The 72089-nt window shown below is 35.5% G+C and overlaps 1 protein-coding gene and 2 pseudogenes across 1 annotated transcript; all 3 read left to right on the top strand.

Annotated features, from left to right (window-relative positions):
• Positions 1–2805: 2805 nt before the first annotated feature.
• LOC150037626 (uncharacterized) lies at positions 2806–3787 on the top strand. The gene is made up of 4 exons (XM_090310961.1): positions 2806–2968; positions 3067–3116; positions 3209–3332; positions 3675–3787. Exons 1-4 carry the CDS (start codon positions 2806–2808, stop codon positions 3785–3787), a joined length of 450 nt encoding a protein of 149 aa, XP_090167087.1.
• Positions 3788–3876: 89 nt separating this feature from the next.
• Positions 3877–4485, top strand: LOC150037625 (uncharacterized; annotated as a pseudogene).
• Positions 4486–29013: 24528 nt separating this feature from the next.
• Positions 29014–52604, top strand: LOC120072228 (uncharacterized; annotated as a pseudogene).
• The last annotated feature ends 19485 nt before the right edge of the window (positions 52605–72089 follow it).

Genomic DNA, 72089 nt, shown 5'->3' with positions numbered 1-72089 from the left:
GTTGCTTGTGATTATGCATTTGGTCACTACCCTACATGAGAACTACTTACTGGGTGTATTATATACTCATCCTATATTTTTATAGACTTTGAAGGTAAGGACACAGCGTAGATGGCAGAATTGGACGTCGCTCAAATAGCCAACAATCAAACTCACTATTATAGGCATATGCATTTTGTACCACCACGCTAATGTTTTATAGATCCTGGTGTTTTGATAAATAAACTTTTTATATAGTTTTTCTATCAAATTAATAAAATTTAGATATGTTCTTTGAAATTTTCACCATAACTCATCTCATGATAGAAAAGTCTAAGTATGCATGTCGTAGCGGTCGGATCATAATGTGTAAGGATCAGGTCATTACAGTCTTGCTGTTCATTTTTTTTTCCTGATCGTGCAGAGGATTTTCACGGAGGTTCTTGAAGAATTTGGTCTTCAAAAGCATTTTTCCTAAATTCCCTTAATTAAATGTCCGGCTTTAATGTTTCTACAAATCAATTCTATGATTTTCTCAATCCCAATTCAAAGACACGGTGCTTCTATAAATCTATGTATAGATCTTTACTGTTTATGTTTTCTCGCTTTCTTTATTTGTCAATTTCATGACCATACTTAAATTGTGTTTTACAGCTCAAAGGTAGGTATGGAGGATCTTATGTATTCATAATGACTACATCTGCAAATCACGATGACGACGTCGAGAACCTGGTGAAGAATATCTATCCTGGTGCTAGCAAGATCTACCACATCTCAGGAACACAGAAGTTCAAGTGGTGGAGAATGCAAAGAGTGGGTTTACAGTCTTTGCTTGGGGGCTTGCTGACGCAACATTGGAGGATGTCTTTATTAAGGTTGCTGGAGGAGCTCAAGCATTCAATGTTCTTTCATGATCCTTATTTCTCTCAATTTTCATTCCACTGTTACGTTTGTCTTTTATCTCTATACGTTTGAATATATTTCAGATTCTCTAAGAACTTACACGTATACTTCTACGCATTTATAATTATTCCTTTGCCTGATGGTTAAATATCGTTTACATTTTCGTAAATTTTGATATATGTTGGTTTAGATAGCATGGAGGAAATAAAATATTAGTGTATCATTATCTATCTTTTTCTCGTATATACTATTGAAATTATCAATCATTTTTAGATTGGAAGATTGGAATCTCTCACTCCTAAATGTTAATTGAGCTTATCTTAAGCATATAGTAAAACTATAATAAGTAAACAATTATTATTCTTGATTATATATTCAATCAATATCTAAATCAAATATTCATGTCAATCAATAGCTATGTCATAAAATTATATTTGGTTTATGTTGTTCGAATTAATCAATTGTTTATAACATTAAAAAAAAAAAAGTCTAAATTCTCATTGACATATATGATATTTTCACATTTCCATGAGTTTGACATCGACATTTTCATTATATCGTAAAAATTTGATGAAACATTAAAAAATGGTCTAAACTCTATTTTGATCCCTAAACTTTGAATGTTGTTCTTTTTGGTCCCTAAATTTTCAAAAATGATTATTTTAGTCTTTGAACTTTAAAAAGTGCTTATTTTCGTCTCTACTATTAAAATTTTGTTAACTATTTGATTAAGTTGTATCTAGAATCTGTTAAGCAAAATGAAGGTGACATAAAATGTTAACAACCAACGTTCCAAAATATTGAACGACTAAAATTTGATCATAAAAGGATTTTAGAGTTCGATAGAAAATTGCTTTATCACCTAATTTAAACTGAGACGCAACAAAATGCCACTAATATAAATATAAAATCAATAATAAGCATTTAACTTGTTTAAAAAACATACAATATTTATTTACTAATTTCTTATTTTTAAAATTTTTGTTATTATGCCAAAACTAGCATAATATGATAGTGTTATTGACCATGAGAGATGCGGTTCGAATTCTCCTATGCCTATTGTACTTAAAAGAAATAATTTATTATTATAATTTTCTATAATATGAACATTTTCAAAAAACTGAGACTTTGATATTTCCGTCGATATCAACATTTTAAACCTGGGTTCTAATCTCATTTGGTCATGTGTTAAAAGGTTAAATTACAAGTTCCTAAACTAGTGTTGTATTTAATAAGTCCTCAAGTTTTAAAGTGTTTTAATAGGTTTATGAGCTTTTAATTTTGTGTCTAATATGCTATAATATTAACCTATTAGTTGAAGACCAACGAAATATATGTCGATCAATTGTTGAGTTATATTGTTAGATTTTACTCATTATCATTTTCAAGATCTTGATTTTGATTTTTCCAGAGGGTCTTTAAAAGTTTCCTAGAATTTAAAGTCGTATCTAAGATACCATATTCATATCTTAGATATCATATTCTGGAACATTGAAGCAAAGAAAGAAAATAGAAAAAATGAAAAAAAAATCATATCTCAAGTTGTATATAACTTAAGATAAAGTCCAACTAAACTAGGGATATTAATAAAACATCAGGCACATCCCAATTTCATTTATGGCAAATGTTTTATCTTTTCTGGCTTTTAGTTAAAACATATATGGCAAATACAAACTGAATAAAAAAGCGAGAAAGAATAGGTCAAAGTAGATTCAAATTTCAACCAAAAAAAAGAAAACCCATTTGAAAAATAAAATCTCAAACTTGATTTTGTTTCTATCTCAAATCTACAAAATGGTTAAGAAAATCAACCAACTTTATCTTCTCCTTCTCTCAAAATTAGATGCATCTCTCTATCTGGCTATATAAATATCCTTTGAGTTTAAGTTTAACCCATCAGGACACATTGTTCTATTCTTCAAAATGGCCAAAGTTCTTCCATTCATCTTTCTCTTAGTGGTTGCAGCCATTGGATTTGCTAATGGAAATGAAGTGGGAGTTTATGAATTGAGAAGGGGAGATTTTTCTATTAAATTTACCAACTATGGTGCTACCATTCTCTCTGTTATTCTTCCTGATAAAAATGGTTTGTTCTGTTTTTGTTTTTCTTAACATTACCCATTTATATTTGCATTCAACACATTATGATATAGTTCTAAATTTTTTTTCCGTTATTTGTTTTAGGGAAGTTGGATGATATTGTTCTTTCTTTCCCTTCAATTGATGACTTTCGAGTGAGATAATTGCGTTTTTTGTTGTGATTTTCTGGTATAAAAGAGAAAAATGAATAAAAGGGTATGATTTGTTTATGCATTTGTTTTGACAGAATGATACTACCTACTTTGGAAACATCGTTGGACGTGTAGCAAATAGAATTGGAGGAGCTCAATTTGGTATCGATGGTGTTTTTTATAAACTCACTCCTAATGATGGAAGGAACTTGCTCCATGGTATATTTCATCGATCTAAAAACATTTTTCTTCCCTTCTCTCCCCCAACGTTTTCCTTTCTAATTGTGAATTCATCTTTTTCATTGTCATCTATTAACTTGTATTGTCACCTATTCATTGTCATCTATTTCCTGGTTAAACTCCTACTGTCACCTATTCCTGTCATCTATTAACTGCCCTGTAATGACATGTGCTTCTCTCTCTTGGGACCGGGATTTGAGAACTCCAAATGACTCAAATTGTTTACATTACTTAATAGGTAGTTAACTCAAATTCATGAACATTTAAAAGCAATCAAAATGCTAAGAAAATTGATTTTATATTGAGATTTTGAATGTGAAGGTGGGAAGAAAGGGTTCGGAGATGTGATATGGAAGGTGGAGAGTTATGTGAAGGACAACCACATTACATTCACCCATGACAGTTTCGATGGCGAACAAGGTCGGACTCCGTAAATCTTAAACCCTAAATTAAAGGATTACAATGAACAAATGGAGGGTTTTGTTTGGTTTTTGTGTAAACAGGGTTTCCCGGTGATCTTTGAGTTTCAGTAACTTACATGTTCATAGAAACAAACAAATTAGGAGTAAAAATGGAAGCAAAATCCATAAACAAACCAACCCCAGTAAACCTGGCCCAACACTCTTACTGGAATCTAGACAGCCATTCAAGCGGCGACATTCTATCTCACAAAATCAAACTCTTCGCCTCAAGCATAACTCCCGTCGACACCGAGCTCATCCCCACCGGTGAAATCGTGCCAGTGGCCGGAACCCCTTTCGATTTCTCAACCCCACGAGAGATCGGGTCACAGATTAAGAGCGTAGTCGGCGGATACGACATTAATTACGTGGTGGACGACACTGAGAGTGAGCATTTGAAGAAAGTGGCGGAGGTTACAGGGAGAATTTCAGAGAGGAAGATGGAGCTATGGAGTAATCAGCCGGGAGTTCAATTTTATACGGCGAATCAGTTGAAGGATGTGAAAGGGAAAGAAGGGGTTGTGTATAAGGAATACGCAGGGCTTTGCTTGGAAACTCAAGGGTTTCCGGATTCTGTGAATCATCCTAATTTTCCTTCGCAGATTGTGAAGCCAGGGGAGAGTTATGAACATGTTATGGTTTACAGGTTCACTGTTCATCATTCTGATTGAGCTCTATTTCTTGGTTTGATTTGGACAGGGAATTTGGGGATTTTTATTAATTTTATCTTCTGTCTGATGAGTTGGATATTCCATTTTCAATTCCTAGGTTATGGTTTTAACCAAAGTAAAAATGTCATGATTTTATTTAATGGTTTCTATACACATTATGTTTAGGTTCATTTAACTAGTTTGTCTATACATTTTTTCCTCATAATTAATATTTTTTAGGCCGATTTCATTGGTAAAGATGAAATAAACCCTATATATTTCTTGTTTAAAACCAAACTAAAATAAAGATAATGATGATTTCAAATTTAAAAATACGAAGAATCGGTAAGAATATTATATTTCATGTTTAAAACAAAATTATAACAAAGATAATGGTAAAAACTATTTAAAAATTGTATTATTTAGTTTGGATGAGTAGAAAATAGGATATATATATATATAAAAAAAATAGATTTAGGAAAAGTAATATATGATATTAGACTTGAAAGTTCAAGTCCACCTTCGAATATAAATATAAATTTGAAAAGTTTTTAAATTAAGAAACAAAATTTAATCATAATTAATAAGTCGATCCTTCACAGGTCATTTGAATCAAAATTATCGTTTTGTCCCTATAAATACATCTTGCAGCTCCCCCTGATCCTCTAATAAACCATGTTCCTCTTGGCTATGAGATGGCGGGACCCCTTTGTTCAAGACCAGGAATCAATACTTAAGGGAACAACCAATCTGCTAACCCTAAAATAGATAGTAGTGAGTTTCATCTTGTAGGACTATGTACCCAGCTATCTACCTGGTCTTAACCCCAAGATGGGAGGTTTGTTTAGTAGTGCTGGGAGGTTTTTTTAGTAGTGCTGCTGAACTACTCTCACCTATGCAGATCAAAGGTTAATCTCGAATAAATAAATAGGAGATCATAGTTAGCTTAGGATTAATATTGAGTTGCCCCATGTCATCGAATTGAAATAGTCAGTTTTAACAGTAAATGGTCGTTATAAAGAAAAAGTGACTATTTTGTAATCCGGTCTTATGCAAAACTCTTTTGTATAGAATGCTTCTACTTGCATGAACGATTTCAGGATCACATCGTTTATATCATTATACAAAGTAGGCCACATCCATAGTGTCTCCAGGACGAGGTACCCAATCTCATCCATATATTTATAGACTCTTTTGGCTATAAACTATAACTTGGTCCTCTTTTACGTCTCTATATAGAGTTACAATATTCATACTATAGTCATGGATTCGTTTATTGGATTTTTATTACATAATACAATTTCAATAAGGCTTTTATTAAATCAAAACTTCAACAATACTTTTATTTAAAATAGAATACGTTTCCATGATTTACGAACTACGAGTTTTCGGACATTCCCAATAATTTTGTATGATGGTGGTTAGGAACTTCCATCATACATACTACAATGACGGTTCGGTACAATGTCAGTTTCTAATCGGCATAATATGAGCCATGGATGGCAATTGTGAACTGAAATTGATTCTGTTGTGTTTAGATGTCGTTTCATATTTGTTATTGTTGTATATTACGATGTCAGTTTAACACTGACATCATATCTTATATGACTTGCAACAAACTATTAGCATAATATGAAACCCAAATCCTACATAAATTATTTTTATAATACTAATAATTCTTATTCTTTGTTTCAGTTAATTTCTCTACAAAATATTCATCAAAACAAAGTCCTTCCAGAGAATACAATCTATCATATCATTTCGATTTTAATGATTAATTCACAACTGGATTTTAATATAGAGTTATGCAACATGTTTCATACCTAAACAAAATGTATAAGTTCTACCAAAATTTCAAAAATCATCTCCAACAGCTTGACAATCAAACAATGCTACACAATATGTTCTAAAACTACAGAATGCCTATGATCACCAAAATTTTATAAAACTCTCCAACAACTTTACAACCAAACAAAATTACACAAAATTCTTTTCAGATACCAATAGTTCAGAGAGAAAGCCAAACAAATATATATTGTGGTTAATGGTATTGACATTCAACTTGCCGAAGCAATTAAGATCATAAGCACTCTAACAATATCAATTTTAGCAAATAAGCATGCATGTTCATAGTTTTCCAGAAATTAGGATTTAGAGTACAATCTTCGTAGAACTCTTTATTGATCCAATCCACTGATGAAAATCTCCTCACAAACTTGTTGTACACTATCACAAGGATCTTCTCTACTATACTCTGACCTTATAGTGAATTGTGGGATCCAAATTTGATGAAATTTGAAGGATATTTTCGTATTTGGAGAACTTTGGTGTGTTCTAGAGAAAAAACACAATTTCTTCATCAATTTTCTGTTTTGCATGAAGTTGTTCCAGTAATTAAACTTACATATTTATGAACCAAAATCATGCAAATGAAATATATGAGAAATTGACTACGAAACACAAAAAAAAAAATAAAAAAATAAAAAAATAATGGAAAATAGGTGTTGAATTAAAATAAAATTAAAAATGTGGGAACTTTTCACTTTCAAATTTTATATTCTATTTAATTTAAATAAATTTCTGAAAAGTCATAATTAACTTAAATTTTCTTTAATTTAAAATAAAATAAATTTAATTTTAATAATTAATTAAATAATTTAATCAAAATTTAAATTAATTTAATGTTAAATATTAAATTAATGAAACACATATCCCAAACATGAATCCCTATTCATGTATACAATATTTAAATCATATTTAAATATTCCCAATTCTCCAATCTGTTTAATTTGATAATTAATCATTTAATTATATTGTATATAGTTAATAATTTCCTGAATTGAATTTGAATATTTCAAATGCTCCCAACACATTAATCTAAGGTTTAGTCCATTTATGAGCTAGTAGAGGGAACTAATGGACGTACAGATCATGAGCTCCAACGATCCGAGATTAATCTACTAAACTTTTTTAACCGAATTAACCAACATCGTTAACTATCGGGATGCTCCTCTAAAGCCCAGTAGCTGCACTTTTTTCATTGTAGATATATTTTTGTCCACTTAATTTAACCATGATCAGGGGTTGCTACTTTTCCCATCAGTTTTTAATTTTTAACATTTCTTTTTTTCAATGGCAGTGACAGAACCCACCGCCCACTTCACCATCCACTATTTTCCATTTTTTTCTTTCCTTGTTTTAGATATAGTTTTAATCAAGTTTTATCATTTTTCTTAAATTATTTTAAAAAGGTTTATTTCAAACTTTAATATATAGTTTTTCATATCTCTATTTAAATACTCTATTTTTTCATGTCTCTATTTATGTACTCTATTTATATTAATATTTATTCATTTTATTTTACATAGTGCATTTAGTCCTTTTATTCTCCAATACTTATTGTATTATTATTTCAATATTTTTCATGTTATGTTATAAATGTCATCATACTAATATGATTAATGCTCATTTACATTCTAAAAAAATCCAACGACGGAATCTATGAAATTTGAGAATCTGATTTCCTAGAGTTCTTGAGGTGGGGAATCGATTATTTGGGAGCCTGATATCGATCTCCAATATATTTTCATAAATTTTTTAATATGTTTATTTATATTCATTTAATTCATAATTTTAATTTCTTAAATTATGTTTTGCTTACATAATGTTCACATTAATTATTATTTGATTTTCAATTAAAATCTTTCCAATTCTTTTAAATCTTTTCATAAACTTTTCTTTAAGTCATTTAAAAATTTACCTTAAATTAAACTTTTTGTGTTTTTAAACATAAAATAAAGTTAATATATTATTTCAAAAGTTTTTCTAATCACTTTTCTAGTAAATTATTTTTATGATCGTTTCTCTAAAAAAAAAAAAAAATCCTACGATGGGATCTAGAAAATTTAGGAGTTCGATTTTCTAAAATTTTTGAGGTGAGGAATCATAGCTTTGAGAATTCGAGATGTGATCCCAAGAAAAAATGAATTTAATTAATATTTAAAAAAAATATTTTCCTTATTCTTGGGACAAAATTTAGAAAATGGTAATATTTTCGCATATTCTTGAGGTGAGAAATTATTCCTCGATTCCACCGTAGCCTAATTGATGGAAGTTTATTCCACATATCTTAGGGATCATTACTTCAAAAAATATTGGAGAATGAGGGACATGATAAGAAATTTGTTTCTAAACTTTTGTTTCTCAAACCAATTTATTTAAGGAATAAAGCAATTCAAGATTTCAAATTTGGTCGTCATTTTCTAAAAGGGTGTTGTGGGGTGCTAACAACATCCCCATACACAAACGACCTAAACTCAACTCTAGTTCTTGTAGACCTTTTTTTTTTTAATTAAAATTTACTCATTTTATTTTGGTGTCCAATCACATCATAAAAAGGATTGGTAGCGACTCCTATTTTATTTTCTTTAAATTAACTATTTTTAAGGACGTCGGCCGCTCTGCGTCGTCTCGGGCACGTGGTGACATGGGTGTCTGACCTATGTACTAGTGGCTAGACCAAAGAAATTGGAACCACATTCGAAGTTATTCTTATTTGTAGGCTATTCAAAAAAAAACAAGAGGTGGTCTCTTTTATGATCCAAGAGAGAATAAAATATTTGTATCAAAAATGCTACTTTCTTAGACGAAGATAACATTAGGGAGTATAAATCAAGAAGCAAAATTGTATTGAATGAGTTTTCCAATGAAACTACTCAAAACTTCAACAAAAGTTGTTGAAGAACCTAGCACTTCAACGAGTAGTGTTGATGTTGCTTCATCTAGTCAAACACATCCTTCTCAAGAGTTGAGAGAGTCTCGAAGTAGTGGAAATGTTGTTACCTAACCTACCCGCTATTTGGGTATTACAAAAACTCAAGCCGTTATGCCAGATGATGACATCGATCATCCATTAACCTATAACCAGGTAATGGGTGCTATGGATAAAGATGAATGGATTAAAGCCATGAATCTTGAGATGGAGTCCATGTACTTCAATCAAGTCTAGGATCTTTTAGATAAACCCGATGGGTTAAAACCTATAGGTTATAAATGGATCTATAAGAGGAAAAGAGGAGTAGATGGAAAGGTGCCAAACTTTAAGGCTAGACTAGTGGCAAAAGGTTATACCCAGGTTGAAGGAGTGGATTATGATGAAACTTTCTCACCTGTTGTCATGTTAAAGTCTATCCGTATTCTTTTGTTTATTGTCATTTATTATGACTATGAAATATGGAAAATTGACATAAAGACTACCTTTTGTCATGGTAATCTTGATGTGAATGTCAACATGAAACAACTAAAGGGATTCGTTGCCCAGGGTCAAGAGTAAAAGATTTGCAAGCGTAATCGGTCCATGTATGGATTGAAGCAAGCATCTTGATCTTGAAATATAATATTTGGTACTGCAATCAAATCTTAAAACTTTGACCAGTATATTGATGAAATTTGTGTACACAAGAAAATCGTCAACAGTTCAGTAGCTTTCTTAGTATTGTATGTGGATGATATTCTACTCATTCGGAACGATGTAGGCTTATTGACTAAGGTTAAAAAATAGTTGACTATTCAATTCCAAATAAAAGATTTGGGTGAAGAACAGTTTGTTCTAGAGAACCAGATCACTAGAGATTGTAAGAACAAAATTCTAGCCTTGTCTCAGGCATCATACATCGATAAAATGCTTGTCAGATATTCGATGCAAAATTTCAAGAAGGGTTTATTAACTTTCGAACATGAAATCATCTTATCTATGAAACAGTGTCCTAAGATACCTTTAAGAGGTTGAGAAGATGAGATAGATTCCCTATGCATTTGCAGTAGGTAGCCTCACATATGCCATGTTGTGTACTAGGTCAGATATTTTCTATGCAGTGGGAATAATCAGTAGATATAAATCCAATCCAGGTTTTGATCATTGGGTGGCGGTTAAAAATATCTCAATTATCTTAGGAGAATGAGAAACTATATACTTGTGTATGGTGCTAAGGATTTGATCCTTACGGGATACATTGACTCTAATTTTCAGACTATTAAGGATTTTAGGAAATCCACGTCAAGATCAATGTTCACTCTTAATGAAGGGGCTATAGTATGACATAACATCAATCAAGGTTATATTGCTAACTCTACCATGGAAACAAAGTATGTAGCTGCTTGTGAAGTTGCAAAAGAAGCTGTCTGGCTCAGGAAGTTTTTGATAGGCTTGGAAGTTGTTCCAAATATGTCAATGTCGATCACCTCATATTGTGATAATGTTGGTGCTGTGGAAAACTCCAAGGATCCTCGAAGCCACAAGAGAGGAAAACATATCAGGTGTAAATATCATCTCATACGAGAGATTGTGCAATGAGGATGTTGGGATTGGTGTCCTAATTCTCCCGGAGTCTCGTTGTTTTGTAAAGATACACATTATTTGATGAATAAAATAATTTTTATTTAATTTTGGCATTTACTCATATCCAATAAACAAAGCTCCTTGGTTATCTTATGTGAACTTAAGCATGTATATGTGATATACAAGTGGATCATGCCTTAAGTGATAACCTAAATAGGTCTGTAGTATAAGGATTAAGGTGGCATACCTGATCCTGGTGACACTACGGATACGACCAGCTTTGTAGAGGTTTGCAAGTGTTATAAACTACTACAGATGGTAGATCCTGACCATTCATGTGAAGACGTGCGAGCGGGGGTGTCCTATACAAAAAGTTTGTATAAGACCTGAACCACGAGATGACTAGACCTGTATATAATTCCATTGATACTAGAGACTTACATCTCATCTAAATGACCATAGGTGACATGACCTCAATCCTGAGTGTTTTGGAAACTCTTGCCTTTGAGGGCGGTCCTTTGATTAGTATGGGTGAGAGTGGCCAGATTTCCAACTCAACATGCCTACCTTTTTGGGGACTTGTCTGATCTGGGAATTGTGAACTCAATCCACAAAATTGAATTCACTCCTTTCCCGAAGCAAGGATAAGTAGAGAGATTGCTCCCTAAAGAGCTGATTTCATGGCTTGAACATAGTGGCCACAACTTCTCTTAGGAAGAGAGGGCTCAGTCATAGTAGGACTATGACTTATGTTAATTAAAGGGATCAGTGATACTTAAGGAGTTAGATGTAACTACAAGGACAACGATAATCCTGTGATGAGCGAAGATTTTAGTTAATCTTTAATGGAGTGTCTGGCAGTTAACGAATGGTGGATCTTGTGACTAAAGAGTTTAGTTAGTTATTCATGTACCGTTAACAATTGGCTCTGCCCTACAACGATCAGTGAGGTGTGTAGCTTTTTGGGATTGGCTGGATACTATCGTAGGTTTGTAGAGAATTTCTTCAGCATGGTCACACCGTTAACCCAGCTAACCAGGAAGGGAGCTTCGTTTTTTTGGAGCAAATCTTGTGAGGACAGTTTTCAAGACCTCAAGAAGAGGTTGGTTTCAGCCCCGGTTCTCACCGTACTAGATGGCTCCGGGAACTTCGTGATCTATAGTGACACTTCTAAGAAGGGTTTGGGTTGTGTGCTTATGCAACATAGTAGGGTGCTTACCTATGCCTTCTGTTAGTTGAAGAACCATGAGCGCAACTATCCTACCCAAGACTTGGAATTGGCAGCGATAGTGTTTGCCCTAAAGATCTGGAGACACTACTTGTATGGGGAAAAGATCCAAGTGTTCACTGACCATAAGAGTCTGAAATACTTCTTCACCCAGAAAGAGTTAAACATGAGGCAGCGTCGGTGGCTCAAGTTAGTAAAGGATTATGACTATGAGATCTTCTCAACCCAGGTAAGGCAAATGTGGTAGTTGGTGCCCTCAGTCGAAAGGTAGTTCATTTGGCCGCCTTGATCACTAAACAGGTTCAGTTGTGTAAAGATCTGGAACAAGGAGAGATTGCGGTGGCAGTGGGGGAAGTCACTTTGCAGCTAGCCCAATTGACAGTGCAACCAACCTTGAGGTAGCAGATTATTGTTGCACAATAGGGTGATCCCGACTTAGTTCAGAAGTGTTGTCAGGTAGGGTCGGGTCAGGCAAGTGAATTTTCTATGTCAATGGACAAGGGTCTTTTGTATCAGAGACGGTTGTGTGTCCTAGCAGATGATGGCCTGAAAGGGGAACTGTTGGCAGAAGCTCATAACTCTCCATTCTCGATGCACCCAGGTAGTACTCAAATGTACCAAGATGTGAAACGGTATTACTGGTGCCCCAATATGAAAAGTGAGATAGCCGACTATGTCAGTAGATGTTTAGTCTGTCAGTAGGTGAAGGCTCTGAGGCAGAAGATAGCAGGCTTGCTACAACCATTGGATGTGCCAGAATGGAAATGGGAGAGCGTGGCTATGGATTTTATTACGGTGTTGCCCAGGATAGTGAAGGGTTTCTCTGTGATTTGGATTGTGATAGACAGACTCACCAAGGTGGCACATTTTATTCCAGGAAAGCCCACGTATGCGGTGAGTAAGTGTGAACCCCGAATCCGAATTTTACACTTAAATGTGTTTTCTTATTTAAATTGTCTTAATTTTCCACTTAATTATGTGTCCCTATTTAAATTTGTATAAATAAGTTGAGTAGGTTGATGAGAAAGTTAGTGTGAAATGGTGAAGAAGGAATGGGGATTTGAAAAGAAAAATATGGACATTGAGTTTGGAAAATTTGGGAAAAATTGGCTAAGTATGGAAAATTTATGTGAAATGTGTGTTGTGTACAAAGCACTGGAAGGCAAGTGACTAATGGCACAATCATGTAGAAATTGCATGGAGATAAATAATGTTTGCAGTAGCTAAGAGCAAGATCGTTGAGAGCAAGATCATTGAGATCGAGACCAGCGAGATCATTGAGAGCAAGATTTTGAGCAAGAAAGATTGAAGAGAACGAGAAAGTGGAAGAGAGCGAGATTGGAGAGAGCAAGACCAGCGAGAAAGTGGGAGAGAGTGAGAGCAGAGAGAGCAGAGAGAACGAGATTTTGAGCTAGAAAGTTGGAGAGAATGGGAGTGGAGAGAGCGAGATTTTGAGCGAGAAAGTGGGAGAGAGTGAGACCAACGAGAAAGTGGGAGAGAGCGAGAGCAGCCCGTGCGTCAGCCACGCCTTGTTCGGTGTTGTATTCGAATGTCACGTCCACGCCTCGCTTATGCATTGAACGGCCGAGCAAGCTTCTGGGCGATGTATTTGGATGCGTTGGGGTGGATTATGCATTTAAAAACCCTAATTTGAATACAAACAAAGCTTGAAGACGTAAGGGCAAACGTCAATTAAAATTTAGGTGTCCGATTAAGAGAAATTCTTAAACCCTAAGAAATTGTGTTGGATGCGTTTGGGAAGAACACATTGAACCAAGGTGAAGTCAGCTTACGTTGATAAAGGGAGGATTAAAAATTTGGCCATGTAGCCAAATAAGTGTTGTCAATCCCACGAGCAATTTGAACGCCTATAAATAGGGAGTTGGGATTTCATTTTCAAATCACACAAAAATCATAAATTTCGTAGAGAAAGTAGAGGGTAGTGAGGGTTCAGAGGAATATGTCAACATTGGACGAGGAGATCTTCCAATCTACTCGTGCGTTTTGAGTGATTCCAAATCCATCTGAAAGCTTTGGAAGTCTAGTTTTTAGAGTAGGGCTGCCGGAGGAAAAAGGCTTAAAGGAACTGGGGTGGAGGTTGAGAAGAAGGCAGAAAGGTTAGATTGTCAAATCAGTCTGGGTCAGTCTTGAAGATTTTGAGATTCCGGCCAAACCACGAAGAATTATGAGCTGAAAGTTTAGGGTAAGATTCCTAAGACATTTTAGAATACGTTTGTAGAAGGAAATATTTCCAAATAAGATATGGAACTATGAGTAATCTAAGTTGTAAGTTGAATCTGGATTCTAGGGGTGAAAAAGGGACCCAAGGAGCTACTAGAGTGAAAAGTTCCTAAGAATTCGAGGTGAGTGGCTAAAATGTTTTTAAACTGTTTTGATTACAAATGTTTTATAGAAAGCATGTTTGCGAAAATAATTCTCATGCCTATTAGTTTTCTAAAGTGGTTTCCAAGCAAGTTTGAACTGTGATTTGAACGCATGCATATTGTTGAAAAACTATTTACATATGTATATGTATTGATTTTATCTAGCATGCGTTACCATCTTTAAAGCCATGTTGTATATGTGTTATACTGTACATACTTTAAAGAGAAAAGTTGTTTATAAATAGTTTTGATAAAATGCAATGCCGAAGTACAAGGAGAAGGCATCCACCCAACTAGATACTGAAGTACAAGGAGAAGGTATCTATTGGTATTGAAGTACATTTGAGAAAGTACCAAGCCAACGGGATACTGAAGTACGTTGGATATGGTATCCTAGTAGTTCGATACTGAAGTACAAGGAGAAGGTATCTAAGCAATAGTACCTAATGTGGCCACAGGTGAATAAAGTCAGAGATTGAGCAAAAGGGTTCTCTCTGGACTAGTAGTTGGTGTTGGGATTATTTTACTAGTTATAAAGTACTTTGATTTGAGAAATGATTTTACTGTTTTATGTTTAAAATAGTTTTATATACATTACGCTTGGAAATTGTTTATGCTACATTAAACTATATTTCAGATAAAACTATCTTCTAAAATTATGCATGAGAATTTACTATGTTTTCTCGGTCACTCACTAGGCGTAAACTCACCCCATTTTCAAATGTTTTGTTTTTCCCCCGAACAGGTAGCGGTCAAATCCTCTGAAGATAGCTCAGTATCTATTCAGCCACTAAAGGACGAAAAGACTTGTAACCATTTGCTAGGTGGTTACTGTTAATATTGTACACATGTTACTATTGTTCATATAGAGACTAGGGTTTGTGGGTTTTGGGACTTGTAAATCTAATGTTGTAAATACTCTAAACATATTAAGTTTCTAAGTTAATAAATTGTGGGCCTACAGCCATCCCGTTGCATATAATTTGTATTTGGTATCAGAGTTATTCCGCAAGAGTTTTTAGGAAGTAAGTGTCAGCCTAAGGGTTAATAACTGCTGCAGTCACACCTTTCTCTAGGCTAAGAGGGTGATCTGGGGCGGGGTGTGGTAGTTTGGTATCAGAGCATAAGTTTTTGGGACAATTGAGAAATTAGTTGATACTAACTTGGTATTAAAGGATGGGTTATATGTAAGTTTGGGAAAGATTTAAGCTAGCTTAGTAATAAAACATAAAACTTTGGGTGAAAGAGAGAGTTTATGCATTAGATTAAAGTCCTATAGATAAGTCCCTAACATGTGTACCTAATAACTAGGCAAAGATGCTGAGGAAAAGAGGCAGACCAAGCAAGCAAACTGAGAAGAGGAATATTGACCCTACTAGTGGAGGTCCTGAGGCCTCGTCAGACCTAGATCCAAAGGGGAAAAGAGTTAGAGACTTAGTAGAACAGGAGGCAACTTCTGAAAACGAATCTAGTACACCAAAAGTAGATGTAGAACCTCAAATGGAGGATCGAGTATTCGATAGAATCACTCAAAGATTAGCGGCGAGTGTAGGATCGATTCAAAACGATCCAGAAAAGAAGTTCGGCATCAAGAGGCTGAAAGATTTAAGAGCCACGACGTTCGATGGAACCATAGATCCATTAGATGCTGAAATCTGGTTGGATTTGATTGAGAAGTGTTTTAAAGTTATGAGATGCCCTGAGGACCGTAAGGTCGAGTTAGCGGCATTCTTGCTGCAAAAAGGGGCTGAGAAGTGGTAGAAAGTTATAGAGGCTTGAAGGGGTAGTTTAGAAACTATGACTTGGTCTGAGTTTAGACAAGTATTTAAGGATAAATACTACCCTAGTTCTTTTAGAGATGCGAAGAGGGAGGAATTCCTTAGGCTAACTCAGGGTGTAATGACGGTTGCTGAGTATGAGCAAAAATTTACTAAGTTATCTCAGTATGCCCTTTCGATCATCGCGGAAGAGAAGGAGAGGGTAGGAGATTTGAGAGTGGCTTAAGAAGAAAAATACGTACATCTATTACCTCTACATCTAATTGGGTGAATTTCACTCGGTTAGTTGAGACCGCTATCCGAGTAGAGCAGAGTGTAGCAAGGGAAGATATACTTCAACTAGGAGACGGACAGTTTAGAGTGCCTGAAGAAACAAGAAGTAAAAAATTTAGACCCTCGTTCTATGAACAGTCAGGGATAAGGAGTTTTGGGGGCGTAAGCTAACAAAGTTTGAGTTGAAAGAAGTCCAGACCTGTAGCTAAACAAAGTGGTAGATTGGTAGGTCGTGCTAGTGAGTTGATGGCTAGTACGGGGAGGAAACCGCTGTGTGTAAACTGCGGTAAACCTCATACAAGGGTATGCTACGGTAATAGGAATTTGTGTTTCCAGTGCGGACAAGCTGGGCATTTCAGAAGAGATTGTCCTCAGCTAAGTCATGGAATACAAAATGAATGAAGACAAGGAACACAGACGGTAAACCAACCTAGAATGACCGAAACTAGAGGTGAGGGATCCGGTGTAGCTAAGCAGAAAGGGGTAGCTGGATGACCCCAATAGCAACCACAGCAGCAGTAGGGTAGAATGTTCGCTATGACACACCAGGAAGCGGGAGAGGCTTCAGATGTTGTAACTGGTACGATAACTTTATGTAATCAATCCGCTTATGCATTATTCGATCCTGGTGCTACACACTCATTCACATCTAGTATGTGTGCGTTACATATAGATAATACCTGAACGTATGGATGAGAAATTATTTATCTCTACGCCTGTAGGAGATACTCTAGTGGTACAAGAGTATTATAGGAATTGTGAAGTAATTCTTGGAGACCAAAGTTTTTGGGTCGACTTGATTCCATTAGAATTACTAGAATTTGATGTTATCTTAGGTATGGATTTCCTAAGTAAACACTATTCCACTATGGATTGCTTTAGAAGAGAAATAGTGTTTAGGAACCCGGTGAAAAAGAAATAACTCTGGTAGAAGTAAGAGAATACTCCCAAGAAGTTTAATATCAGCGGTAAAAGCTAGAAAACTGTTGAGTAAAGGATGTGAAGTCTATTTAGCATCTGTAGTAGTTTCCCAAGATAAGAAACTATCACACCCTGCCCCAGACCACTTTCTTAGCCTAGAGAAAGGTGTGACTGCAGCAGTTACCAACTCTTAGGTTGATACTTACTGCCTAATAACTCTTGCGGAATAACTTTGATACCAATTATAATTCATATGCAACGGGACGTCTTTAGGCCCACAATTTATTAACTTAGAAACTTAATATATTTAGAGTATTTACAACATTAGATTTACAAGTCCCAAAACCCACAAACCCTCGTCTCTATATGAACAATAGTAACATGTGTACAGTATTAACAGTAACCACCTAGAAACCGACACTAACTCCACCAGCTGAAACTATATGCCCAAGAAATATGACTTGATTTAACCAAAAATCACACTTACTAAATTTGGCATATAACTTCTTTTCTCTTAAAGTTTGTAATACCATCCTTAGATGTTCTTTGTGTTTTTCCGCACTATTGGAATACACTAGTATGTCATCTATGAATACTATCACAAACTGATCTAGATAAGAATGGAATATCCTATTCATCAAGTCCATAAATACTGCAGGAGCATTTGTCAATCCAAACGGCATTACCAGGAACTCAAAATGTCCATATTTAGTTCTGAATGCAGTTTTAGGAACATCTGTGTCTTTCACCTTCAACTGGTGATAGCTTGACCTCAAATTTATCTTAGAGAACACTGTTGCTCCCTTTAACTGATCGAAGAGATCATCTATACGAGGCAATGGGTACTTATTTTTAATGGTCACTTTATTCAACTGTCTATAGTCTATGCATAATCTAAGAGTACCGTCTTTCTTCTTAACAAACAAGACCGGTGCTCCCCAAGGTGATACACTGGGTCTAATGTACCCCTTATCCACAAGTTCCTGTAATTGAACTTTTAACTCTTTCAACTCCGTTAAGGCCATCCTATATGGTGCTTGAGATATAGGTGCAGTACTAGGAATTAACTCAATAGTAAATTCCACTTCCTATCAGGCGGTAAGCATAGTAATTCTTCAGGAAACACATATAAGAATTCTTGTACTACAAGTACATCCTTAGGTTTTAGTTTCTTATCTTGGGACACTACTATAGATGCTAAATAAGCTTCACATCCTTTACTCAATGGTTTTCTAGCTTTTACCGCTGATATTAAACTTCCTTGGAGTATTCTCTTACTTCCTACCAGAGTTATTTCTTTTTCACCAGGTTTCCTAAACATTATTTCTCTTCTAAAGCAATCCATAGTGGAATAGTGTTTACTTAGGAAATCCATACCTAAGATAACATCAAATTCTAGTAATTCTAATGGAATCAAGTCGACCCAAAAACTTTGGTCTCCAAGAATTACTTCACAATTCCTATAATACTCATGTACTACTAGAGTATCTCCTACAGGCGTAGAGATAAATAATTCCTCATCCATACGTTCAGGTATTTTATCTATATGTAATGCACACATACTAGATATGAATCAGTGTGCAGCACCAGGATCAAATATTGTATAAGTAGATTGATTACATAAAGTTATCATACCAGTTACGACATCTGGAGCTTCATCCACTTCCTAGTGTGTCATAGCGTACATTCTACCCTGTTGCTGCTGCGGTTGCTATTGGGGTTGTCCAGCTACCCCTTTCTGCTTAGCTACACCGAATCCTTCACCTCTAGTTCCAGTCATTCTAGGTTGGTTTACAGTCTGGGTAACTTCTCTTTGCTCATTCTGTGCTCCATGACCTAGCTGAGGACAATCTCTTTTGAAATGCCCAGCTTGTCAACACTGAAACACACATTCCTATTACCATAAAATACTCCTATATGAGACCTATCACAGTTTACACAAAGTGGTTTCCTCCCCGTACTAGCTATTGACTCACTAGCACGACCTAATACTGATCTACCACTTTGTTTAGCTACAGGTCTGGACTTCTTTCGACTCAAACTTTGTTGGCTCATGCCCCCAAAACTCCTTATCCTCGACTGTCCAGAGAACGAGGATCTAAATTTTTTACTTCTTGTTTCTCCAGGCACTCTAAACTATCCTTCTCCTAGTTGAAGTTCATCCTCCTTCGGTACACTCTGCTCTACTTGGATAGCGGTCTCAACTAACTGAGTGAAATTCACCCAATTAGATGTAGAGGTAACAGGTGTACGTATTTTTCTTCTTAGGCCACTCTCAAATATCCTACACCTTTCCATCTCTTCCACGATGATCGGAAGGGCATACTGAGATAACTCAGTAAATTTTTGCTCATACTCAGCAACTGTCATCACTTCTTGAGTTAGCCTAAGGAATTCCTCCCTCTTCACATCTCTAAAAGAACTAGGGTAGTATTTATCCTCAAATACTTGTCTAAACTCAGACCAAGTCATAGTTTCTGAACTACTTCTTCTAGCCTCTATCACTTTCCACCATTTCTTAGCCCTTTTTTGTAGCAAGAATGCCGCTAACTCGACCTTACGGTCCTCAGGGCATCTCATAACTTTAAAACACTTTTCAATCAAATCCAACCAGATTTCAGCATCTAATGGATTTGTGGTTCCATCGAACATCGTGGCTCTTAAATCTTTCAGCCTCTCGACGTCGAACTTCTTTTCTGGATCATTTTGAATCGATCCTACACTCGCCGCTAATCTTTGAGTGATTCTATCGAATACTCGATCCTTCATCTGGGGTTCTACATCTACTTTTGGTGTACTAAACTTGTTTTCAGAAGCTGCCTTCTTTTCTACTGAGTCTCTAACTCTTTTCCTCTTCGGATCTAGGTCTGACGAGACCTCAGGACCTCCACTGGTAGGGTCAATATTCCTCTTCTCAGTCTGCTTACTTGGTCTACCTCTTTTCCTCAGCATCTTTGCCTAGTTATTAGGCACACATGTTAAGGACTTATCTATGGGACTTTAATCTAATGCATGAACTCTCTCTTTCACCCAAAGTCTTATGTTTTAGTATTAAACTAGCTTAAATCTTTCTCAAACTTACATATAACCCATCCTTTGATACTAAGTTGGTATCAACTAATTCCTCAATTGTCCCAAAAACTTATGCTCTGATACCAAACTGTCACACCGCGCCCTAGACCACCTTCTTAGCCTAGAGAAAGGCGTGACTGCAGCAGTTACCAACACTTGGGCTGACACTTACTGCCTAATAACTCTTCCGAAATAACTCTGATACTAATTATAATTCATATGCAACGGGACGTCTTTAGGCCCACAATTTATTAACTTAGAAACTTAATATGTTTAGAGTATTTACAACATTAGATTTATAAGTCCCAAAACCCCTAGTCCCTATATGAACAATAGTAACATGTGTACAATATTAACAGTAACCACCTAGCAAACGGTTACAAGTCTTTTCGTCCTTTAGTGGTAGAGTAGATACTTAGCTGTCTTCAGAGGATTTGACCGCTACCTATAGGGGGGGGGGACAAAAACATTTGAAAACGAGGTGAGCTTACGCCCAGTGAGTGACCGAGAAAACATAGTAAATTCTCATGCATAATTTCATAAAATAGTTTTATCTGAAATATAAACTTTTGCAGCATAAATATTTTCCAAGCGTAAATTATATAAAGTTGTTTTAACCATAAAACAGTAAAATCATTTCTCAAATCAAAGTACTGTATAACTGGTAAAATAATCCCAATTCCAACGACTAGTCCAGAGAGAACCCTTTTGCTCAATCTCTGACTTTATTCACCTGTGGCTACACTAAGTACCTTCACACATTAGGTACTACTACTCAGATACCTTCTCCTTGTACTTCAGTATTGAGTTACTAGGATACCTTCTCACATGTACTTCAGTATCCCGTTGGCTTGGTACCTTCTCAAACGTACTTTAGTACCAATAGATACCTTCTCCTTGTACTTTAGTATCTAGTTGGGTGGATGCCTTCTCCTTGTACTTCGGCATCGCATTTTACCAAAACTATTTGTAAACAACTTTTCTCTTTAAAGCATGTACAATATAACACATATAAAACATGGCTTTAAAGATGGTAATGCATGCTAGATAAAATCAATACATATACATATGTAAATAGTTTTTCAACAATATGCATGCGTTCAAATCACAATTCAAACTTGCTTGGACTTTAGAAAACTAGTAGGCATGAGAATTATTTTCGCAAACATGCTTTCTGTAAAATGTTTGTAATCAAAACAGTTTAAAAACATTTTAGTTCGAAAACATTTTAGCCACTCACCTCGAATTCTTAGGAACTTTTCACTCTAGTAGCTCCTCGGGTCCCTTTTTCACCCCTAGAATCCAGATTCAACTTACAACTTAGATTACTCATAGTTCCAAACCTTATTTGGAAATGCTTCCTTCTACAAACTTATTCTAAAATGTCTTAGGAATCTTACCCTAAACTTTCAGCTCAGAATTCCTCGTGGTTTGGACGGAATTTCAAAATCTTCAAGACTGGCCCAGACGGATCTGACAGTTTGACCCTTCTGCCTTCTTCTCAACCTCCAGCCCAGTTCCTTTGAGCCTTTTCCTCCGCAGCCCTACTCTGAAAACTAGAATTCTAGAGCTTTCAGATGACTTTAAAATTACTCCAAACGCACGAGTATATTGGAAGATCTCCTCGTCCAAATTTGACACATTCCTCTGAACCCTCACTGCCCTCTACTTTCTCTACGAAATTTATGATTTTTATGTGATTTGAAAATGAAATCCCAACTCCCTATTTATAGGCATTCAAATTGCTCGTGGGATTGATAACACCTACTTGGCTGCATGGCCAAATGTTTAATCCTCCCTTTATCAACGTAAGCTAACTTCCCCTTAGTTCAATGTGTTCTTCCCAAACGCATCTAACACAGTTTCTTATGGTTTAAGAATTTCTCTTAATCGGACACCTAGATTTTAATTGACATTTACCCTTATGTCTTCAAGCTTTTTTTGTATTCAAATTAGGGTTTTTAAATGCATAATCCACCCCAACGCGTCCAAATACATCGCCCAGAAGCTTGCTCGACCGTTCAATGCATAGGCGAGGCGTAGGCTTGACATTTGTATCAGACAAAGCAAGGCTAGCATAGGCGCTCTCGCTCTTTCCGCTCTCGACAGTGTCGCTCTCTCCCACTTTCTCGCTGGTCTCGCTCTCTTCACTCTCGCTCTCTCCAGCAATCTCGCTGGTCTTGCTCTCTCCAATCTCACACTCTCTCTCGCTCTCTCTAGCTTTCTTGTTGGTCTCGCTCTCTCTAGCTTTCTTGCTGGTCTCACTCTCTCCTATCTTCTATCCAATCTCGCTGGTCTCGATCTCAATGATCTCTCTCTCAATGATCTCGCTCTTAGCTACTGCGAATTGTTGTCTCCGTGCAACTTCTACATGTTTTTTCCAGATTTTCCCCAAAATAATTTCCCATATTTTTCTCAGTTTGTCAATCCTTTCTTCATCCATAACACATTTCACATAACTTCTCTATACTTAGCCGAAATTTCCCAAACTCAATTTCCATATTTTTCTTTTTCAAATCCCCATCCCTTCTTCACCATTTCATACTAACTTTCTCATCAACCTACTCAACTTATTTATACAAACTTAAATAGGGACACACAATTAAGTGGAAAATTAAGAAAATTTAAATAAGAAAACACCTTAAGTATAAAATTGGGATTCGGGGTTCACATTTACCTCCTTCTTATAAAAATTTCGTCCTCGAAATTTCACCACAAGTCCGTCAGTTAAACAACTGCGTATACTTATTTCTGATTTGCTCCTCAACTTTCCATGTTGCTTCTTCTATAGCATGATCCGCCATAGCACCTTTACTAATGGGATTGTCTTATTCCTCGAGACTTGTTCCTTTCTATCCAGAATCTCCACTAGTTCCTCCTTATACGACAAATTCTCTTTCAACTGTACTGGTTGCTCAGATAATATATAAGTAGGAACTGGCACATACTTTCTAAGAATTGCCACATGAAACACATCATGAACAGAGATAATTCTGGGGTAAATCCAATCGATATGCCATTGGACCAATCCTTTCTATTATCTCATAGGGTCCAATATATCCCGGGCTTGACTTCCCTTTTCTACCGAACCTGAGTATTCCTTTCCACGGAGATAATTTCAGAAATACTTTATCACCCATTTCAAACTCTAATTCTCTTCTCTGCTTATCAGCATAACTTTTCTGCCTATCTCGAGTCGTCTTAAGATTATCTCTTATAATCTTAATGTTATCTGATGTCTGTTGTACAAGTTCTGGACCTAGTAATTTCCTTTCACCGACTTCATTCTAGCATATTGGAGTCCTACATGGTCTTCCGTATAGGGCTTCATATGTTTCCATTCCGATACTCGAATGGTAGCTGTTGTTATACGCAAATTCAATTAACGACAGATGCGTATCACAACTGCCCTTGAATTGCAACACACATGCTCTCAGCATGTCTTCCAATGTCTGGATTGTTCGCTTAGACTGACCATCTGTCTGTGGATGAAAAGCGGTACTGAAATATAACTTGGTCCCCATAGCTTTTTGCAAACTAGGCCAAAACTTTGATGTAAATCTGGAGTCTCTATCTGATACAATTGAAACTGAAGCTCCAAACTGACTTATAACTCGATCAACATATAGCTTAGCTAGTTGGTCCCGGGTATAAGTGGCTTTAATAGGTAAAAACTTAGCTGTTTTTGTCAATCTATCCACAATTACCCATATACCATCATAGCTTGCTGGTGTCTTAGGTAATCCGTACAAGAAATCCATCGTAATATGTTCCCACTTCCATTCTGGTACTGGGAGTGGATTAAGTAATCCTGCTGGTTTTTGTCTCTCTGGTTTAACTTGTTGACATATTAGAAACTTGTCAACATACTCCGCTATTTCTTTTTTCATACCCGGCCACCAGTATGATTTCTTTAATGCTCTGTACATCTTCGTATTGCTTGGGTGCATAGCATATGTCGAACTATGTGCTTCTTCTAGGATAGCTTGTCTAAGAGCTAAGTCCTTAGGTATGCAAATCCTACACTCCTTTAGTAGCACTTTGTTTGTTCTTAGTTGATAGTCCGTCCTCAATCTTTTATCCACTTCTTCAAATCAGAATCCTTTAATTGCTCACGTAGAATATTTTCTACAAGAGTAGGACGCACTTGAAATAAGGCTAATAATCCTCCTTTTCGACCGATTGATAATAGCTTCAGCTGATCTAGTTTTTCGACTTAAAGCATCAGCTACACATTTGCTTTACCTAGGTGATAGTCAATTGTACAGTCATAATCTTTAATCAATTCAAGCCATCTTCTCTGTCTTATGTTTAGTTCCTTTTGATCAAAGATATGCTTTAGACTCTTATGGTCTGTAAATATATGACATCGCTCACCAAACAGGTAATGTCTCCACAATTTTAGAGCTAACACAACTGCTGCTAATTCTAAGTCGTGTGTAGGGTAATTACATTCATGCTTCTTTAACTGTCGTGAAGCATAGGCTATTACTTTTCCCTCCTGCATCAGCACACATTCTAATCCTTGTTGGGATGCATCACAATAAACTTCAAACCTCTTACCTGGTGTAGGTAGAGTTAATACTGGTGCTGATACTAACCTTTGTTTTAGCACTTGGAAACTATGCTCGCATTCTGGCGACCATTCAAACTTCACATCTTTTCTGGTCAGGTTTGTCAATGGAAGGGCTATCTTAGAGAAACCCTCCACGAATCTCCTATAATAACCTGCTAAACCCAGAAAACTGCGTACTTCAGTTACATTCAACGATTAGAACACATTAACTTAATCCAATAAAATAAGATCCATGGTTATTTTATGTAGCTTGAACAATATGTGATAGACATACAAGTGGATCATGTTCAAGTAATAACCTAAAAGGTTAGCAATATATGAATAAGGTTGGGTGCATTATCCTGGAGACACTGCGGATACAACCCACTTTGTAAATGTTATTATAAGATCAGACCACGAAATATTTTGTTCTCTCTTTATAACATCGTTAATTGAAGAGACTAACATTTCATAGGATGACTATAGGTGACTCGATCTCAATCCTGAGTGGGTTATAGGCTCTTGTCTATGAAGGCAATACTTGGATTTGTATGGGTGAGAGTGGCCCATGTCACTGACTCAATAAGCCTACCATTTTAGGGATTTATCCACGTAGGGAGTAGGAACACAACTTCTCAAAGAGGAATTCACTCCTTCCCACTTTCAGAGAAAGTAGATGAATTTCTCTCTTAAGTGCTGACTCCGGTCTTGAACAAGAGGTCCCTCCCACTTATTGGTTCGAGAGAGATTTGTTTATGGTAGATCATAAATGTGTTGTTCATTAGAGAATCAGTGGGACTTAAGGAGAAGGATGTAATTACATGGGTAAAACGGTAATTTGACTCAACTGTAATTATGAAAAATTCATGAAGGGTCGACTTATTAATGACTGGTTATATCCATAGATACAGAAATATATTTAGAGTGCAAAAGAGTACAGCTGTGAGTTTTTAGTGAAGTGACACACAATAAATGAATGTTAATTAAGATTACTTAAAGAGTTTAATTAATTTAATTTCGAATCATTGGAGCTTCTAATCTGTAGGTCCATTAGGTCCCCTGTTAGCTCACTATGGATAAAACAAGGATCAATTAATTTTGGAATAATTTGAATTTTTTAAATTATTTAAGGAAATTTTATATTAATAAGGATTAATATAGAGTATGATGTATAATTATTCATTATACAATATAATTAATTATAAATATTATTTATAATTAAAACTATATAATATAAGAGAATAATATTTGAATCAGATTAAAGTATTAAATTAATATAAATTGGATTCATATTAAAACTATATAGTAAAATATAATGTGAATTGGATTGATATTAAAGATTAAAGATTAAGAGAGATATGCATTTTATATGGTTTGAATGCATTATTAGTAAATATGAGGTATTTTATTTATTAATTAATATTTATTTAATTATTTATTATATATTAAATGTGATTTAATATATATTTATTAATTTAATTAAGTAATTAATTAAAATAAAATAACTCCTTATGCAAGAGAGAGGAAAGTTGAGAGTGGAGAGTGAGGTGAGGGGTTACTTTTCCCTTCATGTTGGTTTTTATGTGAAATATATAGAAACACATAATCAATTGGTTCCAAAAAGCTCTCACTCTCTAAAACACATCTCTCTGTATTCTCTCTCAAATTCAAAAAAAGTAATTCACGGTAAACAAGTTAGATCCCACAACCCAATTCCTTGTTGAAGTCATAGCGGGAAAGTCCTTTTGGTAGTGTCTTGCCATTAATTTTTTTTTTCCTGATCGTGCAGAGGATTTTCACTGAGGTTCTTGAAGAATTTGGTCTTCAAAAGCATTTCTCCTAAATTCCCTTAATTGAATGTCCAGCCTTAATGTTTCTATAAATCAATTTTATGATTTTCTCAATCCCAATTCAAAGACACAGTGCTTCTATAAATCTATGTATAGATCTTTACTGTTTATGTTTCTCGCTTTCTTTATTTGTCAATTTCATGACAATACTTAAATTGTGTTTTACAGCTCAAAGGTAGGTATGGAGGATTTTGTGTATTCACGATGACTACATCCACAAATCATGATGACGACATCGAGAACATGGTGAAGAATATATGTCCTGGTGCTAGCAAGATCTACCTCATCTCAGGAACACAGAAGTTCAAGTGGTGGAGAATTCAAAGAGTGGGTTTACAATCTTTGCTTGGGGGCTTGCTGACGCAACATTGGAGGATGTCTTTATTAAAGTTCTGGAGGAGCTCAAGCATTCAATGTTAGTTCATGATCTTTATTTCTCTCAATTTTCATTCCACTGTTACGTTTGTCTTTTATCTCTATATGTTTGAATATATTTCAGATTCTCTAAGAACTTACACATATACTTCTATGCATTTATAATTATTCCTTTTCCTGTTGGCTAAACATCATTTACATTTTTGTAAATTTTGATATATGTTGGTTTAGATAGCATGGAGGAAATAAAATATTAGTGTATCATTATCTATCTTTTCTTCATATATACTATTGAAATTATCAAACATTTTTAGATTGGAAGATTGGAATCTCTCACTCCAAAATGTTAATTGAGCTCATCTTAAGCATATAGTAAAACTATCAATTATTATTCTTGATTATATATTCAATCAATATCTAAATCAAATATTCATGTCAATCAATAGCTATATCATAAAATAATATTTGGTTTCTGTTGTTCGAGTTAATCAATTGTATCTAACTTAAAAAAAATAGTATAAATTCTCATTGATATCTATGATATTTTCACATTTCTAGGAGTTTGACATTGACATTTTCATTATATCGTAAAAAATCTGATGAAACATTAAAAAATAATTTAAATCCTATTTTGATCCCTAGACTTTTAACATTGTTCTTTTTCTACCTAAACTTTCAAAAATGATTATTTTAGTTTTTGAACTTTTAAAAAATGTTTATTTTGGTTTCTACTATTAAAATTTTGTTAACTTTTTTATTAAATTGTATCTAGAATGTGTTAAGTAAAATGAAGGTGAAGTAAAATGTTAACAATCAATGTGCCAAAATACTGAACGACTAAAATCTGGATCACAAAATGACTTTAGAGTTCGATAGAAAATTACTTTATCACCTAATTTCAAACTGAGACGTAACAAAATGCCACTAATATGAATATAAAATCAATAATAAACATTTAACTTGTTTAAAAAAGATACAATATTTATTTACAAATTTATTATTTTTAAAATTTTGTAATTTTGCCAAAACTAGCATAATACGATAGTGTATTGACCATGAGATATGTGGTTCGAATTCTCCAACGCCTATTGTACTTAAAAGAAATAATTTATTATTATAACTTTCCATAAATATGTATCAACATTTTCAAAAAACTGAGACTTTGATATTTCCGTCGATATCAACATTTTAAACATGGGTTCTAATCTCATTTAGTCATGTGTTAAAAGGTTAAATTACAAGTTCCTAAACTAGAGTTGAATTTAATAACTCCTCAAGTTTTAAAGTGTTTTAATAGGTTTATGAGCTTTTAATTTTGTGTCTAATATGCCATAATATTAACCTATTAGTTGAAGGCCAACGAAATATATGTCGATCAATTGTTGAGTTATATTGTCAGGTTTTACTCATTTATCATTTTCAAGATCTTGATTTTGATTTTTCCAAAGGGTCTTTAAAAGTTTCCTAGAATTTAAAATCGTATCTTAGATACCATGTTGATATCTTAGATATCATAATCCGGAACATTGAATCAAAGAAAGAAAATAGAAAAAATGAAAAAAAAAAATCATATCTCAAGTTCTTATAACAACAATTTAGGTATATAAGTAACTTAAGATAAAGTCCAACTAAACTAGGGATATTAATAAAACATCAGGCAAATCTCAATTTCAATTGAGTTTAATTTCAAAATTAAATGCATCTCTCTATCTGGCTATATAAATATCCTTTGAGTTTAAGTTTAACCCATCAGGACACATTGTTCTATTCTTCAAAATGGCCAAAGTTCTTCCATTCATCTTTCTCTTAGTGGTTGCAGCCATTGGATTTGCTAATGGAAATGAAGTGGGAGTTTATGAATTGAGAAGGGGAGATTTTTCTATTAAATTTACCAACTATGGTGCTACCATTCTCTCTGTTATTCTTCCTGATAAAAATGGTTTGTTCTGTTTTTGTTTTTCTTAACATTACCCATTTATATTTGCATTCAACACATTATGATATAGTTCTAAATTTTTTTTCCGTTATTTGTTTTAGGGAAGTTGGATGATATTGTTCTTTCTTTCCCTTCAATTGATGACTTTCGAGTGAGATAATGGCATTTTTTGTTGTGATTTTCTGGTATAAAAGAGAAAAATGAATAAAAGGGTATGATTTGTTTATAAATTTGTTTATAAATCGTATTGAATGAGTTTTCCAATGAAACTACTCAAAACTTCAACAAAAGTTGTTGAAGAACCTAGCACTTCAACGAGTAGTGTTGATGTTGCTTCATCTAGTCAAACACATCCTTCTCAAGAGTTGAGAGAGTCTCGAAGTAGTGGAAATGTTGTTACCTAACCTACCCGCTATTTGGGTATTACAAAAACTCAAGCCGTTATGCCAGATGATGACATCGATCATCCATTAACCTATAACCAGGTAATGGGTGCTATGGATAAAGATGAATGGATTAAAGCCATTAATCTTGAGATGGAGTCCATGTACTTCAATCAAGTCTAGGATCTTTTAGATAAACCCGATGGGTTAAAACCTATAGGTTATAAATGGATCTATAAGAGGAAAAGAGGAGTAGATGGAAAGGTGCCAAACTTTAAGGCTAGACTAGTGGCAAAAGGTTATACCCAGGTTGAAGGAGTGGATTATGATGAAACTTTCTCACCTGTTGTCATGTTAAAGTCTATCCGTATTCTTTTGTTTATTGTCATTTATTATGACTATGAAATATGGAAAATTGACATAAAGACTACCTTTTGTCATGGTAATCTTGATGTGAATGTCAACATGAAACAACTAAAGGGATTCGTTGCCCAGGGTCAAGAGTAAAAGATTTGCAAGCGTAATCGGTCCATGTATGGATTGAAGCAAGCATCTTGATCTTGAAATATAATATTTGGTACTGCAATCAAATCTTAAAACTTTGACCAGTATATTGATGAAATTTGTGTACACAAGAAAATCGTCAACAGTTCAGTAGCTTTCTTAGTATTGTATGTGGATGATATTCTACTCATTCGGAACGATGTAGGCTTATTGACTGAGGTTAAAAAATAGTTGACCGTTCAATTCCAAATAAAAGATTTGGGTGAAGAACAGTTTGTTCTAGAGAACCAGATCACTAGAAATTGTAAGAACAAAATTCTAGCCTTGTCTCAGGCATCATACATAATTAGTAGATATCAATCCAATCCAGGATTTGATCATTGGATGGCGGTTAAAAATATCTCAAGTATCTTAGGAGAATGAGAAACTATATGCTTGTGTGCTAAGGATTTGATCCTTACAGGATACATTGACTCTGATTTTCAGACTATTAAGGATTTTAGGAAATCCACGTCAAGATCAATGTTCACTCTTAATGAAGGGGCTATAATATGACATAGCATCAATCAAGGTTATATGTTAACTCTACCATGGAAACAAAGTATGTAGCTGCTTGTCAAGCTGCAAAAGAAGCTTTCTGGCTTAGGAAGTTTTTGATAGACTTGGAAGTGGTTCCAAATATGTCAATGTCAATCTCCCCATACTGTGATAATGTTGGTGCTGTGACAAACTCCAAGGAACCTTAGAGCCACAAGAGAGGAAAACATATCAGGTGTAAATATCATCTCATACGAGAGATTGTGCAACGAGGATGTTGGGATTGGTGTCCTAATTCTCCCATTGTTTTGTAAAGATACACATTATTTGATGAATAAAATAATTTTTATTTAATTTTGGCATTTACTCATATCCAAGAAATAAAGCTCCTTGGTTATCTTATGTGAACTTAAGCATGTATATGTGATATACAAGTTGATCATGCCTTAATTGATAACCTAAATAGGTCTGTAGTATAAAGATTAAGGTGGGATACCTGATCCTGGTGACACTACGGATACGACCCGCTTTGTAGAGGTTTGCAAGTGTTGTAAACTACTATAGATGGTAGATCCTGACCATTCATGTGGAGACGTGCGAGCAGGGGTATCCTATACAAAAAGTTTGTATAAGACCCGAACCACGAGATGACTAGACTCTGTATATAGTGTCATTGATACTAGAGACTTACATCTCACCTAAACGACCATAGGTGATACGGCCTCAATCCTGAGTGTTTTGGGATCTCCTTCCTTTGAGGGCGGTCCTTTGATTAGTATGGGTGAGATTGGCCAGATTGTCAACTCAACATGCCTACCTTTTTGGGGACTTGTCTGATCTTGGAGCTGGGAACTCAATCCATATGATGGAACTCACCCTATTCCCGAAGCAAGGATAAGTAGAGAGATTGCTCCCTAAAGGGATGATTCTGGGGCTTGAACATAGTGGCCAGAGCTTCTCTTTGGAAGAGAGAACTCAGTCATAGTAGAACTATGAATTATGTTCATTAAAGGGATCAGTGGTACTTAAGGAGTTAGATGTAACTATATGGACATAACGGTTATTGGACCAGTTGTACTTATGAGCGATCTGTGAAGGGTTGTCGCACTAATGATTGGTTAAGATGGACACATAATATATCTGTGGTAAGAAGAGTTCAGCTGTCGGTCTTTAGTGGAGTGTCTGATAGTTAACAGATGGTAGATCTAGTGACTAAAGAGTTTAGTCAGTTATTCATGTACCGTTGGAGCTTCGAGCTACAGGTTCATAAGGTCCTCTTGGTAGCTCAATGGAATCAGTTGAGGATCAGTTCTTGGTGTTGATTTGAAATGTTCAAATTGACAAGAGGTAATTCGATTATATATGATATAGTCAGTATGGTGTATGAGATACATCTAGTGGAGGATTAATGTAAATGAGATTTATATTAAGTACCATGGAATAGAAAAAAAGCTATGGTTTATATGTTTCATGAGATGAAATATTAAAACTATAGGTTATAAATATAGTATGATAAGTTGGTTATCATTATATTTATAATAATATTAATTATTGGATAATTAAATCTTTTTCTCTAATAACCAATTGAGTGGAAGGTTATTGGTGGTTCATGGTAACCGTGAGATAAAAGGAAAATTGTTTTTCCTAATTTTAGTAAGTTTTTCAAAAGTAATTTAGAGATTTTCTCTCAAAAAAATATCTCACGGAAGTTGTCAAGTAAATACGGATTTACAAAGCGATAGCTTAATCGAGCTAGATGATCGTGTAGTGTTTTATAAGCGACAGACACTGTACTAAGCGATGAGCTAAACGATCGCTTAGCTTTTGCTAAACGATTGGGCATTGTCCTATATGATAGGTTTAAGCCTTCTCCCACTTTTCCAATCGTGTACAAAATTGTTGTCTCCTCCTTCGTCTGCTTCATTCCAAGTCCACACAAAACCCACCCTCTGGATTCTCACACCGAGAATACCAAGGTAACCTTCTTGGTGGTGTCATACTCATCTCGACACCGTCAAGGTTCTATGGAGGCTGTTCGTGCTGTTGGGGACTTTGTGATCGAGACAATTGCTGAGTTCGAGTGCAAAGTGTTCGTGCAATGTTGCGGTCATGTTGTTCAAGCATTTGAGATTGCTGTGTTCGAGCCTTCATGAGTAAGAAGCGTGGAGACGAGTCTACAAATGTTCGTAGCATTTTCCTTGTTCATTTGTAGTTATCATGCTATAATTTCTTTAATGATTTCATAACCATTTGTTTGAGTTTATGACTGTAATGTTCATTCATGATTGTAATTTGGAATGATCTATTTTTTGCTGCTCATAGAAATCTCGTGTTCGATTTCCTTCAGAGGAGACGTGATTGTCATGAAGATTTCTTCGGAGCATAATGTTGCTGATCCATTTACGAAGACCTTCACAGCTAAAATTAATGAGAGTCACCTAGAGAGTTTGGGTTTATGGGATATGAGTCATCTTGTCTAAGGCAAGTAAGAGTATTATAGGGTATAGAATGTAGGATTGTATCAGAAACAGCAGAAGCACAAGGATCATCTAAGCATTCAAATTCACTAATTTTGACAAAATATTAAGCATGCTCTTGTATAAAAACAAGTGAGTTTCAAGACATACCTCTTGTAGAACTTCTTCAAAGCTCCTTCTCCAACTGTTATCTTCTCCAAATCTTGTTGCAGACCACCTTAAGATCTTCTCCACTATTCTCTTGGTACTCTAGATTGAATTGTGAGATTCAAAACAAGCTTGAATCAAGGGATGAAGGAGAAATGCTCACTGTAGTAATCTTGTTGAAGAACTTTTTCTTCAACCCGAATTTTCTCTCAATTTCTCTATAGATTGCATGCCCGATTTTCACTCAAATCTCTTCATTATATTGTAGATCAACCTGCAAAGGAGAGACCTGCATGAGTTATAGCTCATGCTTGGAGAAGACAAGGCAAGGAAATTGCATTTTGTGTGAGCTACTTCAAAGATGGATAATGGAAAAACTTCTTTTTCCATATTGTGTGTTTTGTCTTTTCCTTTTCAATTTTTTCTAAAAAATAAAAAATTGATTTTATAAAATCTATTTTGATTTGAAGAATGAAAATTTTAATTAATTTCATAAATTAATTATTAAATAAAATTTAATTAATTTAATATCAAATATTAAATTAATTTTAACACATATCCATCTTTATATATTTAAATCATATTTAAATATATAAATTCTCCTATTCCGTTTAATTTTAAAATTAAACATGTAACTATATCTCATATAATTACTAACTCCTTTAATCCTAATTTGAACGATTCAAATTAACTTATCACGCTATTCTAGAGCTAGTCTATTACAAGCTAGTAGGGGACCTCGCGGACCTACAGATCATGGGCTCCAACGATTCGAGATTAATTGACTAAACTCATTACACCAAATTAATCTCCATTCTTTAACTAATGGGTCACTCCACTAAAGCCCATAGTTGCACTCCCCTCACTGTAGATATATTATGTCCACATGATCTAACAACCATAATCAGCAAGTCGACCTTTCACAAGTTGTTCGTAATAACGGCTGGGTCAAATATCTATTTTACCCCCGAGATTACATCTTATTCTTCAAGTCTCTATTGATCCTCTAATGAACAACTAATTTGGGATCCAATCACTAAACTAAACTCTTTCAGCCCAGTGAGCGGTGGGGCACCTTGTTCAAGACTTGGATTCAGTACTTGAGAGAACAACCTTTCCTCTATCCCTAAATCAGGTAGGCGTGAACTCCATCTTGCACCCTATGTCCCCAGCTATGTACTCGGTCTTACCCCTGAAATGGGAGTCTTATTGAGCCGGCGCTGTTGAGCCAACCCTTAACTATGCAAATCTAAAGGCAATCCCAAATAAACAGGAGTTCATAGTTAGCTCAGGATTAAGATTGAGTTACCTAGGTCATCTAGGTGAAATAGTCAATCTTGTACAGTAAGCAGCATTATAAAGTAAGAGTGACTTATTTCTTGGTCCTGATCTTATGCAAACTCATTGCATAGGACGTTACCACTCTTCATGTCATACCATGTATGAATTAGGATCACATCATATGTAGCACTTTACAACTCTTTGTAACAATTACAGAGTAGGCCGCATCCAATGGTGTTACCAGAATAAGGTACCCAACCTTATTCATGTACCATAGATCATTTTGACTATTTACTCTAACCTGATCCACTCTTATGTCTCCACATAATGTTCAAGTACTCATACAATAGTCATGGGTATTAGTTTATTGAATTTAGACTTTCATACAATTGATGAAATCAATAACAAGTATATTGATTATAGAAAATGTTTATTATTTTACAAACTGCGAGTTTTAGGACATAAAACCCAACAATACTCCCACTTGGACTAAAACTTCAGTGGATCAATATATACAAATATATACAATGTTGAGTTTACATAGAGAGAACAAAATGTACAAATACAATAAACTAGGGCATTAAAATACACATAAATACAAATACAATAAACTCAAACAAATACCCATAAATACAATACCCATAAATTCTCTCACTTGCCCTAGTGATACAAAACTCGTAAACCTAGTTCTACTAGGTGACCCTCGAACACTTTAGTCGAGAGGGCCTTCGTAAATAAATCAACTAAGTTATCTTGGGAAGCAATCTAAGTGACAATAACATCTCCTCTGTGTACAATCTCCTTGATGCGATGGTATTTCCGTTCGATATGCTTTCCCTTTATGGCTTCGTGGTTCCTTTGAATTTGCAACTGTTCCATTGTTGTCACAATAGAGAGTGACAGGCCGGTGCATGTTAGAAACTACTTCCAGATTTGTCAGGAACTTTCTGAGCCATACTGCTTCTTTTATTGCTTTGATTTTAGCTACATACTTAGCTTCCATTGTGGAGTCCGCAATACAACTCTGCTTGATGCTTCACTACATAACTGTTCCTTCATTAAGAGTGAATACTGACCCTGAAGTTGATTTCCTTGAATCAATATCGGTCTGAAAGTTAGAATCCGTGTATTTAGTAAGGATCAGATCTTTAGGACCATACACGAGCATATAATCTCTCGTTCTCCGAAGATACTTGAGAATGTTTTTAACAGCAGTCCAATGGTCATAACCACGATTGGACTGAAATTGGCTGACAATTTCTACGACATAGCATATATCGAGACGAGTACACAACATTGCATACATCAAACTCCCAACTACAGATGCATATGGAATTCGATTCATCTCCTCAACCTCTTGAGGTATCTTGGGACTTTTGTGCTTAGACAAGTGAATTCCATGCCTGAAAGGTAAAGACGCTTTCTTGGAATTTTGCATTTTATACCTAGACAACATCTTGTCTATATAAGATGTTTGAGATAATGCCAATGTTCTATTCTTGTGATTCCGAACTATTTGGATTCCAAGAACATACTGTGCTTCTTTAAATCTTTCATTTGGAATTGTGAAGCTAGCCATCTCTTAACGTCAGCTAGATATTCTACCTCATTCCCAAGGAGTAGAATATCATCAACATACAACACTAGAAAAGCGACAGTTTTGTTGACGATTTTCTTGTATACACAAGGTTCATCAACATTTTGTTCAAAGCCATAAGATTTGATGGCAGCGTCAAATCTCATATTCTAGGATCTAGAAGCTTGTTTTAATCCATGAATGGATCGATTAAGCTTGCAAACCTTTTGCTCTTAACCCTGCTGTATGAACCCTTTTGGTTGAGACATATAGATATTCTCTTCAAGATAGCCATTCAGAAAAGTTGTCTTGACATCCATTTGTCATATTTCATAATCATAAAATGTGGCTATGGACAAGAGTATTATAATAGACTTTATCATGGTAACTGGAGGACGGTTTCTTCAAAATATACCCCCTCTCTTTGGGTAAACCCTTTTGCCACAAGTCTAGCTTTATAGTTTTGTACCTTACCAGCTTGGTCTCGTTTTCTCTTGTAGATCCACTTACAACCGATGGGTTTTACCCTTCTGGTTGATCTACAAGATCCTAGACTAAATTGAAATACATAGATTCCATTTCAAGGTCCATGGCTTTAATCCATTGGTCTTTATCTACATCGTTCATTACTTGATTAAAAGACAATGGATCCTCTAAACCATCATCTGGTATGATGACTTGAGTTTCAATTAAACCATGAATGATTAAAATTAACTTATCACGCTATTCTAGAGCTAGTCTGTTACGAGCTAGTAGGGGATCTCACGGACTTACAAATCATGGGCTCCAACGATCCGAGATTAATTGGTTAAACTCATTAGACCAAATTAATCTCCATTTTTTAACTAATGGGTCACTCTACTAAAGCCCATAGTTGCATTCCCCTCACTGTAGATATATTATGTCCATATGATTTAACCATAATTAGCAAGTCGACCTTTCAGCAGTTGTTAATAACGGCTGTGTCAAATATTTGTTTTACCCCCGAGATTACATATTATTCATCAAGTCCCTACTGATACTCTAATGAACAACTGGTTTGTGATCCAATCACTAAACCAAACTCTCTCAGCCCAGTGAGAGGGTGGGGCACCTTATTTAAGACTTGGATTCAGTACTTGAGAGAACAACCTTTCCTCTATCCTAAATCAGGTAGGCGTGAACTCCATCTTGCACCCTATGCAAACTTATACAGTAAGCAGCATTGTAAAGTAAGAGTGACTTATTTCTTGGTTCTGATCTTATGCAAACTCATTGCATAGGATGCCCTCACTCTTCATGTCATAACTGTTGGGGTTTGTGCCTTAAAGTCTCGTGTCTAGTAGTTTGTAAACAACTTTGTACGAACACTTGTGATGTATAATATAAATGATATTTACTTCACTACTTGACTTTGCACATTTAGTTGTTTTTTATTTTACCACAAACCAATAAACTTAATATCCCTGATTATCTATATGTAACTTAAGCATGTATGTGGTGACATATAAGTGGATCATGTCTTGAGTGATAACCAAAATGGTCTGTAGTATATGGATATAGGAAGGAAACCTTATCCTAGTAACGCTACGGATGCAACCCGCTTTGTGGAATGGTCACAAGTTTTGCGACTTGTCACAGATGGTCCGATCCTGATCATTCATATAGAGGACATACGAGCGGGGGCGTCCTATACAAAGAGTTTGTATAAGACCTGACCACGAAGTGTTAACGTCTCGTCATATAACACCGTTCATGACTGAGACTTCACTTTACTAGGATGACCATAGGTAACATGACCTCAATCCTGAGTGAGTTGGGTACTCCTGCCATTGAGAGCGATCTTTTGATTTGTATGGGTACGAGTTGCCAGGTTGCCAACTCAAACCAACCATTTTGGGGATTCGTCTGATTTGGGAGCTGGGAACTCAGCTTCACAAGATGGAGTTCACTCCTTCCCCAAAGTAAGGGTAAGTAGATAGATTGCTCTCTTAAGGGCTGATCCCGAGGCTTGAACAACGTGGCGCCACGCACTTTCTCATGGCCTGAGAGGTGTTCACATATAGTAGGACTATGTTGTATTGTTCATTAGAGGGATCAGTGGTACTTAAAGAGGAAGATGTAATTAAAGGGGCAAAACGGTGAATTGGCTTGCTGTAATTACAAGCATCTGTGAAGGGTCATTGTACTGGTGATTGGTTATATCCAATGGACATAGAAATATATCTATGACAAGAAGAGTTCAATTATCGGTCTTTAATGGAATGCTTGGTAGTTAATGGATGGTGGATATCATGACTAAAGAGTTTAGTCAATTGTTCACGCATCGTTGGAGCTTCAAGTCATAGGTTCATAAGGTACCCTTAGTAGCTTGGATACAAGTTGAGAATCAGTTTTTGGATCAGTTTGAAATGTTCAGATTGACAAGAGGGGGTTTGATTATATATGATATAATTGAACGAGTTAACTAAATATGATATAATTAACTCTATGTATGAGATACATTAATTTGAAGGACATTGGATATAAATATGATTATATCTAGGAGAGGAAAATATTTTAATTAATATATGATATTAATTTATATGTTATGAATAGAATAAGATCACATTCATTGGACGGTTAAAGGAAATGGGAAGGGGCATCTTCTGTTCTAAATAACAGATGAGTGCATTATAAATAGTAGACGGTGTGTTGGTCTCGGCGTGCGCGGACATTGTGAAAAGATAGCATCATCGTTTAAAATCAGTGCATATACGATAATGACTACATGATCACTTACATATACGATATTGCTAAGCGATCGCATACCAATTACACCGTCGCACACTATTATCTAAACGATCGTTTACTTTTTTCCTAAGAGATCGTTTAGCTCGTGGTATTTACTAAACGATCGTATAGACGATCGCATAGTTTTTCCTACTCGATCGTTCGGACGATTGCTCACCCTTTTCCTACACGATTATTTATACAATTGCTGAACTTTTCCTATACGATCCTTTAGACGATCGCTTACTTTTCCTACATGATTGTATACTTCACCTAAACGATCAAGCATCTTGTTTATGCGATAGACAACCTCTCCTCCCACTTGCTTGATCGTTGTGTACGGTCTCTCTTCCTTCTTCCCTCTACCAAATCCGAACAAAGCCCACACTTTGGATTCTCACTCCAAGAATACTGAGGGATCTAAATGTTGTTGTCTTATCCGTTTCCTTCTGTCAGAGTGGTGATTGTTTGAGGTAGACGGTTGGGCTTCAAACTCGCTGTGAAGAAGAAATCTTCATCTGGTATGATTTCTTGATCTCTTTAGCATTATGAAAGTATGTTTGAATGTATTGTAACAACCCAGATTTGTATGCATATGGGAAATTAAATGTCAAATATTAAGCAATACGAAATTTTATTTAAAAGGGTGGAAATTTAGAAGGAAAAAAAATAATAATGAATAATTGGAAATTGGAAATTTATTGGATTAATTGGAAATTTATTCATTATCCAAAAATAATGAATAAGGGAGCAGAATCAGGGAGGATTAATTAGAAGTTGGACGCCAGATAATTCAGGAGACAACGGGCAGTAGATAACTTTTTTTTTGGGCACTACTCATTGGAAGAATTAGAGGTGAATTAATTGCTCATATACTCTTAAAATTTGAAAGAGTTAAAAAGAGGAAGTGGAATCCACAAGCAGTAAAGGCAACCACGCGTGAAAACTAGCAAGATTGGAGAGAAAATTGAAGAGAGCGAGATTGGAGAGAAAATTGGAGAGAGCGAGATTCTCAGCGAGACAATGAGAGAGAGTGGAAGCGGGAGTGAGAGCGAGAGCGGGAGTGGGAGCGGGACGGGAACAAGAGTGAGAGCCGGAGAGGGAGCGAGAGCAGAAGCGAGAGCAAGAGCGAGAGCAGGAGTGAGACCAGCGAGAGTGAGAGCGAGAGTGCGATCAGCGACAGCGACAGCGAGAGCAAGAGTCGCGAGAGCCAAACCAATGAGAAAGCTGGAGAGAGCAAGATTCTGAGAACAAAGAGAGCGAGATTTGGACAGAAGCATGGATTATGCGTTCAATTTAGCCACGATCTTATAGATTATACATGGAAAAACCCTAAAATTGAATACAAACAAAGAATGATGATGTAAGTGCAAACGTTAGCTACGATTAGGTGTCTTATTGAGAGGAATCCTTAAACCCTAAGTAATTTTAAAGAAGCCACCTGTAGGATGATTTGTCACACCGAGAAGAGCTGAAAACTACTATAAATAGGACCCTTTGCCGAAGATTTAACCCATTCTCAAACAAATCTCAGTAACAAAGAATCGTGTGAAAGAGTAAGTGTGAGTGAGGAAGTTTTGTGAGGCTAAAAGAGAAAAGCTCGGGTAAGGTGCTGCCCAAATTTCCTTCTAGTTTAAAAAGAGAAAGCTCTACTGATCAAATCATAAAGAACAATAAGGAATAATTAGATCACAGTAAGTAGTTTATCTCACCCTCTCTTTAAATGTTCTATGGTAGTGTATGAACGAAAATTTGATTGCTTGTCTCACTCTGTCCCTCGACTAGTAGACACAGAAGAGAAGAAGGTGGAAAGGTTTATTTGGGGAGTGGGGTGAGGGGTTACTTTTCCCTTCATATTGGTTTTTTTGCGAAATATATAAAAACACATAATCAATTGGTTCCAAAAAGCTCTCACTCTCTAAAACACATTTTTCTATATTCTGTCGCAAATTTAAAAGAAGTAATTCAAGGAAAACAAGTTGGATCCCACAATCAAATTCCTTGTTGAAGCCATAGCAGGAAAGTCCTTTTGGTAGTGTCTTCTCGTTCGTTTTTTTTTCCTGATCGTGCAGAGGATTTTCACGGAGGTTCTTGAAGAATTTGGTCTTAAAAAACATTTCTCCTAAATTCCCTTAATTGAATGTCTGGTCTTAATGTTTCTATAAATCAATTCTATGATTTTCTCAATCTCAATTCAAAGACACGGTGTTTCTATAAATTTATGTATCGATCTTTACAGTTTATGTTTTCCCGCTTTCTTTATTTGTCAATTTCATGACAATACTTAAATTGTGTTTTACAGCTCAAAGGTAGATATGGAGGATCTTATGTATTCACAATGACTACATCCACAAATCACGATGATGACGTCGAGAACATGGTGAAGAATATCTGTAACGACCGGATCCTTACACATTATGATCCGACCGCTACGATATGCATACTTAGACTTTTATATCATGAGATGAGTTTTGGTGAAATTTTCAAAGAACATATCTAAATTTTATTAATTAGATAGAAAAACTATATAAAAAGTTTATTTATCAAAACACTAGGATCCATAAAACATTAGTGTGGTGGTACAAAATGCATGTGCCTATAATAATGAGTTTGATGGTTGGCCATTTGAGCGTCGTCCAATTCTGCAATCTACGCTGTGTCCTTACCTACAAAATCTGTAAAAATATAGGATGAGTATATAATATACCCTGTAAGTAGTTCTCACATAAGGTAGTGACCAAATGCACAATCACATGCAATATGTCCTGAAAACATATGATTGGGATCGAAAATATATAATAACATGTGGTGGTCGGTTATGCTTCTAACGTAAATTTCTCCGCCCTGATAGGAAGATGAGGACTTAAGCGAAAACTAACCCATCTGATGATTAGCGGGTCATGCAGTTAGTAGGGCCAGAGTCGCATCCAACATCAACCATTAGCATAAACGTAAGATTGGACTAGAGGGGTGCAACCATACATACCCTGCTAGTCCCTAGCATAAACATAACGTAAGATTGGGCCTAGAGGGGTGCAGCCATACATGCCCTGCCAGCCCTGGAAGTATAACCTACACCTAATTAAAACTTGATTTTAACGTGATTGTGAACAAACATAATGCATGGGGTCCCTTGTAGAGAAACGTGTTCTAAACATGTAATGCAACATAACAATAACATAATCATGCAACATAATAAAGGTACACTACCATAGAACACTTAAAGAAAAGGTGAGATAAACTACTTACCTTGACTGTGATCTAGTTATTCCTTATTATTCTTTATGATTTGATCAGTAGAGCTTTCCCTTTTTAAACTAGAAGGAAATTTGGGCAGAAATTTTGGCAGCACCTTACCCGAGCTTTTCTCTTTTAACCTCACAGAAATTCCTCACTCACACTTACTCTTTCACACGATTCTGAGATTTGTTTGAGAATGGGTTAAATCTTCAGGCAAAGGGTCCTATTTATAGTAGTTTTCAGCTCTTCTCAGTGTGACAAATCATCCTACAGGTGGCTTCTTTAAAATTACTTAGGGTTTAAGGATTCCTCTCAATAAGACACCTAATCTTGGCTAACATTTGCCCTTACATCATCATTCTTTGTTTGTATTCAATTTTAGGGTTTTTCCATGTATAATCTATAAGATCGTGGCCAAATTCAACGCATAATTCGCGCTTCTGTCCAAATCTCACTCACTCTACTCTCAGAATCTCGCTCTCTCCAGTTTTCTCGCTAGGAATTTGCTCTCTCCACTCTCACTCCGTCCAAATCTCGCTCTCTCCAGCTTTCTCACTAAGAATCTCGCTCTTCAATTCTCTTCAATCTCGCTCTCTTTGTTTTTAGAATCTCATTCTCTCCAACTTTCTCGCTGGGAATCTCGCTCTCTCCACTCCCGCTCTCAAATTTTATCTTCAGTCTCGCTCTCTCCAGCTTCTCACTACAATTCTCACTCTCTCCAATTTTTCCTTCAATCCCACTCTCTCCAAGGATCTCGCTTTCTCTACTCTTGCCAGCCTCAATCTTGCTAGCATCGCTCGCTGGGGTTTCTCGCTCTCCAATTCTCTCTTCGATCTCACAGCTCTCTTCTCAGAATCTCGCTCTCTTCAGTTTTCTCGCTGGTGTGGCTCTCGCTCTCTCCTACTTTCTCGCTGCAAATCTTGCTTTCTTCAATCTCGCTCTTTCCAGTTTTCTCGCTACAATTCTCACTCTCTCCAATTTTCCTTCAATCTCACTCTCTCCAGGAATCTTGTTCTCTCCACTCTCTCCAATTTTCTTTTATTTATTATTTATTTATTAATATTATTATTATTATTTTTTAATTGTTTCTCTACTTCCTAAATTAAGGTTAGGGTATTTATATTTATCATCCAATAAATTTCAATATTTAATTTCCTGTAGTGTATGCGTACAAATATGGTTGTTACATTCTTCCCCCCTTAAGAACTTTCGTCCTTGAAAGTTTCTTGGTTCTTAAAAAGATAAGGGTATTTGTCTTTCATCTCTTCTTCTCGTTCCCATGTAGCTTTTTCCACTTGCTGATTTCTCCAGAGAACCTTCACTAAACTTATTTCCCGATTACAAAGCGACTTCTTCTCTCTTGCTAGGATGCAAACCGGAGTCTCCTTATATTCCAAGTTTTCACTTATTTGTAGAGGTTCATAATTAATACATGTGATGGGTCAAACACGTATTTTCGAAGCATCGATACATGAAAGATATTATGTATTATAGAAAGTGTGGGTGGTAATGCCAATCGGTGAGCTATTTGGCCAATACGTTCTAATATTTCAAAGGGTCCAATGAAGCGAGGGCTAAGCTTGCCTTTTTGTCCAAAACGCATAATGCCCTTCATTGGTGCTACCTTTAGAAATACGTGATCTCTTACTTTGAATTCCAGCTCTTTTCGACGGTTATCAGCATAATTCTTCTGTCTACTTTGAGCTGTTCGCATTCTTTCCCGAATTAGCTTAATTGACTCTGATGTTTGCTGCACCAATTCAGGTCCTAGTAGTGTTCGCTCCCCGTCTTCATCCCAGTGTACAAGGGATCTGCATTTCTTTCCGTATAAGGCTTCGAAGGGAGTCATACCAATTTTCGCCTGATAACTATTATTATAAGCAAATTCTATAAGATGTATCTGCGAATCCCATGCTCCAGTAAAATCCAAAGCACATGCCCTCAACATGTCTTCTAGGATTTGATTAACTCATTCTGTTTGGCCATCAGTTTATGGGTGGAAGGCTGTGCTGAAATTTAGCTGTGTGCCCATTGCTTTCTGCAAAATTTTCTAGAACTTGTAGACGAAACAAGGGTCTCGATCTGAAACAATTGATATTGGGATTCCATGTAACCGGATGACTTCTTTTAAGTACATTTGAGCTAGTGCTTCCATGGTGTGAGTAGTCTTGCATGGTAGGAAGTGGGCCGATTTGGTGAGTCGATCTACAATCACCTAAATCATGTTGTGGCCTTTAACAGTTCTCGGGAGTCCTGAGATGAAGTCCATAGAAATATGCTCCCATTTCCATTTTGGAACGTTTAGAGGCTAGAGGAGTCCTTGTGGTCGTTGCCGTAGAGCTTTCACCTATTGGCAAACCAAACATTTACTTACATAATCGGCTATATCCTTTTTCATGTTACCCCACTAGTAATGTGCTTTCAAGTCTCGATATATTTTGGTACTCCCAGGATGTATTGAAAAGCATGATTCATGAGCTTCCTTCAATAGTTCTTTCTTGATTTCTTCAGCATCTGATACACATAGACGTCCATGATAGAGGAGTGTAGAGTCTGGAGCTGTAGAGAATTGATTGGTTTCTCCATTCTCTGACTGCAGTTGTTTGTTTAGGTATTTATCTATTTGTTATGCATCAATTATCCTTTGCCTTAATATAGGTCTTGCAATTAACTGTGCTATTCGAGTTGTGAAGGTGTCTGGTATTAGTGAGATCTCAACTCTTTCCAGGTCATCCATTATGTGTTTGGAGATGGTACTTAGAACTGCTGTATGAGCTGATTTCTGCTAGAAGCATCAGCAACAATGTTAGCTTTTCTTGGATGGTAAAGGATCTCACAGTCATAGTCTTTGACTAATTCTAACCATCTTCGTTGTCTCATATTTAATTCTTTCTAGGTAAAGAAGTACTTAAGACTTTTATGATCTGTATAAATTTGGATCTTTTCCTCATATAAGTAATGTCTCCATATCTTTAATGCAAAGATTACGGCAGCTAATTCCAAGTCATGAATCGGATAGTTTTGTTCATAAGGTTTTAGTTGTCTTGAAGCATACACTATTACCTTTCCGTGTTGCATTAATACACAACCAAGCCCTTTCTTCGATGTGTCACTGTACACAGTTAAACCCCCTGATCTATCAGGTATAGTGAGAATAGGGGTTGTGGTCAACTTTTCTTTTGGTTCCTGGAAGTTTTGCTCACATGCTTGGTTCCAGACAAAAGGATTATTCTTCTTAGTGAGGTTAGTTAAGGGTAATGCTATACTTGAGAAGTTTTTCACAAATCGTCTATAATATCCTGCTAATCCAAGGAAGCTTCGCACCTCGCTAACTTGTTATTTGGCGAGGCCAGTTGATAACCGTTTCAATCTTAGCAGGATCCACCGAGATTCCTTCTTGCTTTACAATATGCCCTAGGTAGGCAACTTGCCGCACCCAAAACTCACACTTGGAGAATTTGGCATACAAGTTTTCATTTCTTTATGGAAAGAACTTCCCTAAGATGTTTTTTTTTTTTTCATGTTCTGCCTTTGACTTGGAATAGACTAAAATATCATCTATGAATACGATCACAAAGTTATCAAGATGGTTCTTAAAAATTCTATTCATCAAGTCCATGAAGGCTGTGGGGGCATTCGTTAATCCAAAGGGCATCACCGTAAATTCATAATGCCCATATCTTGTTCGGAAAGCAGTCTTGGGTATATCCGACTCCTTGATTCATAGTTGATGATATTAGATCGTATGTCTATTTTGGAGAATATTGAGGCTCCTTGTAATTGGTCAAATAGGTCATCAATGCGTAGAAGTGGATAATAATTCTTTATTGTTAACTTATTCAACTCCCGATAATCTATACATAAACGCATTGATCCATCCTTTTTCTTAACAAATAAAACAGGTGCTCCCCATGGAGACACGCTAGGGCGTATAAATCCCTTATCTAACAATTCTTGTAATTGTATTTTGAGTTCTTTTAATTTCGCAGGTGCCATTCTATATGGTGCTTTAGATATTGGTTCAGCTCCGGGAATTAGATCTATACAAAATTCTATTTCTTAATTCGGTGGTAAACTCGGTAGCTCTTTTGGGAATACATCTTCAAATTCTCTTATTACAGGAATGGCCTTAATTTCATCCTTTTGGTTTCGTAAATCTACTACGCTTGCTAAATATGCCCAAGCTCTATGGTTGAGCAAATATTTAGTTTTTAAGGCTGAAATTATTCTTGGGGCTGATGGTATATTAGAACTCTTAAACTTAAACTTGGTTCCTGTTGGAAAGGTGAATATGACCTCTTTATTATGGCAATCTATACTTGCATAGTTTGCTGCTAACCAATCCATATCTAGTATTATGTCAAAATTACTTATGTCTAGGATGATAAGGGTCACCTCTAGTTTATGTCCTAATACTAACAACTTACAGTTTTCCCACTAGAACTTACTTATGTCTAGGATGATAAGGGTCACCTCTAGTTTATGTCCTAATACTAACAACTTACAGTTTTCCCACTAGAACTTTATATCGTCTTTTAACATGAAAGTAGCACAATTTACTTTTTGTTCTTCTGGGATGTTCATGTGGTGGAAAATAGTTCTATTTCTATCCAATTCAATGTTATAGATAAATGCACGGATGATTCATCAAATATTGAAGGATTGAACGTCCTGTATTCTCAAATCATTTTTTTTAACTCATACCTATGTTTACTAAATTATTTACTAAATTACTTATTCGAAAATTCCACTTACCAATGTATTTGGCATAGCTATGAGCATCACTTAACAGGTCGAACCATCAAACACCACGACTCTTCTAATGCAATAGAGCCTATTTGGCCCAAACGCTCTGATACTAAACTGTAACGACTGGATCCTTACACATTATGATCCGACCGCTACGATATGCATACTTAGACTTTTATATCATGAGATGAGTTTTGGTGAAATTTTCAAAGAACATATCTAAATTTTATTAATTAGATAGAAAAACTATATAAAAAGTTTATTTATCAAAACACTAGGATCCATAAAACATTAGTGTGGTGGTACAAAATGCATGTGCCTATAATAATGAGTTTGATGGTTGGCCATTTGAGCGTCGTCCAATTCTGCAATCTACGCTGTGTCCTTACCTACAAAATCTGTAAAAATATAGGATGAGTATATAATATACCCTATAAGTAGTTCTCACATAAGGTAGTGACCAAATGCACAATCACATGTAATATGTCCTGAAAACATATGATTGGGATCGAAAATATATAATAACATGTGGTGGTCGGTTATGCTTCTAACGTAAATTTCTCCGCCCTGATAGGAAGATGAGGACTTAAGCAAAAACTAACCCATCTGATGATGATTAGCGGGTCATGCAGTTAGTAGGGCCAGAGTCGCATCCAACATCAACCATTAGCATAAACGTAAGATTGGACTAGAGGGGTGCAACCATACATACCCTGCTAGTCCCTAGCATAAACATAACGTAAGATTGGGCCTAGAGGGGTGCAACCATACATGCCCTGCCAGCCCTAGAAGCATAAATTTCTCCGTCCTGATAGGAAATGAGGACTTAAGCGAAAAGTAACCCATCTGATGATTAGCAGGTCATGTAGTCAGTAGGGCCAAAGTCGCATCCAACATCAACCATTAGCATAAACGTAAGATTGAACTAGAGGGGTGCAACCATACATACCCTACCAGCCCTGGAAGTATAACCTACACCTAATTAAAACTTGATTTTAACATGATTGTGAACAAACATAATGCATGGGGTCCCTGTAGAGAAACGTGTTCTAAACATGTAATGCAATATAACAATAACATAATCATGCAACATAATAAAGGTACACTACCATAGAACACTTAAAGAGAGGGTGAGATAAACTACTTACCTTGACTGTGATTTAGTTATTCCTTATTATTCTTTATGATTTGATCAGTAGAGCTTTCCCTTTTTAAACTAGAAGGAAATTTTGGCAGAAATTTTGGCAGCACCTTACCCGAGCTTTTCTCTTTTAACCTCACATAACTTCCTCACTCACACTTACTCTTTCACATGATTCTTTGTTACTGAGATTTGTTTGAGAATGGGTTAAATCTTCAGGCAAAGGGTCCTATTTATAATAGTTTTCAGCTCTTCTCAGTGTGACAAATCATCCTACAGGTGGCTTCTTTAAAATTACTTAGGGTTTAAGGATTCCTCTCAATAAGACACCTAATCTTGGCTAACATTTGCCGTTACGTCATCATTCTTTGTTTGTATTCAATTTTAGGGTTTTTCCATGTATAATCTATAAGATCGTGGCCAAATTCAACACATAATTCGCGCTTCTGTCTAAATTTCGCTCACTTTGATCTTAGAATCTCGCTCTCTCCAGTTTTCTCGCTAGGAATTCGCTCTCTCCACTCTCGCTCTGTCCAAATCTCGCTCCGTCCAAATCTCACTCTCCTTGCTCTCAGAATCTCGCTCTCTTCAGCTTTCTCGCTAGGAATCTCGCTCTCCAATTCTCTTCAATCTCGCTCTCTCTGTTTTCAAAATCTCGTTCTCTCCAGCTTTCTCGCTAGGAAACTTGCTCTCTCCACTCTCGCTCTCAAATTTTCTCTTCAGTCTCGCTCACTCCAGCTTTCTCGCTACAATTCTTGCTTTCTCCAATTTTTCCTTCAATCTCGCTCTCTACAGGGATGTCACTCTCTCTTCGCCAGCCTCAATCTCGCTAGCATCGCACGCTGGGGTTTCTCACTCTCCAATTCTCTCTTCGATCTCATAGCTCTCTTCTCAGAATCTCGCTCTCTCCAGTTTTCTTGCTGGTGTGGCTCTCGCTCTCTCCCACTTTTTCGCTGCAAATCTTGCTTTCTTCAATGTCGCTCTTTCTAGTTTTCTCGCTACAATTCTCGCTCTCTCCAGGAATCTTGTTCTCTCCACTCTCTCCAATTTTCTTTTCTTTTATTATTTATTTATTAATAATATTATTATTATTATTTCATTGTTTCTCTGCTTCCTAAATTAAGGTTAGGGTATTTATATTTATCAACCAATAAATTTCAATATTTAATTTCCTATAGTGTATGAGTACAAATCTGGGTTGTTACAATATCTGTCATGGTGCTAGCAAGATCTACCACATCTCAGGAACACGGGAGTTCAAACTTCCAAAACACAAGGTCCGCATAGGGGACGTGTTTCAATTGGTGGAGAATGCAAATAGTGGGTTTATAGTCTTTGCTTGGGGGCTTGCTGACACAACATTGGAGGATGTCTTTATTAAGGTTGCTGGAGGAGCTCAAGCATTCAATGTTCTTTCATGATCCTTATTTCTCTCAATTTTCATTCCACTGTTACGTTTGTCTTTTATCTCTATATGTTTGAATATATTTCATATTCTCTAAGAACTTACATATATACTTCTATGCATTTATAATTATTCCTTTGCCTGTTGGTTAAACATCATTTACATTTTTGTAAATTTTGATATATGTTGGTTTAGATAGCATGGAGGAAATAAAATATTAGTGTATCATTATCTATCTTTTCATCGTATATACTATTGAAATTATCAATCAATTTTAGATTGGAAGATTGGAATCTCTCACTCCTAAATGTTAATTGAGCTCATCTTAAGCATATAGTAAAACTATAATAAGTAAACAATTATTATTCTTGATTACATATTCAATCAATTTCTAAATCAAATATTCATGTCAATCAATAGCTATATCATCAAATTATATTTGGTTTCTGTTGTTCGGGTTAATCAATTGTTTCTAACTTAAAAAAATAGTATAAAATCTCATTGACATCTATGATATTTTCACATTTCTAGGAGTTTGACATTGACATTTTCATTATATCGTAAAAAATTTGATGAAACATTAAAAAATGGTTTAATTCCTATTTTGATCTTTAAACTTTGAACGTTGTTCTTTTTTGTCCCTAAACTTTCAAAAATGATTAATTTAGTCTTTGAACTTTTAAAAAGTGTTTATTTTGATCTCGACTATTAAAATTTTGTTAACTTTTTGATTAAATTGTATCTAGAAGGTGTTAAGCAAAATGAAGGTGAAGTAAAATGTTAACAACCAACGTGCCAAAATGCTAAACGACTAAAATTTTGGTCACAAAATGACTTTAGAGTTAGATAGAAAATTGCTTTATCACCTAATTTAAAATTGAGACGTAACAAAATGCCACTAATATGAATATAAAATCAATAATAAACATTTAACTTGTTTAAAAAACATACAATATTATTTACTAATTTATTATTTTTAAAATTTTGTTATTATGCCAAAACTAGCAAAATACGATAGTGTTATTGACCATGAGATATGTGGTTCGAATTCTCCTATGCCTATTGTACTTAAAAGAAATAATTTATTATTATAACTTTCCATAAATATCTTGATTTTGATTTTTCCAGAGGGTCTTTAAAAGTTTCCTAGAATTTAAAATCGTATCTTAGATACCATGTTGATATCTTAGATATCATAATCTGGAACATTGAATCAAAGAAAGAAAATAGAAAAAATGAAAAAAAAAGATCATATCTCAAGTTCTTATAACAACAATTTATGTATATAAGTAACTTAAGATAAATTCCAACTAAACTAGGGATATTAATAAAACATCAGGCACATCCCAATTTCAATTGAGTTTAATTTCAAAATTAGATGCATCTCTCTATCTAGCTACATAAATATCCTTTGAGTTTAAGTTTAACCCATCAAGACACATTGTTCTATTCTTCAAAATGGCCAAATTTCTTCCATTGATCTTTCTCTTAGTTGTTGTAGCCATTGGATTTGCTAATGGAAATGAAGTGGGAGTTTATGAATTGAGAAGGGGAGGTTTTTCTATTAAATTATCAATTATGGTGCTACCATTCTCTCTGTTATTCTCCCTGATAAAAATGGATTGATCTGTTTTTGTTTTTCTTAACCTTACCCATTTATATTTGCATTCAACACAATATGATATAGTTCTAAATTTTTTTTCGGTTATTTGTTTTAGGGAAGTTGGATGATATTGTTCTTTCTTTCCCTTCAATTGATGACTTTTGAGTGAGATAATTGCGTTTTATGATGTGATTTTCTGGTATAAAAGAGAAAAAATAATAAAAGGGTATGATTTGTTTATGCATTTGTTTTGACAGAATGATACTACCTACTTTGGAAACATTGTTGGACGTGTAGCAAATAGAATTGGAGGAGCTCAATTTGGTATCGATGGTGTTTTTTATAAACTCACTCCTAATGATCGAAGGAACTTGCTCCATGGTATATTTCATCGATCAAAACACTTTTTTCTTCTCTTCTTTCTCCCCAAACGTTTTCCTTTCTATATGTGGATTCATCTTTTTCATAGCGTATGACGCTACATTTGATTTATATGGCCAAATTAAACATAGTTAAGCTTCTACTGAAACCTATCAACCGACATCTATTCGCTAATTAACTTGTACGGTCATCTATTCATCGTCATCTATTTCCTGGTTAAACTCATATTGTCACCTATTCACCATCATCTATTAACTGCCCCGTAATGACATGTGCTTCTCTCTCTTAGGTCTAGAATATGAGAAATCCAAATGACTCAAATTGTTTACATTACTTAATAGGTAGTTAACTCAAATTCATGAACATTTAAAAGCAATCAAAATGCTAAGCAAATTGATTTTATATTGAGATTTTGTAAGCATTTTTTATTTGACTGTGAAGGTGTGAAGAAACGGTTCGGAGATGTGATATGGAAGGTGGAGAGTTATATGAAGGACAGCCACATTACATTCACTCATGACAGTTTCGATGGCGAACAAGGTCGGACTCTAAACCGTAAATTTTAAACCCTAAATTAAAGGATTACAATGAACAAATGGAGGGGTTTTGTCTAGTTTTTGTGTAAACAGGGTTTCCCGGCGATCTTCTAGTTTCAGTAACTTACATGTTCATAGAAACAAACAAATTAGGAGTAAAAATGGAAGCAAAATCCATAAACAAACCAACCCCAGTAAACCTGGCCTAACACTCTTATTGGAATCTAGACGGCCATTCAAGCGGCAACATTCTATCTCACAAAATCAAACTCTTCGCCTCAAGCATAACTCCCGTCGACACCCAGCTCATCCCCACCGGTGAAATCGTGCCAGTGGCCGGAACCCCTTTCGATTTCTCAACCCCATGAGAGATCGGGTCGTAGATCAAGAGCGTAGCCGGCGGATACGACACTAATTACGTGGTGGACGACACCGGGAGTGAGCATTTGAAGAAAGTGGCAAAGGTTACAGGGAGAACGTCGGGGAGGAAGATGGAGCTATGGAGTAATCAACCAGGAGTTCAATTTTATACAAAAAATAAGTTGAAGGATGTGAAAAGGAAAGATGGGGTTGTGTATAAGGAATATGCAGGGGTTTGCTTGGAATCAAAGCTTTTCGGATTCCGTGAATCATCCTAATTTTTCTTTACAGATTGTGAAGCCAGGGGAGAGTTATGAACATGTTATGGTTTATAGGCTCACTGTTCATCATTCTGATTGAGATCTGTTTCTTGGTTTAAATTGGACAAGGAATTTGGGGATTTTTATTATTTTTCTCTTCTGTCTGATGAGTTGGGTATTCCATTTTCAATTCCTAGGTTATGGTTTTAACCAAAGTACAAATGTCATGATTTTATTTAATGGTTTCTATACACATTATTTTTAGGTTCATTTAACTAGTTTGTCTATACATTTTTTACTCATAATTAATATTTTTTAGGCTGATTTCGTTGGTAAAGATGAACTGAACCCTATATATTTCTTTTTTAAAACCAAACTAAAATAAAGATTATGATGATTTCAAATTTAAAAATAAGAAGAATCGGTAAAAATATTATATTTCATGTTTAAAACAAAATTATAACAAAGATAATGATAAACACTAGTTAACAATTGTATGATTTAGTTTGGATTAGTAGAAAATAAGATATATATATATATAGTAGTATTTAGGAAAGGTAATATATAATATGAGACTTGAAAATTCAAGTCCACCTTTGAATATAAATATAAGTTTGAAAAGTTTTTAAATTAAGAAACAAAATTTAATCATAATCAGTAAGTCAATCATTCACAGGTCGTTCGTATTTACAGTTGAATCAAAATTACTGTTTTACCCATATTATTACACTTAAGCTCCCACTGATCCACTAATAAACCATGTCGCTCTCGGCCATGAGAGAGCGGGACCCCTTTGTTCAAGACCAGGAATCAATACTTAAGGAAAAAACCTATCTGCTAACCCTAAAACGAGTAGTAGTGAGTTTCATCTTGCAGGACTATGTTCCCAGTTAACTCGGTCTTAATCCCAAAATGGGAAGTTGTTGAGTAATGCTGCTGAACTACTCTCACCTATGCAGATCAAAGGATAATCTCGAATAAATAGGAGTTCTTAGTTAGCTCGGGATTAAGATTGAGTTACCCTATGTCATCGAATTGAAATAGTCAGTTTTAACAATAAATGGTCGTTATAAAGAAAAAGTGACTATTTTTTAATCCGGTCTTATGAAAAATTCTTTTGCATAGGATGTCTCTACTTGCATGTCTTCACATGAACGATTTCAGGATCACGTCATTTGTATCATTATACAAAGTAGGCCGCATCCATAGTGTCTTCAGGATGAGGTACCCAATCTCATCCATATATTTATAGACCCTTTTGGCTATAAACTATAACTTGATCCTCTTTTATGTCTCTACATAAAGTTACAGTATTCATACTATAGTCATGGATTCGTTTATTGGATTTTTATTACATAATACAATTTCAATAAGGCTTTTATTGAATATATACTTCAACAATACTTTTATTTAAAATAGAACATGTTTCCATGATTTACAAACTACGAGTTTTCAGACATTCCCAACAATTTTGTATGATGGTGGTTAGGAACTACCATCATACATACTACAATGACGGTTCGGTACGATGTTAGTTCTAATCGATATAATATGGGTCATAAATGGCAGTTGTGAACTGAAATTGATTCTGTTGTGTTTAGATGTCGTTTCATATTTGTTATTGTTGTATACTACGATGTCAGTTTAACACTGACATCATATCTGTTATGACCTGCAACAAACTATTAGCAAAATATGAAACCCAAATTCTAAATAAATTATTTTTATAATACTAATAATTCTTATTCTCTGTTTCAGTTAATTTCTCCACAAAAATATTTATCAAAACAAAGACCTTCCAGTGAATACAATCTATCATATCATTTCAATTTTGATGATTAATTCACAACTGGATTTTAATATAGAGTTATGCAACATGTTTCATACCTAAACAAAATGTATAAGTTCTACCAAAATTTCAAAAATCATCTCCAACAGCTTGACAATCAAACAATGCTACACAATATGTTCCAAAACTACACAATGCCTATAATCACCACAAATTTATAAAACTCTCCAACAACTTTACAACCAAACAAAATTACACAAAATGCTTTTCGGATACCAAAAGTTCAGAGAGAAAGCCAAACAAATATATATTGTGGTTAATGGTGTTGACATTCAACATGCAGAAGCAATTAGGATCATAAGCACTCTAACAACATCAATTTTAGCAAATAAACATGCATGTTCATAGTTTTCCAGAAATTAGGGTTGAGAGTACAACCTTTTTAGAACTCTTTATTGATCCAACCCACTGATGAAAATCTCCTCACGAACTTATTGTAGACTACCACAAGGATTGTGACGCCCCAAAGGTTTGTCTTTAAAAAAAAAAAAGGAGAGTTGGTGGTTAATTTAGGAAAAAGAAAAGGGGTTTAAGGTTATAAAGGTGTTGGGGGACCTTGAGATGCGTGCAAAAAGAAAAAAAAAAAAGGAAATTCTTTTCTCTTCTTCTTCTTTCTCCAGTTTCGCGAAATCCCCCCCCCCCCCCACCCACGCTTTCACGGTGAAGTCGCCATTGGCTTCCCTGTCCGTCGATCTGAGGCATCCAATGGTGAGTCGATCGTTGTTTTCCTTCTTCTCCATCATCGTCCGTGCGCCGCCTAGCTGAAGCCTTGGTTCGCGCCGCTGCGAAGCTCGACCTTCGACAACCCGCAACTGCGCATCCTCGCTGTTGTCAACCAAGCCGCCGCTCGATCGTGGGTCTTCTAGCTGTGCTGGGTTCTTCTTTTCCAAGCACCGTTCTCTATCTGCCTGTTGTCGTCGGTTCTGGTAGTAGTCGGATCACGGCAATCCAGCCGATCAGTCTGTTGGGGTAAGTTCGATTCTTTTTTTGGCAGCCCATTGTAATTTGGGGATTCTTGGGCCTAAGCTAACGTTCGCCTATGGAATTTGCAATTAGTTTCAAGAACGTGTGACGGTGAAGGAAGTTTGCAAGCGAAGTAAGGTCTCGTTTTGGGACAAGTTTGTTATCTTGAGGTAAGTGGTTTACTACCGGTCGCCCTAAGATCTTGTTAAGCCTACTGAAAATTTTTATGTCATTTATGGGTAAACTGTGATGGAATTTGATATGGGTAATTGTAGTTGAAGTACTAGAATACTGTGTAAAGTTGGATGTAAGAGTAGACTGAACACTGTGATAAGGTTTGATGCAGTAGGCTGGGGATAGGGTGCTAATGTTGATGTATGAACAGACTGTGATGAGGTTTAATGTATGAGTAAACTATGATAAAGTTGATGTATGGGTAACGGTGTTAAAGTTTGATGCTGATTCATAGCCTTGATTGCATGCTTATGTCTGAGATTGTACTGACTGTTTGTATGCTTATGTCCATATGAGATTTTAGTGGTTATTAGTGTTACCATTGAGCTATGCACATCACATGTGTGAGCCTTCGGGCCCACACCCTATGCTTATGTAAGGTGTCCTTTTTGGGATCACCACTTGTGTTTATGCCTGTGACCTTTGTGTCACTACTTATGAAAGCGTGCCTTCGGGTTCGCCCCTTATGCTTATGCCTATGTCTATGATGCCCTTGTGCATTTTGGTCCAATGGATAGACTAACATATCACAGAGTGAGCCCAATAGTGGGCTGCTTACTAAGTATATTTTTATACTCACCTTTTTCTTTCCCTATTTTTCAGGTAAGGGTAATGACAGACTGGCGCATGACAAGAGAGATCCGTGACCTGGCCATTAAGACGATTTACTACTTCCGCACCTAGTATCATGTTATGAAATCTGGTTAGGAGTTAGGCGTCTTACACTTTCATGCAAAATACATCAATTTTATTATTTCACTATTTAATTTCCTTCATTTTTAAAGTAGGGTTTAGGGGTACCCCGAACGGTAAATTTTTATTTTATTTTATTTTATTTTTGTTTTAGTGTATTTATTTTCATTTAATTATGTTTTCTTATCTTTGCTCATTTGAGCATTATTAAATAAAATTCGGCTTTTATTGGTTGGTTTAAAAGAAAATGTACGGTTAAGCCTATGCATGCATGAAGTAGCGTCCTAGAATTAAGTAGGAAACTAGGGTCGTTACAGTTGGTATCAGAGCCTAAGTTTTAGGTTCTGTAGATTGATTTACATCGTGAGTCTAATCTGTTCCTTATGGCCATAAATGGATCTCTCATCATCGCCAGATATGTTGTTTTAAAACCTTAGGGAAGTATATATATATATGAAATCCTACTTGTGGTGCAGTCGTTTGATGGTTTACCCTGCTAGTGTGTATTAAAGTGCTATATGTGGTCACCAAGTATGTCACCACGAACTAGAGGAAGGGGCAGTCGAGGCAGGAAAATAGTTAGGGAGCGGGACCCCGACCTGCAAGAACCCGAGGTGCAGAGCCAAGAGATGCGGACTCGCCACCTCGTGATCCCTCTAGGTCAACCTAGCAGAGGGTTAGACCAAGAAACGGGCCTCGAGCTTTGACTGTGCCCCCGCCAGGTCCGTCGTCCTTAGAAATTTTAGTAGAATATACGACTATGGCTGAAGCTATTGGGAACGTCGTCACGTAGGCCGTGGTGGGACAGCTAAGGGACATGGTGGCCGAGCATATCGCCCAGCACGTACAGTCACAGCAAGCGCCATCCTCGTTAGTCCCGTTACCAACAATTCAGAATCAGGATAGGACCACGAGCCAGACTGTGGCAGGCCCTTCGTTGGAAGCTGGATACCTACGAGATTTCAAAAAATATGATCCCCCGACGTTTGACGGGTCCCTGAAAGACCCCACAAATGAAAAATTGTGGTTGTTTACTAATGAGGGGATATTCTAGTACATGAGGTGTCTAAAGGAGCAACAGCTGCAGTGTGCAGCTTTCGTTCTCATGGACAATGCCATGTGCTAGTGGCACTCACTTGAGAGAATGATAGAAGCCGATGGAGGCCAAGCCACGTGGGATCAGTTCAAGGAGCGGTTTTACGAGAAGTACTTCTTTGCTCATGTGAGGTACAACAAGTAGGCTGAGTTCATGAACTAAAGTAGGGAACCATGACAGTAGAAGAGTATGAAGAGGAGTTTGACAAATTGTCTTGCTTCGCCCCTGATCTAGTGTCTACCGAAGAAAAGAGGGTTGAAAGATTATTTTCTCTTCTTCTTCTTTCTCCAGTTTCGCGAACCCCCCCTTCACGGTGTAGTCGCTGCATGCTTCTCTGTCCGTCGATCCGAGGCGTCCAGCAGTGAGCTGATCGTTGTTTTCCTTCTTCTTCATCATCGACCGCGCGCCGCCTAACCGAAGCCTTGGTTCGCGCCGCTGTGAAGCTCTACCTTCGACGACCCGCAACTGCGCCTCCTCGCTGTTGTCAACCAAGCTGCCACTCGATCGTGGGTCTTCCAACCACGCCGGGTTCTTCTCTTCCAAGTGTCGTTCTATGTCCACCTGTTGTCGTCGGTTCTGGTAGCAGTCAGATCACAGCAGTCTGGCCGATCGGTCTGTTGGGGTAAGTTTGGTTCTTTTTTTGGAAGCCCATTGTCATTTGGGGATTCTTGGGCCTAAGCTAACGTTCACCTATGAAATTTGTAATTGGTTTCAGGAACATGTGACGGTGAAGGAAGTTTGCAAATGGAGTAAGGCCTTGTTTTGGGATAAGTTCGTTATCCTGAGGTAAGTGGTTTACTACCGGTCGCCTAAGATCTTGTTAAGCCTACTGAAAATTTTTATGTCATTTATGGGTAAACTGTGATGGAATTTGATATGGGTAATTGTAGTTGAAGTATGAGAATACTGTGTAAAGTTGGATGTAAGAGTAGACTGAACACTGTGATAAGGTTTGATGCATGTGTAGGCTGGGGATAGGGTGCTAATGTTGATGTATGAACAGACTGTGATGAGGTTTAATGTATGAGTAAACCGTGATAAAGTTTATGTATGGGTAACGGTGTTAAAGTTTGATGCTAATTCATAGCCTTGATTGCATGCTTATGTCTAAGATTGTACTGACTGTTTGTATGCTTATGTCCATATGAGATTTTAGTGGTTATTAGTGTTACCATTGGGCTATGCACATCGCATGTGTGAGCCTTCGGGCCCACACCCTATGCTTATGTAAGGTGTCCTTTTTAGGATCACCTCTTGTGTTTATGCATTACTTATGAAAGCATGCCTTCGGGTTCACCCCTTATGCCTATGCCTATGTATATGATGTCCTTGTGCATTTTGGTCCAATGGATAGACTAACATATCACTGAGCGAGCCTAGTAGTGACTGCTTACTGAGTATATTTTTATACTCACCTTTTTCTTTCCCTATTTTTCAAGTAAGGGTAATGACAGACTGGCGCATGACAAGAGAGATCCATGACCTGGCCATTAGGACAATTTACTGCTTTCGCACCTAGTATCATGTTATGAAATCTGGTTAGGAGTTAGGCGTCTTACACTTTCACGCAAAATACATCAATTTTATTATTTGACTATTTAATTTCTTTCATTTTTAAAGTAGGGTTTAGGGGTACCCCGAACGGTAAATTTTTATTTTATTTTATTTTATCTTTGTTTTAGTGTATTTATTTTCATTTAATTATGTTTTCTTATCTTTGCTCATTTGAGCATTATTAAATAAAATTCGGCTTTTATTGGTTGGTTTAAAAGAAAATGTACGGTTAAGCCTATGCATGCATGAAGTAGCGTCCTAGAATTAAGTAGGAAACTAGGGTCGTTACAAGAATCTTCTCTACTATACTCTGACCTTATAATGAATTGTGGGATCAAAATTCAATAAAATTTGATGAAATTTGAAGGATTTTTTGGGATTTGGAGAACTTTGGTGTGTTGCAGAGAAAAATCATAATTTCTTCATCAAATTTCTATTTTGCATGAAGTTGTTCTAGTAATTAAACTTACATATTTATGAACCAAAATCATGCAAATGAAATACATGAGAAATTGACTATGAAACACAAAAAAAAAATTAATGGAAAATAGGTGTTGAATTAAGATAAAATCTAAAATGTGGGAACTTTCCACTTTCAAATTTTATATTCTATTTAATTTAAATAAATTCCTGAAAAATCATAATTAACTTAAATTTTCTTTAATTAAAAAAAAAATTAATTTAATTTTAATAATTAATTAAATAATTTAATCAAAATTTTAATTAATTTAATGTCAAATATTAAATAATGAAACACATATCCCAAACATGAATCCCTATTCATGTATACAATATTTAAATCATATTTAAATATTCCCAATTCTACAATCTTTTTAATTTGATAATTAAATATTTAATTATATCATATATAGTTAATAATTCCCTGAATCGAATTTGAATATTTCAAATTCTTTCAACACATTAATCTAAGGTTTAGTCCATTTATGAGCTAGTAGAGGGAACTAATGGACCTACAGATCATGAGCTGCAACGATCCGAGATTAACCCACTAAACTTTTTTAACCGAATTAACCAATATTCGTTAACTATCAGGATGCTCCTCTAAAGCCTAGTAGCTACACTTTCTTCACGATAGATATATTTTTATCCACTTAATTTAACCATGATTAGGGGTTGCCACTTATCCCATCAGTTTTAAATTTTTAACATTTCTTTTTTTCAATGGCAGTGGCAGAACCCACTCCCCACTTCACCAACCACTATTTTCCATTTTTTTCTTTCCTTTTTTCAGATATAGTTTTAATCAAGTTTTATCATTTTTCTTAAATTATTTTAAACTTTCATTTTAAAAAGGTTTATTTCAAACTTTAACATATTTTTTTTCATATCTCTATTTAAATACTTTTTTTTTTCATGTCTTTATTTATGTACTCTATTTATATTAATATTTATTCATTTTATTTTATATAGTGCAATTAGTCCTTTTATTTTTCAATATTTTATTGTATTATTATTTCAATATTTTTCATGTTATGTTACAAATGTCATTATACTAATATTATTAATTTTCATTTACATTCTAAAAAATTCCGACAACCGAATCTATGAAATTTGAGAATCCGATTTCCTAGAGTTCTTGAGATGGGGAATCGTTATTTGGGAGTCTGATATCGATCTCCAATATATTTTCATAAATTTTTTAATATGTTTATTTATATTTATTTAATTCATAATTTTAATTTCTTAAATTATGTTTTGCTTACATAATATTCACATGAATTATTATTTAATTTTCAATTAAAATCTTTCCAATTCTTTTAAATCTTTTCATAAGCTTTTCTTTAAGTCATTTAAAAATTTACCTTAAATTAAACTTCTTGTGTTTTTAAACATAAAATAAAATTAATATATTATTTCAAAAAAATTTCTAACCACTTTTCTAGTAAATTATTTTTATGGCCGTTTCTCAAAAAAAAAAAAAAAAAAAAATCCTACGACGGGATCTAGAAAATTTGGGAGTCCGATTTTCTAAAATTTTTTATGTGAGGAATCATAGCTTTGAGAGTTCAAGATATAATTCCAAGAAAAAATGAATTTAATTAATATTTTAAAAAAATCTTTTCTTTATTAAAGGCTATTCTTGTAATGGATTTTAGGAAATGGTAATATTTTCTCATATTCTTGATGTGAGAAATTATTACTCAATTCCACGGTTGCCTAATTGATGGAAGTTTATTCCACATATCTTAGGGATCATTACTTCAAAAAATATTGGAGAATGAGGGACATGATAAGACATTTGTTTCTAAACTTTTGTTTCTCAAACCAATTTATTTAAGGAATAAAGCAATTCAAGATTTCAAATTTGGTCGCCGTTTTGTAAAAGAGTGTTGTGGGGTGCTAACAACTTCCCCATACACAAACGACCTAAACTCAACTCTAGTTTTTGTAGACCTTTTTTTTAATTAAAATTTACTCATTTTATTTTGGTGTCCAATCACATAATAAAAAGGATTGGTAGCAACTCCTATTTTATTTTCTTTAAATTAATTATTTTTAAGGACGTCGGCCGCTCCGTGTCGTCTCGGGCACGTGGCGACATGGGTGTCCGACCCATGTACTAGTGGCTAGCCAAAAGAAATTGGAACCACGCGCAAAGTTATTCTTATTTGTAGGCTATTAAAAAAAACAAGAGGTGGTCTCTTTTATGATCTAAGAGAGAATAAAGTATTTGTATCAAAAATGCTACTTTCTTAGAGGAAGACAACATTAGGGAGCATAAACCAAGAAGCAAAATTGTATTGAATGAGTTTTCCAATGAAACTAGTCTAAACTTCAATAAAAGTTGTTGAAGAACCTAACACTTCAACAAGTAGTGTTGATGTTGCTTCATCTATTCAAACACACCCTTCTCAAGAGTTAAGAGAGTCTCGAAGTAGTCGGAATGTTGCTACCTAACCTACCACTATTTGGGTATTACAAAAACTCAAGCCATCATGCCAGATGATGACGTCGATGATCCATTGACCTATAACAAGGTAATGGGTGCTATGAATAAAGATGAATGGATTAAAGCCATGAATCTTGAGATGGAGTCCATGTACTTCAATCAAGTCTAGGATCTTGTAGATTAACCTGATGGGGCAAAACTTATAGGTTATAAATGGATCTATAAGAGGAAAAGAGGAGTAGATGGAAAGGTACCAAACTTTAAGGCTAGACTAGTGGCAAAAGGTTATACCCAGGTTGAGGGAGTGGATTATGATGAAACTTTCTCACCTGTTGTCATGTTAAAGTCTATCCGTATTCTTCTGTTTATTTTCATCTATTATGACTATGAAATATGGAAAATTGACATCAAGACTACCTTTTTTCATGGTAATCATGATGCAAATGTCTACATGAAACAAATAGAGGAATTCGTTGCCCAGGGTCAAAAGTAAAAGTTTTGCAAGCTTAATCGATCCATCTATGGATTGAAACAAGCATATCGATCTTGAAATATAATATTTGGTATTGCAATCAAATCTTATGACTTTGACCAGAATATTGATGAACTTTGTGCATACAAGAAAATCGTCAACAGTTCAGTATCTTTTTTAGTATTGTATGTGGATGATATCCTACTCATTCGGAATGATATAGGCTTATTGACTGAGGTTAAAAAATGGTTGACTGTTCAATTCCAAATAAAAGATTTAGGTGAAGAACAGTTTGTTCTAGAGAACCAGATCACTAGAGATTGTAAGAACAAAATTCTAGCCTTGTCTTAGGCATCATACATCGATAAAATGCTTGTCAGATATTCGATGCAGAATTTCAAGAAGGGTTTATTACCTTTCGAACATGGAATCATCTTATCTACAGAACAGTGTCCTAAGACACCTTCAAGAGGTTGAGAAGATGAGATACATTTCCTATGCATCTGCAGTAGGTAGCCTCACATATGCCATGTTGTGTACTAAGTCAGATATTTTCTATGCAGTGGGAATAATCAGTAGATGTCAATCCAATCTAGGATTTGATCATTGGGTGGCGGTTAAAAATATCTCAAGTATCTTAGGAGAATGAGAAACTATATACTTGTGTGGTGCTAAGGATTTGATCCTTATAGGATACATTGACTCTGATTTTCAGACTATTAAAGATTTTAGGAAATCCGCGTCAAGATCAATGTTCAGTCTTAACGAAGGGGCTATAGTATGACATAACATCAATCAATGTTATATTGTTAACTCTACCATGGAAACAAAGTATGTAGCTGCTTGTGAAGCTGCAAAAGAAGCTGTCTGGCTCAGGAAGTTTTTGACAGACTTGGAAGTGGTTCCAAATATGTCAATGTCGATCACTTCATACTGTGATAATGTTGGTGCTGTCGCAAACTCCAAGGAACCTCGAAGCCACAAGAGAGGAAAACATATCAGGTGTAAATATCATCTTATATGGGAGATTGTGCAACGAGGATGTTGGGATTGGTGTCCTAATTCTCCCGGGGTCTCGTTGTTTTGTAAAGATACACATTATTTGATGAATAAAATAATTGTTATTTAATTCTGGCATTTACTCATATCCAATAAACAAAGCTCCTTGGTTATCTTATGTGAACTTAAGCATGTATATGTGATATACAAGTGGATCATGCCTTAATTGATAACCTAAATAGGTCTGTAGTATAAGGATTAAGGTGGCATACCTGATCCTGGTGACACTATGGATACGACCCGCTTTGTAGAGGTTTGCAAGTGTTGTAAACTACTATAGATGGTAGATCCTGACCATTCATGTGAAGACGTGCGAGCAGAGGTGTCCTATACAAAGAGTTTGTATAAGACCCGAACCACGAGATGACTAAACTTTATATATAATTCCATTGATACTAGAGACTTACATCTCATCTAAACGACCATAGGTGACACGACCTCAATCCTATGTGTTTTGGGAACTCCTGCTTTTGAGGGCGGTCCTTTGATTAGTATGGGTGAGAGTGGCCAGATTGCCAACTCAACATGCCTACCTTTTTATGGACTTGTCTGATCTGGGAGTTATGAACTCAATTCACAAGATGGAATTCACTCCTTTTCCAAAGCAAGGATAAATAGAGAGATTGCTCCCTAAAGAGCTGATTTCGGGGCTTGAACATAATGGCCACAACTTCTCTTTGGAAGAGAGGGCTCAGTCATAGTAGGACTATGACTTATGTTCATTAAAGGAATCAGTGATACTTAAGGAGTTAGATATAACTACAGGGACATAACGGTTATTGGCTCAGTTGTACTTATGAGCGATCTATGAAGGGTTGTCGCACTAATGATTGGTTGAGATGGACACATCATATATCTATGGCAGTTAACGGATGGTGGATCCCATGACTAAAGAGTTTAGTTAGTTATTCATGTACCGTTGGAGCTTCGAGCTACAGGTCCATAAGGTCCCCTTGGTAGCTCAATGGATTCAGTTGAGGATCTGTTCTTGGTATTGATTTGAAATGTTCAAATTGACGAAAGGTAATTCAATTATATATGATATGGTCGATATGGTGTATGAGATACATCTAGTGGAGGATTAATGTAAATGAGATTTACATTAAGTACCATGGAATAGAAAAAAACCTATGGTTTATATGTTTCATGAGATGAAATATTAAAACTATATTTTATAAATATAGTAGGATAAGTTGGTTATCATTTATATATATAATAATATTAATTATTGGATATTAAATCTTTTTCTCTAATAACCAATTAAGTGGAAGGTTATTGGTGGTTCATGGTAACCGTGAGATAAAAGAAAAATTGTTTTCCTAATTTTAGTAAGTTTTGTGAATGTAATTTAGAGATTTTCTCTCGGAAAAACATCTCACAGAAGCTGTCAAGTAAATACGGATTTACAAAGCGACAGCTTAAGCGAGCTAGACGATCGTGTAGTGTTTTATAAGCGACAGACATGGTACTAAGCGATGAGCTAAACGATCGCTTAGCTTTTACTAGTCGATCGCTTAGCTTTTGCTAACTGATTGGGCATCAACCTATATAATAGGTTTCAGCCTTCTCCCACTTGCCCAATCGTGTACACGATTGTTGTCTCCTCCTTCGTCTGCCTCATTCCAAGTCCATACAGAGCCCACTCTCTGGATTCTCATCCGAGAATACCAAGGTAACCTTCTTGGTGGTGTCATATTCAACTCGACACCGTCGAGGTTCTGTGGAGGTAATTCGTGCTGTTAGGGAGTTCGTGACCGAGGCAATTGCTGAGTTCGAACGCAAAGTGTTCGTGCAGTGTTGCAATCGTGTTGTTCGAGCATTTGAGGTTGCTGTGTTTAAGCATTCCTGAGCAAGAAGCGTGGAGACGAGTCTACAAATGTTCGTAGCATTTTCCTTGTTCATTTGTAGTTATCATGCTGTAATTTCTGTAATGATTGCATAACCATTTGTTTGAGTTTACGACTATAATTTGTAATGTTCATTCATGATTGTAATTTGGAATGATCTATTTTTCGCTGCTCATAAAAATCTCGTGTTCGATTTCCTTCAGAGGAGATGTGATCGTCATGAAGATTGCTTCGGTTTACGAAGACCCTCACAGCTAAACTTAATGAGAGTCACCTAGAGAGTCTGGGTCTACGGGATATGAGTCATCTTGTCTAGGGCAATTAAGAGTATTATAAGATATAGAATGTATGATTGTATCAACAACAGCAGAAGCACAAGGATCATCTAAGCATTCAAATTCACTAATTTTGGCAAAATATTAAGTATGCTCTTGCAGAAAAACAAGTGAGTTTTAAGACATACTTCTTGTAAAACTTCTTGAAAGCTCTTTCTTCAATTGCTTTCTTCTCCAAATCTTGTTGCAGACCACCTCAAGATCTTCTCCACTATTCTCCTGGTGGTCTAGATTGAGTTGTGAGACTCAAAACAAGCTTGAATCAAGGGATGAAGGAGAAATGCTCACTGTAGTAATCTTGTTGAAGAACTCTTTCTTCAACCCGAATTTTCTCTCAAATTCTCTATAGATTGCATGCCCGATTTTCACTCCAATCTCTTCATTATATTGCAGATCAACATGCAAAGGAGAGACTTGCATGAGTTGCAGCTCCTTCTTGGAGAAGACAAGGCAAAGAAAATGCATTTTGTGTGAGTGACTTCAAAGATGGATAATGGAAGAACTTCTTTTTCCATGTTGTGTGTTTTGTCTTTTCCTTTTCAATTTTATCTCAAAAATAAAAATTTGATTTTATAAAATCTATTTTGATTTTAAGAATGAAAAATTTAATTAATTTCATAAATTAATTATTAAATAAAACTTAATTAATTTAATATTAAATATTAAATTAATTTTAATACATATCCATCTTTATATATTTAAATAATATTTAAATATATAAATTCTTCTATTCTGTTTAATTCTCAAATTAAACATGTAACTATATCTCATTTAATTACTAACTCCCTTAATCCTAATTTGAACGATTCAAATTAACTTATCACGCTATTCTAGAGCTAGTCTGTTACCTAGTAGGCAGACCTCGCGAACCTACAGATCCTGGGCTCTAACGATCCGAGATTAATTGGCTAAACTCATTAGACCAAATTAATCTCCATTCTTTAACTAATGGGTCACTCCACTAAAGCCCATAGTTGCACTCCCCTCACTGTAGATATATTATGTCCACATGATTTAACCATAATCAGTAAGTCGACTCTTCACAAGTTGTTCGTAATAACGGTTGGGTCAAATATCTATTTTACCCCCGAGATTACGTCTTATTCCTCAAGTCCCTACCGATCCTCTAATGAACAAGTGGTTTGTTATCCAATCATTAAACCAAACACTCTCGGTCCAATGAGAGGGTGGGGCACCTTGTTCAAGATCTAGATTCAGTACTTGAGAGAACAACCTTTCTCCTATCCCTAAATCGGGTAGGCATGAACTTCTTCTTGCACCCTATGTCTCCAGCTATCTACCCATTCTTACCCTTGAAATGAAAGTCTTATTGAGTCGGCGCTGTTGAGCCAACCCTCAACTATGCAAATCTAAGGGAAATTCTAAATAAACAGGAATTCATAGTTAGCTCAGGATTAAGATCGAGTTACCTAGGTCATCTAGGTGAAATAGCCAGTCTTATACAGTAAACAGCGTTATAAAGTAAGAGTGATTTATTTCTTGATCCGGAATCTTATGCAAACTCATTGCATAGGACGCTCCCACACCTCATGTCATAACATGTACGAATTAGGATCACATCATATGTAGCACTTTACAAATCTTTGTAACAACTACAGAGTATGTCGCATCTAATGGTGCTACCATAATAAGGTACCCAACCTTATTCATGTACCATAGATCATTTTGACTATTTACTCTAACCTGATCCACTTTTATGTGTCCACATAAAGTTCAAGTACTCATACAATAGTCGTGGATCTTAGTTTATTGAATTTAGACTTTCATACAATTTATGAAATCAATAACAAGTATATTGATTATAGAAAATATTTATCATTTTACAAACTGCGAGTTTTAGGATCTAAAACCCAACAATACTCCCACTTGGACTAAAACTCTAGTGGATCAATATAAATAAATATACACAATGTTGAATTTACATGAAGAGAATAAAATGTACAAATACAATAAACTAGGGCATTACAATACCCATAAATTCTCCCACTTGCCCTAGTGATACAAAACTCGTAGACCTAGTCCTACTAGGTGACCCTCGAACACTTTAATCGAGAGGGCCTTTGTAAATGGATCAGCTAAGTTGTCTTGGGAAGCAATCTGAGTGACAATAACATCTTCTCTGTGTACAATCTCCCTAATGAGATGGTATTTCCGTTCGATGTGCTTTCCCTTTTATGGCTTCATGGTTCCTTTAAATTTTCAACTGCTCCATTGTTGTCACAATAGAGAGTGACAGACAGGTGCATGTTAGGAACTACTTCTAGATTTGTCAGGAACTTTCTGAGCCATACTGCTTCTTTTGTTGTTTCGCTTGTAGTTACATACTCAGCTTCCATTGTGGAGTCCGCAATACAACTCTGCTTGATGCTTTTCTACACAACTGTTCCTCCGTTAAGAGTGAATACTGACCCTGAAGTTGATTTCCTTGAATCAATATCGGTCTGAAAGTCAGAATCCGTGTATCTAGTAAGGATCAGATCTTTAGGACCATACATAAGCATATAATCTCTCGTTCTCCAAAGATATTTGAGAATGTTTTTAACAGAAAACTCATTGCATAGGATGCCCCCACTCTTTATGTCATAACTGTTGGGGTTTGTGCCTTAAAATCTCGTGTCCAATAGTTTGTAAAAAACTTTGTACGAACACTTGTGAGGTATAATATAAATGATATTTACTTCACTACTTGCCTTTGCACATTTAGATGTTTTTTATTTTACCACAAACCAACAAACTTAATATCCCTTGTTATTTTTATGTAACTTAAGCATGTATGCGGTGACATAGAAGTGGATCATGTCTTGAGTGATAACCAAAATGATCTGTAGTATATGGATATAGGAGGAAAACCTTATCCTGGTAATGCTATGGATGCGGCCCGCTTTGTGGAATGGCCACAAGTGTTGTGACTTGTCACAGATGGTCCGATCCTGATCATTCGTGTAGAGGACATGTGAGCGGGAGCGTCCTATACAAAGAGTTTGTATAAGACCTGACCACGAAGTGTTAACGTCTCATCACATAACACCATTCATGACTGAGACTTCACTTCACTAGGATGACCATAGGTAACATGACCTCAATCCTGAGTTAGTTGGAAACTCTTGCTATTAAGGGCGGTCTTTTGATTTACGTGGGTACGAGTGGCCAGAATGCTGACTTAAACCTACCATTTTGGTGATTCGTCTGATATGGGAGCTAAGAACTGAGCTTCACAAGATGGAGTTCAGTTCTTCCCCAATGTAGAGGTAAGTAGATAGATTGCTCTCTTAAGGGCTGATCCTGGGACTTGAACAATGTAGTGCCACGTACCTTCTCATGGCCCGAGAGGTGTTCACACATAGTAGGACTATGTTGTATTGTTCATTAGAGGGATCAGTGGTACTTAAGGAGGAAGATGTAACTACAGGGGAAAAACGATAAATTGGCCTGCTGTAATTACGAGCATCTGTGAAGGGTCATCGTACTGATGATTGGTTATATCCAATGGACCTAGAAATATATCTATGGCAAGAAGAGTTCAACTGTTGGTCTTTAGTGGAATGTCTGCTAGTTAACGGATGGTGGATATCGTGACTAAAGAGTTTAGTCAGCTGTTCACGCACTGTTGGAGCTTTGAGCCATAAGTCCATAAGGTCCCTTTGGTAGCTTGGATACAAGTTGAAAATTAGTTTTTGGGTCAGTTTGAAATGTTCAAATTGATAAGAGGGAGTTTGATTATATATGATATAATTGAACGAGTTAATTAAATATGATATAATTAACTTTATGAATGAGATACATTAATTTGGAGGAAATTGGATATAAACATGATTTATATCTAGTAGAAGAAATATAAAATATTATAATTAATATATGATATTAATTTATATGTTATGAATATGATAAGATCACATTCATTGGACGGTTATAAAGGAAATGGGAAGGCGCCTCTTCTGTTCTAAATAACGAATGAGAGCATTATAAATAGCAGACGGTATGTTGATCTCGGATTGCGCAGACATTGTGAAAAGATAGCGTCATCGTTTAAAATCAGTGCCTATACGATAGTGACTCCACGATCGCTTAAATACACGATATTGTTAAGCGATCGCATACTGATTACACCGTCGCACGCTATTATCTAAACGATCGTTTACTTTTTTCCTAAGCGATTGTTTAGATCCCGTTATTTACTAAATGATCGTATAGACGATCACATAGTTTTTCCTACACGAATGATCGGACAATTGCTCACTCTTTTCCTACACGATCATTTATAGATCACTGACCTTTTCCTACATGATCGTTTAGACGATCGCTTACTTTTCTTACACGATCATATACTTCACTTAAATGATCAAGCATCTTGTCTATGTGATAGACAACTCTCCTCCAACTTGCTTGATCGTTGTGTATGGTCTCTCTTCCTTCTTCCCTCTACTAAATCCGAACAAAGCCCCCACTTTGGATTCTCACTCCAAGAATATTGAGGGCTCTAAGTGTTGTTGTCTTCTCTGTTTTCTTCTGTCCGAGTGGTGATTGTTTGAGGTAGACGATTGGGCTTCAGACTCGCTGTGAAGAAGAAATCTTCATCTGGTATGATTTCTTGATCTCTTTAGCATTATGAAAGAACGTTTGAATGTATATGTGGTAATTCAATCACAATGAATTGAAAAGATACGCTTCCACTCGTAGGTACTCTTGAATAAGAATTCCTTCAATAACATGTACGAATTAGGATCACATCGTATGTAGCACTTTACAACTCTTTGTAACAACTATAGAGTAGGCCGCATCCAATGGTGTTACTAGAATAAGGTACCCAACCTTATTCATGTACCATAGATCATTTTGACTATTTACACGAACCTAATCCACTCTTATGTCTCCACATAAAGTTCAAGTACTCATACAATAGTCATGAGTCTTAATTTATTGGATTTAGACTTTCATACAATTTATGAAATCAATAACAAGTACATTGATTATAGAAAATGTTTATCATTTTACAAACTGCGAGTTTTAGGACATAAAACCCAACATAGAATATGCCCTAGTTTATTATATTATACTTTTTTATTTATGTATTGTACACTCCACTCGCTTTAGGACAAGTGTGAGATTGTTGAATTTAGTGTCTTAAATTTCGTGGATCTTGTATTTTGTAATTTGTAAATACAAATTATTTATTTAATAAAATAAGAAATATTTTATTCGACATTTAGAACGCATTAACTTAATCCAATAAGTTAAGATCCATGGTTATTTTATGTAGCTTGAACAATATGTGATAGACATACAAGTGGATCATGTTCAAGTAATAACCTAAAAGGTTAGCAATATATGAATAAGGTTGCATGCATTATCCTGATGACACTGCGGATACAACCCACTTTATAAATGTTAGTATAAGATCGGACCACGAAATATTTTTTTCTCTATTTATAACATCGTTAATTGAAGAGACTAAAATTTCATAGGATGACTATAGGTGACTCGATCTCAATCCTGAGTGGGTTATAGACTCTTGTCTATAAAGGCAATACTTTGATTTGTATGGGTGAGAGTGGCCGTTGTTACCGACTCAATAAGCCTACCATTTTAGGGATTTATCCAAGTAGAGAGTTAGGAACACAACTCCTTAAAGTGGAATTCACTCCTTCCTGCTTTCAGAGAAAGTAGATGAATTTCTATCTTAAGTGCCGACTCCAGGTCTTGAACAAAAGGTCCCTCCCACTCATTGGTTCGAGAGAGATTTTTTTATGGTAGATCATAAACGTGTTGTTCATTAGAGAATTAGTGGGACTTAAGGAGAAAGATGTAATTACATGGGTAAAACGGTAATTTTGACTCAACTGTAATTATGAAAAATTCATGAAGGCTCGACTTATTGATGACTGGTTATATCCATAGATACAGAAATATATTTAGAGTGCAAAAGAGTGCAGCTGTGAGTTTTTAGTGGAGTGACACACAATTAATGAATGTTAATTAAATTAATTTAATTTCGAATCATTGGAGCTTCTAATCTGTAGGTCCATTAGGTCCCCTGCTAGCTTACTATGGATAAAACAAGGATCAATTAATTTTAGAATAATTTGAATTGTTTAAATTATTTAAGGAAATTTTATATTAATAAGGATTAATATAGAGTATGATGTATAATGATTCATTATACTATATAGTTAATTATAAATACCATTTATAATTAAAACTATATACTATGAGAGAATAATATTTGAATCAGATTCAAGTATTAAATTAATATGAATTGGATTCATATTAAAACTATATAGTAAAATTTAATGTGAATTGGATTGATATTAAAGATTAGGTTGAGAGAGATATGCATTTTATATGGTTTGAATGCATCAATAGTAAATATGAGATATTTAATTAATTAATTAATTAATATTTACTTAATTATTTATTATATATTAAATGTGATTTAATATATATTTATTAATTTAATTAATTAATTAATTAAAATAAAATAACTCCTTATGAAGGAGAGTGGGGTGAGGGGTTACTTTTCCCTTCATGTTGGTTTTGGTGTGAAATATATAAAA

The sequence above is a fragment of the Benincasa hispida genome, chromosome 2 (assembly GCF_027475165.1).
Source record: "Benincasa hispida cultivar pf3 chromosome 2, pf3_genome.v1.1, whole genome shotgun sequence".
Taxonomy (NCBI): Eukaryota; Viridiplantae; Streptophyta; class Magnoliopsida; order Cucurbitales; family Cucurbitaceae; genus Benincasa; species Benincasa hispida.
This window is presented reverse-complemented; position numbering and strand designations above follow the sequence as displayed.

What these genes read in the sequence shown, in the direction of transcription:
- LOC150037626 (XM_090310961.1), top strand. Translation starts at nt 2,806, where the DNA reads ATGGCCAAAGTTCTTCCATTCATCTTTCTCTTAGTGGTTGCAGCCATT. An exon ending in CTTCAATTGATGACTTTCGA is followed by an intron (nt 3,117 to 3,208) that starts GTGAGATAATTG and finishes TTGTTTTGACAG; the next exon opens with AATGATACTACCTACTTTGG. An exon ending in TGGAAGGAACTTGCTCCATG is followed by an intron (nt 3,333 to 3,674) that starts GTATATTTCATC and finishes TTGAATGTGAAG; the next exon opens with GTGGGAAGAAAGGGTTCGGA.